The 70,246-nt window shown below is 39.5% G+C and overlaps 1 protein-coding gene across 7 annotated transcripts; it reads right to left on the minus strand.

Moving 5' to 3' along the window:
* Nucleotides 1–13,985: 13,985 nt before the first annotated feature.
* ZNF527 (zinc finger protein 527) lies at nucleotides 13,986–44,266 on the minus strand. Of its 7 annotated transcripts, none has more exons than XM_045786246.2 (6): nucleotides 44,080–44,266; nucleotides 41,306–41,380; nucleotides 36,485–36,611; nucleotides 35,858–35,941; nucleotides 16,131–16,173; nucleotides 13,986–16,055 (listed from the first exon to the last, which is right to left on the minus strand). In XM_045786246.2, the coding sequence occupies exons 1-6, from the start codon at nucleotides 44,134–44,136 to the stop codon at nucleotides 14,600–14,602; spliced, it is 1,842 nt and encodes a 613-aa protein (XP_045642202.2). In that variant the 5' UTR covers nucleotides 44,137–44,266; the 3' UTR covers nucleotides 13,986–14,599. The 7 variants fall into 7 exon arrangements, with proteins under 7 accessions (XP_045642202.2, XP_045642194.2, XP_087727199.1 ...); XM_045786238.2 differs by having other exon boundaries at nucleotides 35,846–35,941; XM_087871073.1 differs by adding an exon at nucleotides 42,335–42,437 and having other exon boundaries at nucleotides 13,986–16,173; nucleotides 35,846–35,941.
* Nucleotides 44,267–70,246: the final 25,980 nt, after the last annotated feature.

The raw sequence follows: 70,246 nt of genomic DNA on the forward strand, positions 1-70,246 counted from the left end.
ACTGAGACCTGAACCGGGTGCGCGCCACCAGGCTTCTCACGGAACTCCGGAATCGAGGTGTGCTCACCGGGCATAGACTGAGACCCGGAGACCCGGGAGCGCGCGGGGGCGGCTGGCGGCATTAGAAACACAAAGGACAGAGACGCGCCGGCCCTGGAAGTGAGGGCTGGGACGCAGGGTGTGGGGCGCACATCCCGGGACGCTGCAGGGTTGAGCAGCACCAACAGTAACGGACTTAAAATGGCCAGATCATCAGTAGAGAATGGGCCGCAATCCCTCTGTTCTGTGACAATTCGGCCTCTGCTGCTCTCTCAGAAGAGGCATAACAGACCGCCAGGGAAAGCCGCCAGAGAACAAAAGCCTGGAAATACCGGCTCACAGCGTGCCCATCCCCATCCCCCCTCTCAGGGGACACAGAGACTCTACCTAAACAGGGTTGCCTGAGTATCGGCGCGGCAGTCCCCTCCCCCAGAACACAGAAGGCAGGCTGAAAAATCAAGAAGCCCACAACCCGGGGCACCTGGGTGGCGCAGTCATTGAGCGCCTGTCTTCAGCTTAGGGCGTGATCCCAGCGTTCCGGGAAGGAGTCCCTCATTGGGCTCCTCCGCTGGGAGCCTGCTTCTTCCTCTCCCACTCCCCTGCTTCTGTTCCTGTTCTTGCTGTCTGTCTCCCTCTCTCTCAGATAAATAAATAAATAAAATCTTTAAAGAAGAAGCCCACATCCCTAAGATCCCTATAAAACAAGGGGCACGGCCTGGGACCCAGTCAATAATTTGGGCTCTGGACAACCCCGCAACCTCTCCTCATCAGAATGACAAGAAGGAGAAGCCCCCCCCCCCGCAGCAAAGAAAAGACAGTGAGTCTGTGGCCTCTGCCACAGAAATAATGGATATGGATGTAACCAAATTATCAGAAATGGAATTCAGAGTAACGATGGACAAAATGATGAGAATTGAAAAAAGTATTAACGTAAAGGTTACTGAGAATATAGAATCCCTCAGGACAGAAATGAGAGTGAATCTGACAGAAATTAAAAATTCTATGAGCCAAATGCAGGCAAAACTAGAGGCTCTGACGGCCAGGGTCACTGAAACAGAGGAGCGTATTAGTGAATTGGAAGATGGGTTAATAGAGGAAAAACGAAAATAGAAGCTGGTCTTAAAAAAAATCCAAGCCCACGAATGTAGGTTACGGGAGATTACTGACTCAATGAAACGATCCAATGTTAGAATCATCGGCATCCCCGAGGGGGTGGAGAAAAACAGAGGTCTAGAAGAGATATTTGAACAAATTGTAGCTGAAAACTTCCCTAATCTAGCGAGGGAAACAAACATTCGTGTCCAAGAGGTAGAGAGGACCCCTCCCAAGCTCAACCACGACAAACCTATGCCACGTCACGTCATAGTGCATTTCGCAAATATTAGATCCAAGGATACAGTATTGACAACGGCCAGGGCAAAGAAATTTCTCGCGTACCAAGGCAAAGGCATCAGAATTACGTCAGACCTGTCTACACAGACCTGGAATGAGAGAAAGGGTTGGGGGAGCATTTTTAAAGCTCTTTCAGAGAAAAACATGCAGCCAAGGATCCTTTATCCAGCAAGGCTGTCATTCAGAATTGATGGAGAAATAAAGACATTTCAGAATCGCCAGTCATTAACCAATTTCGTAACAACGAAACCAGCCCTACAGGAGATATTAAGGGGGGTTCTATAAAGGTAAAAAGGCCCCAAGAGTGATACAGAACAGAAAGTCACAACCAATACAAACAAAGACTTTACTGGCAACATGGCATCATTAAAATCATATCTCCCAGTTCTTAGTGCCAATGTGAATGGTTTGAACGCTCCCATAACATGAAACAGGGTTGCAGATTGGATAAAAAGAAATGACCCATCCATTTGCTGTCTACAAGAGACTCATTGTGAACCCAAAGATGCATTCAGACTGCGAGTAAGGGGATTCAGTACCATCTTTCATGCAAATGGACCTCAAAAGAAAGCTGGGGTAGCAATTCTCATATCAGATAAATTGGATTTTAAGCTACAGACTATAGTTAGAGACGCAGAAGGGCACTATATTATTCTTAAAGGAAGTATTCAACAAGTGGATATGACAATTATAAATATATATGCCCCCAACAGGGGAGCAGCAAGATACACAAGCCAACTCTTAACCAGAATAAAGAGACATATAGGTAAAAATATATTAATAGTAGGGGACCTCAATACTCCAATATCAGAAATAGACAGAACACCCTGGCAAAAACTAAGCAAAGAATCAAAGGCTTTGAATGCCATACTTGACGAGTTGGACCTCATAGATATATATAGAACACTACACCCCAGAACCAAAGAATACTCATTCTATTCTAATGCCCATGGAACATTCTCAAGAACAGACCATGTTCTGGGACACAAAACAGGTCTCAACCGATACCAAAAGATTGAAATTATCCCCTGCATATTCTCAGACCACAACGCTCTGAAATTGGAACTCAACCACAAGGAAAAATTTGGAAGAAACTCAAACACTTGGAGACTAAGAACCATCCTGCTCAGGAATGACTCGATAAACCAGGAAATCAAAAATCAAATTAAACAATTTATGGAGACCAATGAGAATGAAAATACAACGGTCCAAAACCTATGGGATACTGCAAAGGCAGTCCTAAGGGGGAAATATATAGCCATCCAAGCCTCACTCAAAAGAATAGAAAAATCTAAAATGTAGTTTTTATATTCTCACCTCAAGAAGCTGGAACAGCAACAGAGGGACAGGCCTAATCCATGCACAAGGAAGCAGTTGACCAAAATTAGAGCAGAAATCAATCAATCAGAAACCAGAAGTACAGTAGAGCAGATCAACAGGACTAGAAGCTGGTTCTTTGAAAGAATAAATAAAATTGACAGACCACTGGCAAGACTTATCCAAAAGAAAAGAGAAAGGACCCAGATTATTAAAATTCTGAATGAAAAAGGAGAGGTCACGACCAACACCATTAAAATTGGAAGGATTATTAGAAATTTTTATCAACAGCTATATGCCAATAAACTAAGCAATCTGGAAGAGATGTAATCCTTCCTGGAAACCTATAAACTATTAAGATTGAAACAGGAAGAAATTGATTTCTTAAACAGGCCAATTAATTATGAAGAAATTGAGTCAGTGATAAACAACCTTCCAAATAACTCCAGGCCCGGACGGTTTTCCTGAGGAATTCTACCAAACATTCAAAGAAGAAATAATACCTATTCTCCTAAAGCTATTTCAAAAAATAGAAACAGAAGGAAAGCTACCAAACTCATTCTATGAGGCCAATATTACCTTGATCCCCAAACCAGGCAAAGACCCCCTCAAAAAGGAGAATTACAGACCGATTTCCCTAATGAATATGACGCCAAAATCCTCAACAAGATACTTGCTAATAGAATCCAACAGTACATTAAAAGGATTATCCATTATGATCAAGTGGGATTCATACCTGGGATGCAAGCGTGGTTCAATATTCGCAAATCAATCAGCGTGATACATCATATCAACAAGAAAAGACTCAGGAACCATATGATCCTCTCAATTGATGCAGAAAAAGCATTTGACAACATACAGCATCCTTTCCTGATTAAAACCCTTCAGAGTGTAGGAATAGAGGGTACATTTCTCAATCTCATAAAAGCCATCTATGAAAACCCAATAGCAAATATTATTCTCAATGGGGAAAAGCTGGAAGCCTTTCCCTTAAGATCAGGAACACGACAAGGATGCCCACTCTCGCCACTATTATTCAACATAGTACTAGAAGTCCTTGCAACAGCAATCAGACGACAAAAAGGGATCAAAGGTATCCAAATCGGCAAAGAAGAAGTCAAAATGTCTCTCTTCGCAGATGACATGATACTCTATATGGAAAACCCAAAAGAAGCCACTCTATAACTTCTAACTATTAGAAGTTATAGAGCAATTCAGTAATGTGGCGGGATACAAAATCAATGCTCAGAAATCAGTTGCATTTCTATACACGAATAACGAGACCGAAGAAAGAGAAGTTAGTGAATCCATCCCATTTACAATAGCACCAAAAACTATACGTTACCTTGGAATTAACTTAACCAGAGACGTAAAGGACCTACATTCTAGAAACTATAAATCACTCTTGAAAGACATTGAGGAAGACATAAAAAGATGGAAAGATATTCCATGCTCATGGATCGGAAGAATTAACATAGTTAAAATGTCCATGCTACCCAGAGCAATCTACACTTTCAATGCTATCTCGATCAAAATACCGAGGACATTTTTCAAAGAACTGGAACAAATAGTCCTTAAATTTGTATGGAAACAGAAAAGGCCCCGAATCTCCAAGGAACTGTTGTAAAGGAAAAACAAAGCTGGGGTATCACAATGCCAGATTTCGAGCTATACTACAAAGCTGTGATCACAAAGACAGCATGGTACTGGCACAAAAACAGACACATAGACCAATGGAACAGAAGAGAGAGCCCAGAAATGGACCCTCGGCTCTTTGGGCAACTAATATTTGATAAAGCAGGAAAAAACATCCAGTGGGAAAAAGACAGTCTCTTCAATAAATGGTGCTGGGGGGGCGCCTGGGTGGCACAGCGGTTAAGTGTCTGCCTTCGGCTCAGGGCGTGATCTCAGCATTCTGGGATCGAGCCCCACGTCAGGCTCCTCCGCTATGAGCCTGCTTCTTCCTCTCCCACTCCCCCTGCTTGTGTTCCCTCTCTCGCTGGCTGTCTCTATCTCTGTCGAATAAATAAATAAAATCTTTAAAAAAAAAAATAAATGGTGCTGGGAAAATTGGACAGCTACATGCAAAAGAATGAAACTTGACCACTATCTCACACCATACACAAAGATAAACTCCAAATGGATGAAAGACCTCGATGTGAGACAGGAATCCATCAAAATTCTAGAGGAGAACATAGGCAGCAACCTCTACGACATCGGCCAAAGCAACCTTTTTCATGACACATCCCCAAAGGCAAGAGAAACAAAAGATAAAATGAATTTATGGGACTTCATCAAGATTAAAAGTTTCTGCACATCCAAGGAAACAGTCAGAAAAACTAAGAGGCAGCCCACGGAATGGGAGAAGATATTTGCAAATGACACTACAGATAAAGGACTGGTATCCAAGATCTACAAAGAACTTCTCAAACTCAATACACGAGAAACAAATAAACAAATCAAAAAATGGGCAGAAGATATGAACAGACACTTTTCCAATGAAGACATACAAATGGCTAACAGACACATGAAAAAATGTTCAAAATCATTAGCCATCAAGGAAATTCAAATCAAAACCACACTGAGATACCACCTTACGCCAGTTAGAATGGCAAAAATAGACAAGGCAAGAGACAACAATTGTTGGAGAGGATGTGGAGAAAGGGGATCCCTCCTACATTGTTGGTGGGAATGCAAGTTGGTACAGCCACTCTGGAAAACAGTGTGGAGGTCCCTTAAAAAGTTAAAAATTGAGCTACCCAATGATCCAGCCATTGCACTACTGGGTGTTTACCCCAAAGATACAGACGTAGTGAAGAGAAGGGCCATATGCACCCCAATGTTCATAGCAGCAATGTCCACAATAGCTAAATCGTGGAAGGAGCCGAGATGCCCTTCAACAGATGACTGGATTAAGAAGTTGTGGTCCATATATACAATGGAATATTACTCAGCTATCAGAAAGAACGAGTTCTCAACATTTGCTACAACATGGACAGCACTGGAGGAGATAATGCTAAGTGAAATAAGTCAAGCAGAGAAAGACAACTATCATATGATTTCTCTCATCTATGGAACATAAGAACTAGGATGATCAGTAGGGGAAGAAAGGGATAAAGAAAGGGGGGGTAATCAGAAGGGGGAATGAAACATGAGAGACTATGGACTATGAGAAACAAACTGAAGGCCTCAGAGGGGCGGGGGGTGGGGGAATGGGATAGACCGGTGATGGGTAGTAAGGAGGGCACGTATTGCATGGTGCACTGGGTGTTATACGCAGCTAATGAATCATTGAGCCTTACATCAGAAACCGGGGATGTACTGTATGGTGACTAACATAATATAATAAAAAGTCATTAAAAAAGATAACACGTTACTAAACAACAAATGGGTAAACCAAGAAATCAAAGGAGAAATAAAAAATTACATGGAAACAAATGAAAATGAAAATATGATGGGCCAAAATATCTGGGGTTCAGTAAAAGTGGTTCTAAGTTATTATAGCAATATAGGCCTACCTCAAGAAGCATGAAAAATCTCAAATAAACAATGTAATCTTACCTCTAATGCAGCTAGACAAAGAACCACATACAAAACTCAAACCCAGAAGGAGGAAGGAAATAATAAAGTTTAGAGCAGAAATACATGATATAGAAACTTAAAAAAACAATAGAACAGATCAATGAAACTGGGAACTGGTTTTTTGAAAAGATCAACAGAATTGATAAACCTCTAGCCAGACTCATCAAAAGAACAAAACAAAACAAAAAACAAAATGAGAGGGTGAAAATAAAGTCGTTAATGAAAGAGGAGAAATAATAACTGACAGTACAGAAACACAAGCAATTATAAGAAATTATGAAAAGTTATATGCCAACAAATTGGGCAACCTAGAAGAAATGGATGAAACCCTAGAAACATATAACCTACCAAAACTGAAGCAGGAAGAAATTGAAATTTTGAACAGACCAATTACCAGCCAAGAAATTGACTCAGTAATCAAAAAATTCCCAACAAACAGAAGTCTAGGACCAGCTGACTTCAAAGGTGAATTCTACCATACATTTAAAGAAGAGTTAATACTAGTCTCAAGATATTCCAAAAAAAATAGAAGAGAAAGAAAAACTTCCAAATTCATTCTGCGAGGCCAGCATTACTCTGATACCAAAACCAGATAAAGACACCACCAAAAAAGAGCACTACAGGCCAATATCTCAATGAATATAGATGAAAAAAATCCTAACAAAATACCAGCAAACTGAATCCAACAATACATTTAAAAAATCATTCACCATAATTAAGTGGTATTTATTCCTGGGATGCAAGGGTAGTTTAATACTTGTAAATCAATCAACATGATACCTCACATCAGTAAGAGGCAGGATAAAAACCACGTGATCATTTCAATAGACACAGAAAAAGCCTTTAACAAAGTACAACATCCTTTCATGATAAAAACCCTCACAACAAGTTAGGTTTAGAGGGAACATACCTCAACATAATAAAGGCCTTATATGAAAATCCCACAGAACATCATACTGAATGGGGGGAAAATTGAGAGCTTTTCCCCTAAGGTCAAGAATAAAACAAGGATAAACTCTCGCCGCTTTTATTCCGCTTAGTACTGGAAGTCCTAGTCACAGCAATCAGACAACAAAAAGGCGTCCAAGTTGGTAAGGAAGAAGCAAAACTTTCACTATTTGCACTATTTGCAGATGACAAGATACTACATATAGAAAACCCTAATGACTCTACCAAAGACTGATATATGAATTCAGTGAAGTTGCAGGATACAAAATCAATGTATAGAAATCTGTTACATTTCTGGGGCGCCTGGGTGGCTCAGTAGGCTAAGCATCTGACTTCTCATTTCAGCTCAGGTTATGATCTCAGGGTCATGAGATTAAGCCCACATAGGGCTCCATGCTCAGCACAGAGTCTGTTTGAGTTTCTCTCCTTCTGCCACCCCACACTCTCATAAATAAATAAATAAATAAATAAATAAATAAATAAATAAATAAAAATTTAAAAAAAAAGAAACGTTACATTTCTGTAAATTAATAAAGAAGCAGCAGAAAGAGAAATTAAAAAAACAATCCCATTAACAATTGTACCAAAAGTAATAAAATATCTAGGAATAAACTTAACCAAAGAGGTAAAAGACCTATACTCTGAAAACTATAAAACACTGATGAAAGAAATTCAGGATGACACATAGAAATGGAAAGACATTCCGTGCTCATGGATTGGAAGCAACAAATATTTTTAAATGTCTACATTACTCAAAGCAATCTACAGATTTAATGAAACCCCTATCAAAATACCAACAGCCTTTTTTCACAGAGCTAGAACAAACAATCCTAAAATGTGTATGGAAACACAAAAGACCCCAAATAGCCAAAGCAATCCTAAAAAAGAACAAAGCTGGAGGTACCACAATTCCAGACTCCAAGTTACATTACAAAGCTGTAGTAATCACAACAGTATGGTACTGTCATAAAAAAAGACACAGATCAATAGAATAGAATAGAAAACCCAGAAATAAACCCACAATTATATGATCAATCTTCAACAAAGGAAGCAAGAATATGCAATGGGAAAAAGTCTCTTCAACAAATAGTGTTGGGAAAACTGGACAGCTAATGCAGAAGAATGAAACTGGACCACCTTCTTACACCATACACAAAAACTCAAGATGGATTAAAGACCTAAATGCAAGACTTGAAACTGAAACAATAAAAATCCTATAAGAGAGCACAGGCAGTAATTTCTCCGACATCAGCCATAGCATTTCTCTAGATAACCTAACCTGAGGCAAGGGAAATAAAAGCAAAGATAAACTATTGGGACTACATCAAAATAAAAAGCTTCTGCACAGGAAAAAAAAAATCAACAAAACTAAAAGGCAACCTACTGAGTGGGAGAAGATAAGGGGCACCTAACTGCTTCAGTGTGTAGAGTATGTGACTCTTGATCTCAGGGCCATGAGTTCAAGCCCCACACTGGGCACGGTACCTACTTAAAGTAAAAAACAAACAAACAAACAAACTGGGAGAAGATATTTGCAAATGACTATCCAATAAAGTGTTAGTATCCAAAATACATAAAGAACTAAGGCAACTCAACACCCAAAAGGCAAATAATCCAATTAAAAAATTGGCAGAAGACATGAACAGACATTTCTTCAAAGATATGCAGATGGTCAACAAAAAAGATACTCAACACTACGCATTATCAGGGAAATGCACATCAAAATTACAATGAGATATCACTTCACACCTGTAAGAATGGCTAAAATAACACAAAAAATAACAAGTGTTGGCAAGGATGTGGAGAAAAAGGAACCTTTGTGCACTCTTGGTGGGAATGTAAACCAGTGCAGCCACCGTGGAAAACAATATGGAGGTTCTTCAAAAAATTAAAAATAGAACTACCCTACAATCCAGTTATCTCACTACTAGGTATTTACCCCCAAAACACAAAAACACTAATTTGAAGGGATACATGCACCCCTATGTCTATTGCAGCACTATTTACAATAACCAAAATATGGAAGCAATCCAAGTGTCCACTGATAGATGAATGGACCAAAATGTGGTATGTATATACACATACACAATGGAATATTATTCAGCCATAGAAAGAAATATTGCCATTTGCAACAACATGAATATGAGCTAGGGAGTCTAATGCTAAGTGAAATAAGTCAATCAGAGAAAGATAAATACTATATGATTTCACTCATATGTGGAAATTAAGAAACAAAATAAATGAGCAAAAGAAAAAGAGAGACAGACAAATCAAGAGACAGATTCTTAACAACAGAGAACAAACTGATGATTACCAGAGGGGAGGTGGGGGACAGGGAATGGGTGAAATAGGTGGTGGGGATTAAAGAGTATACTTATCATGATGAGCACTGAGTCATGTATAGAATTGCTGAATCACTGTATTGGACACCTGAAACTAATATAATACGGTATGTTAACTATACTGGAATTAAAATGAAAAACTTCTAAAAAACATACACAAAAAGCAAACAAAAAGTGCTGAGTAGAAAAAATGACACTTTTGTAGCATAATACCATTGATAGAAATTTCAAACATACAACATAATGACTGATCTTATAAGGGATATATATGTATGTTTAAGGATGCATACATGTGTGCGTGCCTACGGGGGAGAATAGGAATTGGGAATTATTTGGGAAAAAATAAACCAAGAAATGAGTGTTGGACTAAACAATTTTGATAATGTACTATGAATTGAAGTCCAAAAATATAAACGGAGATTTAAAAAAGCAAGAGCCATACCTTCCTAGCCTTTCTCTAAATAGAAGACAGAGTCCTAACAGCCTCAAATATCCAGACAGCCTCTGAGACTCTGAAGCTGCAAATTCACGGGGGCTGAATGAACTGCTGGCTTTCGGGCATGCAATTCAACTTCTAGCTTGATTTCATGATTAATAAATGCCATGTTAAATGTTACATATATTACATTCTTTCAAGTAATCCTTACAAAAACAAAAAGCTAGAATCATTACTTCAGTTTTATAGATAACTAAACTAAGCTTGAAAGAAGTATAACCACTTTTCAGTTTCTCCTAAAGGAGTTGACATCCATACGAAGGTCTAACTCCAATACCTCTACTTGGGCCAATAATCAAAATGGCAGATACTTTCACTACTTTTTCTGGAAGAATATGCGATGAATTACCATGCAAATGCCTTTAAGAAAGCTGACCAGGAAGGTGAGTTATTTCTCTGTCACTAAAGTATCCTCACCTCATGGCTTCAAGGAATCTGCTTTTCTCCACCACATAACCCATTGTCTCTCTATCTCGAGCTTTGTGGACAAAGTAGAAAATCTTAGTAGGGTACAGCAAATTAATATGCTAAGTAGGAACTCAAAATCAATGTGAAATCATATTCAAAAAAGGAAACGTTTTTTCCAGCTGTCTCTAAAAGGAGCCCAATCATAATGGCAGCAATTTTGCCCAAAATTCATGCAAAGTTCTGGCCCCCAAATATAGTAACTACTAAAAAGGCACAGGACTCTGGGAAATTTACTTATATTTCACACAAAGCTTTGTATTGTTTGCTCAGGAAGAGAGATCTGAAAAACTTTTAAAAAGAAAGAAAACCTGTAGGCAGAAGAGAACAAGTGGAATCATAACAATCTAAAGAAGCTTAGTGGCATTTCATTTTGATTCATTTACATCAGTTGAGGCAATTTTAAATTATCATTAATTTTCAAATGGCCATCTTTAACTTATTAAAACTGTTTCAAAACTCCTGAAACAACTCCAAGTTTTATAAACGATAATTAATAATAGTTCTTATTAGTGTGAGCTTAATATATACTTATCAAAATAAGCTCTACCATGAAGTTGAGCTATCTTTTTCCTCTTGAGCAACAGGAATGATAGAAAACAAAAAATAGTGTATATGGAAAACCCAATCTTACTTAGACTCTTTCTTAGACCCCCAAGTCTGGTTAACAAGACCTTCAACTGGGAAAAATCATTTCCTTTCTTAAGAGAGAAACTTCTATTTCTGATTTCATTTCCCCTTTTGAATACATATGCTTGTTTTCTCCCTCTCTAAATTCCTTGCAAGGTAGCTAACTTCATGATGTTGGGCAAGAAACACTGAGGATGGGTCTGGAACATGCTGTTATTGCCAGAAAGTAAGGATGCTTGCAAAATGTCAGAGCAGTGCTGAAGGGAGCAGAGTCGGTCCAAATTGGCCACCAGTGGCTCATTCTGATAATTTGAGCATCACAATATATACATTATAATTAATTGAAATGTGTTAAGATTGTAAAAGCCCATGAATTCATGAGGCTAAAAAGAAAAATGTTAAAATGCAATACACAAATACAGAATGAATGATACATATAAGAATGAATTTAGTAATTACAAAGTGTAATATTCACATGTATGGATTATATATGTATATATAATATATATGTAAATATACATATATACATATTTATATATAATTCATATATATGAATTACCTTTCCAATAGGCATATAAGGCATATAAATGTGTATATGTGTGTGTTGGTATACGCAGTATAGATCTCTTACCTATAGATCTCTTACCTTTCCTAGGTTTTTCATCTCCTTAATCAAAAGTCAAATTCAAAAGAGGCTTCCTTCCCTGGCCATACAATCTAAAATATCAACCTTGTTCTCTACCCCTTCCTTCATCTTCTTCTCCTTAGAATTTACTCTCTTACATACTATATTTTTTCTTATATATATATATTTTGTTGTTAGTCTTCCTCATTAGAAATTAGCTCTATATTTAAAAAAAGCAGTCATTTTTGTCTGTGTAGTTCACTACTGTATCTCCAATGCAATGCCTACATTAGAACAAAGTCTGGCACACGGTAGGTACTCTATATAAAATGTTTCAATAAAACACACACACACCTCCTGCTTAATCAAGAGTATATAAAAGAAAAATTTTAAAAATGACAAGCAAAAGTTGCACAAACGGACATGGCAGAAAAATATGTTCAGCAGCATAATAACCAGATGAAAAAAGGAATCCAACAGTTCCACCACCACTGGTCATACTTAATAACCAAGTGGAAAGGGTTTTGCCAGTGTGTTCTGAATGAATTAGTCCATGTCCTAAAGAGAATTAACTGAACAAACTCAAACCCTCATCTCTTAGGACAAGAAATGTCTAGATGACCCTAATAACTATAAGATACTAATAAGCATAAGTTTTTAGTAATGCTAAAAGATCAAGTCACTAAATCTCAATAAGATAATGGGTTGTATAATTGCAGATAAATAAAATTTAATACCTCATTTTAAGGAGAAACAATTGTAAAGTACAAACACCTATGCTAACGGCATGAGCATAAAAGATTTTACCAACATTACAAGTGAAGTTTAATTGAAAAAACAGAGAATTGATCAGTGGCTTGGGTTTATGTCACCTTAGAGGAAGAAATCAGGTGCCATACTTAGATCAGAATCATTAGTGAATAACTCAAACTCTTCACTGGTCTGAGTCATCACCCTTTTTCCTTTAGGCCTGGTAAGTTGACTGTAACCTTATGGAGCTTTCCAAAATAAGTTATTATTCAACTCTTAGTATGAAAAGAAGTATTTCTAGACCTCTAGAACATATAAGAATAAAGAAATGACATGGATTTTCAACATATGATATTGACATTTTAGTTAGATGTAATGTTTGGCAGTGTTTTGCAATCAATATATTTTTTTCTGTTCAAGGTTTGAAGTATTAAGCTACACTAAATCTGCAGTTTCAGTTGTTTCAAGGGAATCTGTAAATATTTAGGAAATTTTCAGATTTGTATTAGATATAAATATAAATTGACTAATAAATTATGAGTAGTCAGTTTCACTCCACACCCATATATAAATCATTTACTCTTTCCTAATTCATTTGTTCTTTTGTTTTTATAGATGCTTTCCAGACAATGTCCAAGATTCTAATGGTTCTAACTGTTGAAGGTGGCCCCATTACCATATCATCAGTTTACCTCTCTACATCCACTCAGATAAAACAAGAATATACTGCCCTATACCCTCATATTCCTCATTACTCTGAAGAATGGTAATAACTTATGCCCTAAAAATTTTAGGCTCCAACTGTTTTACTTTTACCATATGTTGAAAATGTCCCATCCTTTCTGTGTGCTGGTAATGTCTTTGTCTGAATCTCTAGTTCCAAAGAAGTTACCCATAAACTTCTTAAGCCAAGCTTACAACTGACCCACAAATGAAGACCTCATTTACAATTCTATTATATTCTATTATATAATATGTTTAAACCCATACTGAAAACAGAAAATCAAATAATTTCTTTAAGATGAGGAGCCATTCATTAATGTGACAGATCCATTATTCTCTTAGCTTGCCACTCTTTATTTAAAGGCCTATGGTGAGTCACCACCACACGTGATTTTAATTCCTTATGGGAAAGCCTGTTAAGGAGCTTTACTAAGTGAATTTTTGAAAATTTATCCTTATCATGAGTCCAACAAATACCAAATTAATTTTTATCAAGTAAAATATAATAATTCTCTCAGCTTTATGAAGGCTGTGTATTCAACTTCCATATACTTGTTTTAGCAAAAGGTTGCTCAGGGTAAGTATGCCATAAAAGATAAGGCTTTCTCACATGTATAGCAAACACAGGGTGTATGAATCAGGACTGTAATTCCAAGAGGCAAAAATCCAATTCAAATTAAGCAAAAAAAGGAAATTTATTGGATCACAAAAATTAAAAAGTAAAAGATGGTATAGACTTCAGGCATGATTGAATTCAGAAGATCAAACAATGTCATCAGATTTCTGTCTCTTTATCTCCATTTTCCTCTGTGTTGGACTGATCTTGGGAAGGCTTTCCTCATGTGGTGGCAAAAAAGCTACTGGTAAGTTTTTAACCTTGAAAATCCATCAAATCCTTGAAACTTGCAATTCCAGGAAAAAAATGATCTTCTCTTACTATCCATAACAATACCCCCCTAGGATTCTAGTGGTCCAAACAGGCCATCTGCCAATCAACCCCTTATTAACCAGATTGTAGCCAGCCTATGACCAATCCACTCCTCTCCCTGATCAATAATTTCATCAGAATGATATGCACTGATGGTGAAGTAAGTTTCAAATGGGGCATAGAACAGATCCAAAAGTAACAGATGTCTACTATTCAGGCTGTTTCAAATAACGAATACTCATAAATAGAAGGCTTCTCCATATTTACTACAGTCACAGAATCATTAACCAAAGAATTCACTGATATTTATTTAATAAGGACTGAGTGGTGACTAAATGTTTTCTTTCATATAGTTGTTATAATCAGAGAGTTTCTCTATTATGAATTTTCTGATGACGTCTAAGGGCTGAGGCACAGCTAAAATTATTCCCACACTCATTACAGTTATAGGGTTTGTCTCCAGCATGAATTCTCTGGTGTAGCCTAAGGGACAAGATCTGATGGAAAGCCTTCCCACATTCATTACATTCATAGGGTTTCTCTCCAGTGTGAATTCTCTGATGTTGATTAAGGTATGAGCCACAACTGAAGGCCTTCCCACATTTGTTACATTCATAGGGTTTCTCTCCTGCATGACTTCTCTTATGATGAATTAGAACTAAAGCATCACTGAAGGCTTTCCCACATTTACTGCATTCAAAAGGTCTCTCTCCAGTATGTATTCTATGATGTCGATTAAGTTGTGAGTCAGTCCTAAAAAACTTCCCACATTTGATGCATTCATAAGGCTTTTCACCTGTATGAATTCTCTGATGTTGATTAAGGTGTGAGCGATAGCCAAAAGTCTTCCCACATTCATTACATTTAAAGGGTTTCTCTCCTGTATGAATCCTTTGATGCAGAGTAAGGGCGATGCGTCTGCTAAAGGCTTTTCCACATTGATTACATTCATAGGGTTTCTCTCCAGTGTGGATTCTCTGATGCTGATTGAGGTGTGCACTCTGTCTGAAGGCTTTGTTACATTCCTTACATTCATATGGTTTCTCTCCTGTGTGAATTCTCTGATGTTCAACAAGGAAGGCATAACGGCTAAAAGCCTTCCCACATTCATTGCACGCAAAGGGTTTCTCTCCAGTGTGGATTCTCTGATGTTGAGCAAGGTGTGCACTCTGTCTGAAAGCTTTGTTACATTCCTTACATTCATATGGTTTCTCTCCAATATGAGTTCTTTGATGTTCACTCAGAAAGAAGTCATGGCTAAAAGCTTTTCCACAGTCATTGCATACATATGGTTTCTCTCCACTGTGAATTCTCTGAGGTTGAGTAAAGAATGAGTAACAGCTAAAGGCATCATCACATTCATTGAACCCATGTGGTAATTTTCCAAAATGAGTTGTTTGATGTTGAGTGAGTAATGAGTGGAAACTTAAGAGATTTGAAAAATCATTACTTTCATAAGGTTTCTCCCCAGGAGGAATTCCTGTATCTTTTCTAAGGTATCTATTCTGGTTGAATTCTTCACATTCATTATCTGCCAAAGATTCCTTCTCAGCAGGTAATCTTTTATGTTCAATTAGGATGGAATTTGGGGGAAACATTTTATCATAAATATCAAATTCATGTACTTGCTCTACTGTGGAAACTCTCTCTTGTGTTGAAAGTACTGATTTCAAGAGAACACTTCTCTCAGAATTATTATATTTATTGTCTCTTTTCACAGCAGAGATTTCCTTAAGAGATGTCACTTGCCTGATATGCCTCTCCTGATTTCGTTGATGCCGCTCAAATTCACCCTCATATCTCCAGGCTTCTCTGAAACTGGAATATTCAAGGTCATAACTTGTAAGTCTTTCCATTACCATCCCCTGGGATATTTCCTCTTCATCAATGTACCATTTTGGAGATAATTCCTTGATTTCATACCAAGACTCCCAGTCTGAAAAATATCAAGAAAGCAAATGTGTCCTTTTTTCCTCTACAAGGAGAAAACTGTTATAGAAGAAACTGAAGAATTTAATTGGGGGAAAGAGGGGAGAAAGTACATGGTTTTGACACCTCTCAAATACGGCCAAGCAAATATGAAAAAAATACAAAGAAAGAACAAAGAATGAAGAGAGCTGATAAAGGAAGATATATGTGTTGGCAATGGGGAGAAGGTGAGAGAGGAAATGTAGGGCATCAAGCACATTTATATACAGGTAAAATGCAGGGTATCAAGATGCAGACAAAGCAAATGCTGAGAAGATAAGGAATTGAGAACAACTGACTAGATCATAATCACAGTTTCCCTGCCTCTAGTCTTTAAAGTCTCAAGTCCATTCTGCACTTTCCAGTCCTATTCTTAAGACTAAAAGCTCCAGGGATGCCTGGGTGGCTCAGTCGGTTAAGCATCTGCCTTCGGCTCAGGTCATGATCCCAGGGTCCTGGGATTGAGTCCCACATTGGGCTCCTTGCTCAGCAGGGAGCCTGCTTCTCCCCTGCCTGCTGTTCCCCCGCTTGTCCTTGCTGCCTCCCTCTCTTCCTCTGTGTCAAATAAATAAATAAAATCTTAAAAAAAAAAAAAAGACTAAAAAAGCTCCACGAAGGCAGGGATTAATGTTTTACTTATTTTTCTTCTTATGTTGCATTTAGCGCCTAGGACAATGGTAGCATTTTGTTAAATGAATGAATGCTGACAGAAAGCTCAACAATTTCTAAGATTTTTTTCAGGGACCAGAAAAAAAGTATTGTGTTTTGGGGGTTTTTTTCTTTGTTTGTTGTTTTTTTAAGTGTCTAGAAGAAATCTTAAGATCAGCTTTGCTCATCACTGAGAGAAAAATGCTGCCTGGAGAATAGATACTTGATACTTTCAGGAGAGGATATTGGTTGAGATAAGATGGAAAAACTATTTTTTAAAAGATGATCTCAAAGGGGCATTTGGGTGGTTCATTCAGTTAAGCGGCTGGGTCTTGATTTCGGCTCAGGCCATGATCTCAGGGTCCTGGGCTCAAACCCTGCATTGGGCTCTGCACAGATTCTGCTAGTCCCTCTCTCTCTCCCTCTGCTCCTCCCCACACATTCTCTCTCACAAATAAATAAATCTTAAAAAAAAAAAATCTCAAAAAGAGGAAAATGAGGGGCACATGGCTGACTCAGCCGGTGGAGCATGCAACTCTTGATCTTGGGGTTGTAGGTTTGAGCCCCACACTGGGTGCAGAGTCACTGAAAAAATATAAAAAAAAAAAAAAAAGGAAAATGAGAAAGTCCTTTTCATGTCACACACAATAATCAGCCAAAATATTCAACTCTACAGAATCTACTACTATTGCCCACCATCAAGTAGAGGGAAAAAAGTCTGAGACACGGGTTCTTCTCTCTCTCTCCTTTTTTTTTTTTTTAAAGATTTTATTTATTTGAGAGAGAGAGAGAGAGAGCACAAGCAGGGTGAGGGGCAGAAGGAGAAGCAGACTCCCTGCTGAGCGGGGGGGCCCCATGCAGGGCTCAGTCCCAGGACTCCAGGATCCCAGCCTGAATCAAGGCAGACATTTAACCGACTGAGGCACCCAGGTGCCCTTCTCTCTCCTTTTGTAAATTAAAAAAAAAAAAAAAAAAACACACAACTTTGAGTAGGCTCCACAACCAGCATGGAGCCCAATACAGGGCTCAAACTCACAACCCTGAGATCAAGATCTGAGATGAGATCAAGAGTCAGATGCTTTAACTGACCGAGCCACCCAGGTGCCCCCCTTCCCTCTTTTTTAAACTCTAAAGAGATAAAACTGGTACATACAAAAATTCAATATGACACATAATGAAGGACTAGTTAATATGATATAGAGTGTCAGAAAAGCAGAGGTCAAAACTCACTAATTTAGTTAAGGAATGATTCCTGGAGAATCTGAGCTTGATTGTCAAGGCTATGATTACGCTTCCATAATGCAGTGATTATTCCAGTAACAGTCATTTTCATGTTCTGTTTTGTTTTGTTTTTTAGAGAGAGAGAGAGAGCGAGAGAGAATGAGGTGGGATGAGGGGGAGAGGGAGAGGGAAAATCTTAAACAGGCTCCATGCCCAGCACGGAGACTGACCCAGGGCTCAATCTCATGACCCTGAGATCATGCCCAAGCTGAAATCAAGAGTCAGACACTTAACTGACTGAGCCACCCAGGTGCTCCTCATTTGCATGTTTTGATATGCATGGAGATTATTTTAGAACTGCATGTTAGTATTTTTCAGTTAATTAGATATAGTCTTTTCCATAACAACATCCCATCTGTTGAAAGAAAAGCTGCCTCCAGGCCAAGTCAGCACAAGTTGAAAAGCAAAGAACACATTATGCATCTGTATCTTTCTTCTTTCCAATACACCTTCCCACCCAAGAAAAGCCTCATCCCTACCTATCCCTCCTACGCACAGCCATGGATTTTCACTTACTTTGGGCTCTATCTCAGCCAAGGCCTGAGAGGGATTTGTTCACTTAGCCTCTGTTAGGTCTACACTGTTGTTCTTTTTTTTTTTTTTTTTTTGGCAGAAATTCATTGTTCCCTTACCAACTCTACTAGAACCTTCTCTCCTATATTCATCACCCAGGGCCACTACATCTCCTCTTACCAAGAATAAATCTTTTGTCTACTCCAGGCAAATGGCAACTTTATACAATATCTACTGTAATGCTAAGTAAAAGAAGACTGATGGGAGAAGGCTACAGACATTTTCCAACATCAGGTATTCTGAGATGCCTGGAGCTCCTATAACTCTTTGGACAAAAAAAAAAAGATACTCTGTACTTAGACAAATAAATACTATAGGGGAAGGAACTCCATGTAGGGTACTCCAGGGGATAGTACAGAGTATAGCCTGGGAAAGTACAAAGCAGGAAGTAAGTATTGTATATGTGCAAAACATATTCATTATAATTGGAGTGCAGAAATACCTAGAAGTCAATGGTATTAAGTATTATGGTGGAATTCAGCAAAAAACAGAAGACAGACAATTCACCCATATCAGTGATTGAAGGGAAAAGGGAAGTTATGGATTCAGGCAAAGTGGAAGAGAGTCAAATGGGCATCCATGTGTCACAGTAGAAACAACACAGGGTTTGGGATCATAGGTGAGTTTAAATCCTACTTCTTCATCTAGCTAGTTATTCCACCTTTAACAAATTAACCAACTGATTAACCCATGTCTTGAGCCTCAGTTTCTTAGTAGGCAAAATGAGGTGACCTTACAAGTATGGCATAAGAATAGAGAATACATTCAAAAAATATCTAGGAGTGTCTGGTTCGCTATACGTATTCAGTGACACCATAAAATGAAACAAATTAATATGTATTCTTTCAGTTATTCTTTTTTTTAAGATTTTATTTATTTATTTGACAGAGGGAGAGAGAGCCAGCGAGAGAGGGAACACAAGCAGGGGGAGTGGGAGAGGAAGAAGCAGCCTCCCAGCGGAGGAGCCTGATGCGGGGCTCGATCCCAGAACACCGGGATCACGCCCTGAGCCGAAGGCAGACGCTTAACGACTGAGCCACCCAGGTGCCCCTCGTTCAGTTATTCTTACACCTACACCATTAGTAGTCCCAGATACTACATTTATTTCCAAAAAGGGATTATGAAATAGACTGATGGTCAGATGGTAAGACAAAGAATGGGAGAAGTAAACCCTTTGGGTTAAAATATATCCAGGCAATTGGAGATTTGTAATTTCCAACTGATTATAATCTATAAATGGATGGAAGTTAAAAATCAAAGTATGATCAACTTTGGAATCCAATCAGAACTGCACAGAAAGCAGTAAGCATAGTTATTATAAGTTGGAAGAGGAAAAGGTCTAACTAGATTGTAGAGTCTCCCACATGCTGAACTGATGAGCTGTAGACAAACTGGTAGATTTCCTAATGAAGTAAATAATGTCCTGGCATGAAACCCAGAAGATTCTAGTAGGAAGTCTGGGGGAAAAGGACCTAAGGAGAAATCTTAAGAAGAAGAAAGTTTACTGCCAAAGCCCAAAATTCATGTTCCCATGAATAGCCTCACCAACGACACACAGACTTATAGACTGGATCTCCATCTTTAGAAAACTATATAGAGCTTTGCTGTCCAATATGGCAACCACTAACCACATATGGCAATTTAAATTCATTAAAATAAAAAAAATTACTTCAGTTTCTCAATAATACCTAGCCATATTCCAAGTGCTCAGTAGCCAAATGTGGCTAGTGGCTACAATACTGGAAAGCACAGATACAGAATATATCCATCATCACAGAATGTTCTACTAGATGGCACTAAATAGAGATCCAAAGTAACATAACAAAGATCTTATGGGTGAATGAGGAAAAGACAGAAAATTAGGGGCATGAGTCAGTTAAAGGGGGAGAGAAACAGAATAGAGCTTTGAACAGAGAAAATGAATAGTGGTCAGAACTATCTTACACATCTCAGTAAGCTAAGGAAGACGAATAGAAAAATAAAGAAAGGCACCTGGGTTTAGCCAAATTAGAGGGAGCAGAAGCCAGACTGCAAGTGGTAAGACATGTAAGAGAATTTGAAGTAAAGGCAATGAGTGGAGATTATAATTGGTATATAAGCAATTGCAAGAGAGAAGACAGTATAGTGTATAGAAACACTGAAAAAGTCCTATGAAATGGTATGAAATTATTTCAAAGGAGTTTTTTTTTCAAAGAAGATTTAAGTAAACAAAAATATAAGATATAACTGTACAAAAAGAAAAAAATACATACACATGCTTGCTTACGCCAACTTAATTTGTAACAGGTCAGTTTCAATCAGAATTCCACAGGGATTTTATCTCTGAACTTATGAAATTATTTTAAAGGATGCATGGCAAAAGAGGAACAACAATATAAAAGAAAATTCTTAAAGAAAAAAGTTTCTAAGACCAGTAATATGACTTAAGCATTTCATTTTATACCTTCCTTTCATTAAAATCCCAATGAAAGGACTCAACCAGGGTGATATGTAAAATTCTCTGTAATTGTAGGGAAATGTCAAGAGAAACACACCTGAAGCATACAAATTACGGGATGCAGAGAACAGAGGCAAAGAGCTCTGTAGTTCATCTCCTACCCCCCTTTCCTCTCACAACCATCAATTTGTTCTCCATATTTACGGGTTTGATTCTGCATTTTGTTTATTCATTTGTTTTGTTTATTTAGATTCCACATGAGTAAAGTCATATGGTATTTGTCTTTCTCAGTCTTATTTCACTTAGCATAGTACCCTCTAGAGGTCCAACAATGTCACAAATAGCAAAATCTCATCGTTTTATAGCTGCGTAATATTCTATTGTGTATATGTACACATCTTACTTATGCATTTGTCTATCAATGGATACTTAGGTTGCCTCTAGATCTTGGCTATTATAAATAATGCTGCAAAAAATATATGGGTGCATACATCTTTCTGAATTAGTGTTTTTGTTTTCTTCATACTCACTGATGGAATTATCAGATCATAAGGTATTTCTATTTTTAATTTTTTAAGGAATCTCTCTACTGTTTTCCACAGTAGCTGTACCAGTTTATATTACCACTGGCAGTACACTAGGGTTCCTTTTTCCTCCACATCTTAACCAATACAATGTTTTAAGTTTAAATTTTTTTAAAAAAAGCAAATTGTAAATAGATGCATATAAAAATTGTGTGTGTGTGTGCACACACATGCGTATCTGTGCAAGGGAATTTCTGGAAAGATATAGATCCAACCATGAACAGTAGTGGTCTTTGGATGATATCTTGAGAGAAGAGTATACTTCCTACTTTATACATTTTTTAATTGCTTGAATATTTTCTAATAAGTATTTCTATTTCAAAGGAAAAAGGATAGGGATTCCTGGCTGGCTCAGTCAGTACAGCATAAGACTCTTGATCTCAGGGTCATGAGTTCAAGTCCCACACTGGGTATAGAGATTACTTTAAAAAAAGAAAAAAGGAAAAATGTTAGAGAGCCCCCCTAATGCTGGTCCTGAACTGCACCTTTCCATATCAAACTGCATCTAGATTGATATGGAAATCCTTTGATGTGTTTTTTTCCATGACAGTCTCTTCAACTAGGTGTGCTCAGGATGATGGCACTTACTCAAATAAAAAAAAAATTATTTAGGGGCGCCTGGGTGGCACAGCGGTTAAGCGTCTGCCTTCGGCTCAGGGCGTGATCCCGGCGATCTGGGATCGAGCCCCACATCAGGCTCTTCTGCTATGAGCCTGCTTCTTCCTCTCCCACTCCCCCTGCTTGTGTTCCCTCTCTCGCTGCCTGTCTCTATCTCTGTCAAATAAATAAATAAAATCTTTAAAAAAAAAAATTATTTAAAAAAACCTTAGGAGCACCTGGGTAGCTCAGAAGGTTGAGAATATGCTTTTGGTTTGGGTCATGATCTCAGGATCCTGGGATTGAGCCCTACCTCGGGCTCCCTGCTCAAGCAGGGAGTCTGCTTCTTCCTCCTCCTCTGCCCATACCCCCAACTTGTGCTCTCCCTCACGCTCTCTCCCTCAAATAAACAAAATCTTAAAAAAAAAAAAAATTAAACTTAAAGTACTGTAGACATTTTCCCATGTCAGTACAAATAAAGCTACTCTAGTCACAGAATGGATGAACCATAATTTTGGCAACTAGGCATCTTAATAGAGTTTTGCACTCCTATCCCAAAAGCTGAGTTACTTACTTGCCAAAATTCAGTTGTGTTCTCAACCTCTTTAGTTCAGTTGGTGTTTATAACCATATACTTTAATTAAATATTTAGTTAATAAAATGCGTGCTGAAGAGAGATTTAAAAAATTTTCTTCTGACATGAGAGACTATGGCCTATGAGAAACAAACTGAGGGCTACAGAGGGGAGGGGGGTGGGGGAATGGGATAGGCCGGTGATGGGTAGTAAGGAGGGCACATATTGCATGGTGCACTGGGTGTTATACACAACTAATGAATCATCGAGCCTTACATCGAAAACTGGGGATGTACTGTATGGTGACTAACATAATATAATAAAAAATCATTATAAAAAAAAATTTTTCTTCTGAGTAGAGTTGACAATGTTACATTAGTTTCAGGTGCACACCAGAGCACACCTAGTTAAAACTGGCCACCTCTAGCCAAGGACAAACACTGTCCACTGCAGGCAAGGAGAGCCTCTGCAGATGGCTGGCCTGAAGGACAGAGCAGCCAAAACACAACAGCAAAGTGCACGTAGCACACACAAGAGACACTCCCTGAAGCACCAGGCCCCGGACAATATATGACCTCTTCTTTATAACACTATTACTCTCAGGAGCATGAAACATAACAAGTTTTTCTAATATAGAAGAAGACCGAGATTTAAAATGCCAAGGAAAGGAATCCATTCCAAAAGAAAGAACCAGAAAAGGTCATTGCCAGAGATCTAATCAAAACAGATACAAGTAATATGCCTGATGAAGAATTTAAAGCAACAATCATAGGGCTATTGGCTGGGCTTGAGGAAAAAAATGGAAGACTTCAGGGAGGCCCTACCACAGAGATAAACGAGTTAAAAAACAATCAGTCAGAAATGAAAAACAAAATTACTAAGATCTGAAACAGATTGGATGTAATGACCACAAGGATGAAAGAAGAAGAGGAACAAATAAGTGATATAGAAGGTAGAATAATGGAAAATAATGAAGGTGAACAAAAGAGAGAAGGAATAATTATGGATCATGAGAATAGACTTAGGGAACTCAGTGATTCCACTGAACGTAATAACATTTGTTTTACAGGAGTCCTAGAAGAATAACAAATATTGTTAAAATGTCTATATTCCCCAAAGCAATCTACACATTTAATGCAATCCCATCAAAACACCAACAGTATTTTTCACAGAGGTAGAACAAACAATCCTAAAATTTGTATGGAACAACAAAAGATGCCAAATAGCCACAGCAAACCTGAAAAAGAAAAGTAAAGCTGGAGGCATCACAATTCCAGACTTCAAGTTATATTACAAAGCTGTACTGATCAGACAGTATGGTACTGGCACAAAAACAGACACATAGATCAATAAAACAGAATAGAAAACCCAGAAATGAACCTACAACCATATGGTCAATTAATCTTCACAAAGCAGGAAAGAATACCCAATATTAAAAAGACAGTCTCTTCAACAAATGCTGTTGGGAACACTGGACAGCAACACTGGACCACTTTTTACACCATACATAAAAGTAAATTCAAAATGGATGAAAGACCTAAATGTGAGACAGGAAACCATCAAAATCCTAGAGAAGAGCACAGGCAGTAACCTCTTTGACACTGGCCATAGCAACATTTTTCTAGATATGCCTCCCGAGGCAAGGGAAACAAAAGTGAAAATAAATGATTGTGACCTCAACAAAATTTCCTTCTGCACAGCGAAGGAAATAATCAACAAAACTAAAAGGCACCTATGGAATGGGAGATTTTTAAAACCACATACCCAATAAAGGGTTAGTGTCCAAAATCTATGAAGAACTTACCAAACTCAATATCCAAAAAATAAATAATCCAAGTAAAAAGTGGGCAGAAGACCACGGATAGACATTTTTCCAAAGAAGACATCCAGATGGCCAACAGACACATGAAAACATGCTCGAAATCGCTCATCATCAGGTAAATACAAATCAAAATTACAATGAGATGTCACCTCACACCAGTCAGAATGGCTAAAATTCTGGAAACAACAGGTGTTGGCAAGGATGCAGAAAAAGGGGAACCCTCTTATACTCTTGGTGGGAATGTAAACTGGTACAACCACTCTGAGAAACACTATGGAGTTTCCTCAAAAAGTTAGAAATAGAACTACCCTATGATCAAGAAATTGCATTACCAGGTATTTACCCAAAGGATACAAAAATACTGATTTGAAGCAATGCATGCACCCTGATATTTATAGCAGCATTATCAACAATAGTCAAATTATGGAACAGCCCAAATGTCCATTGACTGATAAGTGGATAAAGATATGGGATACACACACTGGAATATCAGCCATAAAAAAGAGTGAAATCTTGCCATTTGGAGCTACAGTGTATTATGCTAAGTGAAATAAGTCAGAAAAAGAAAAATACCATATGATTTTCATTCATATGTGGAATTTAAGAAACAAGACAGATGAACATGAGGGAGGTGGGTAAGAGAGTGGCTAACCATTAACTATAGAGAATAAACTGATGGTAACTGGAGGGGAGGTGGACAGGGGTTGAATAGGTGATAGAAATTAAGGAGGGCACTTGTGATGAGCACTGGGTGTTGTATGTACGTGTTGAATCACTAAATTCTATACCTGAAACTAATATGATACTGTATGTTAATTAACTGGAATTTAAATAAAAATTTGGAGAAAAAAATGAAAAAAAATTTGAGCATCGTTGACACACAATGTTACATTAGTTTCAGGTGTACAACATAGTAATTCAAACTCTATACCATGTTACGTCAGCACACGTTTAACTACCATCTGCCACCATACAATATTATAATATTGACTGTATTCCCTATGCTATGCCTTTTACTCCCATGACTTACTCATTCCATACCTGGAAGCCTGTATCTCCCACTCCCCTTCACCCATGCTGCCCATCCCTCCACTTCCTTCCCTCTGGCAACCATCAGTTTGTTCTCCATATCCATAGGTCTGATTCTGCTTTGTGTTTCTTTACTCATTTGTTTTGGTTTATTTATTTATTTTTTTGATTCCACATATAAGTGAAGTCATATGGACCTAAAGTGAATTATGCTAAGTGAAATAAGTCAGACTGAGAAAGACTAAGAAAGTTGTTTTAAATGAAAACTAAGTTAAAAGTTTTAGAAAAATAGGAAAATGTGTTACTTAAAAACCTGTTTTTGTATTAGGAAGAGAACCGTAAAAGCCTATTAAAAACATAAAATTTCTACAAAGATTCTGCACTCACATTGGTCTGCAAATGTTTTGCTTCACTTTAAAAAGATTAGCAATGGATACTGTAGATAGTGCATTATGAGTGTGGCTTATGTAAGAAGGACAATGCTAAACTCCAACAGATCATATTCAAATAAAGTCTTTAGTACTGTATCAGAAAATTAATGAATATTCATATATACGTTATAAAGTTTAAAAAAAAGTCTCACATGTGTGTATATTTTTTATGATCCCTCATAACCACCTTTTAAAAAAAGTAACAATTTATAAATCAAATAAGCAGCTTCTACGGTATGTTTTTGCATAATTTTATATTTCTTTTTTAAAGATTTTATTTATTTGAGAGAGAAAGAGCATGCATATGAGCACGTGAGCAGGGGAGAGGGGAGGGCAGAAGGGGAGGGGCAGAGAGAGAATCTCAAGCAGACTCCGTGCTGAGCGAGGAGCCCCACACAGGGCTCGATCTCAGAACCCCGAGATCATGACCTGAGCCAAAACCAAGAGTTGGACACTGAACCAACGGAGCTACCCAAGCACCCATAATTTTGTATTTCTGTAAGATACATTTCTAAAAGAAGTGTTAAATAAAACTATAAGTGTATATAATTTACATATTCATATCCATTGTCAAACTGCCCTCCAAAGTAATTTTTATCAAGTTGCATTCCTACCCAGAACATAAAGTACCTGTCTTCAAACTCATCTACGCTGACTAGGATCATTCTAAAATTTTTGCCCTTATAACTAAAGAGTACCTCGTTATTTTATAATTTGCAATTTTCTGATTGTAAAATAGAGCATTTTTATACATGTATATGTACCAGCTATGTATTTTGTGGTTTCTTCTTTGGTGAATTCTTTATTTGTATCCTTTACACATATTTTTTCCCTTGTTTTTCTTTTCTTTTCTTTTTTTTTTTTGTTATGTTAGTCACCATACAGTACATCATTAATTTTTGATGTAGTGTTCAATAATTCATTATTTACATATAATACCCAGTGCTCATTACAGCACGTGCCCTCCTTTATACCCATCACTGGGCTACCCCATCCTTCCACCCTCTCCCCTACGAAACCCTCAGATTGTTTCCCAGAGTCCATAGTCTCTCATGGTTTGTCTCCCCTATTGATTTCCCCCACTTCAGTTTTCTCTTCCTTCCCCTAATGTCTGCCGTGCTATTGCTTATGTTCCACATATGAGTGAAACCATATGATAATTGTCTTTCTCTGCTTGACTTATTTTACTTAGCATAATCCCCTCCATCTATGTCGATGCAAGGGTGGGTATTCACCCCTTCTGATGGCTGAATAATATTCCATTGTATATATGAACCACATCTTCTTTATCCATTCATCTGTTGAAGGGCACCTCAGCTCCTTCCACAGTTTGGCTATTGTGGACATTGCTGCTATGAACATCAGAGTACATGTGCCCCTTCTTTTCACTACATCTGTATCTTTGGGGTAAATACCCAGTACTGCAATTGCTGGGTCATAGGGTAGCTCTATTTTTAACTTTTTGAGGAACTTCCATACTATTTTCCAAAGTGGCTGTACCAGCTTGCATTCCCACCAACAGTGTAAGAGGGTTTCCCTTTCTCCAAATCCTCGCCAACATTTGTTGTTTCCTGCCTTGTTAATTTTTGCCATTCTAACTGGTGTATCCTTTAAACACATTTTAGTTGCACTACCATTTTATTTTAAGTGGCTTATAGAAGTCATTTATAAATTTAGAGCATTAAGGCTTTACAGTATTTTCTTCCCCTCAAATCATCACTTTTTTTTTCAAGTCATCACTTTTTATTGTCACGTGTCATCTTCATTTACAGTGCTTTCGACAAAATTTTTGAAAACATATTATGAAGTCAAATCTCGGATTTTTTCCATTATAGAGTCTGGCCTTGATGTCATTTTAAGAAAGACTTTCCAAAATCCAGTATTATACAAATAGTATCCTTAACTCTTAAGAAAATCTCTTCATACCACTGATTTAAAAAGCCACCTTGTTATCAAATACTAAGTTCTCATATACACACTGGTGTATTTCTGTACTTTCTCTATTGCTCCAGTCATCTATTTCACTGCCCTTATAACAGACCAATCTCCCCCATGGATAACAGGCAACATTCTTTAATATTAAAAATTGAATAAAGCAGTATATAAAATGACTAATACACACGACCAAGTATGCAATTCAGAAATACAAAAATAGTTCAGCAATAGGAAATCTTTACTATAAATTCTTACAGAATTTTTCTTCTATAAATTTTATGTGAGGAAAAAAATGTAAAAAGAAAAAAATAATTGCCTTAAAAGATGCTGAATATATATAAAATCCAAAAGCCTTTCATGCTTAAAATATATGCATCCATGGGTACAATACATAGAGCTAGGAATAGAAAAAAACAGGCACATTTAGTGTGAAACACCTGAAAATGTCCTGTGATATCAGAGTGAAAAAAAATTATAGCAATCGTTCAATATAGATATGGAAACTGTAGTTGATAAAGTAGAACTGAAAACAAGAAGAGGTAAGAAGGAATATAAATACGGAAAATACAAATTTTATATTTATATTTTATAAATTTTTTTAATTTTTTTAATTTACATTTATATTTTATATAAATTTTATATATTTTAGCAAATATAAATTTGCTACATCTAGCAAATATTTTGCCTTTCCCATCTAGGTACAGAGGAATCTACATCTCCCAGATTCCCATGAAGCCAAGTGACTGAATTTTGGCCAATCAGAAGTAACGTGTCACAAATGCTACTTCTAAGGGGATCCCTCCTACATTGTTGGTGGGAATGCAAGTTGGTACAGCCACTCTGGAAAACAGTGTGGAGGTCCCTTAAAAAGTTAAAAATTGAGCTACCCTATGATCCAGCCATTGCACTACTGGGTGTTTACCCCAAAGATACAGACGTAGTGAAGAGAAGGGCCATATGCACCCCAATGTTCATAGCAGCAATGTCCACAATAGCTAAATCGTGGAAGGAGCCGAGATGCCCTTCAACAGATGACTGGAGTAAGAAGTTGTGGTCCATATATACAATGGAATATTACTCAGCTATCAGAAAGAACGAATTCTCAACATTTGCTGCAAAATGGACGGCACTGGAGGAGATAATGGTAAGTGAAATAAGTCAAGCAGAGAAAGACAACTATCATATGATTTCTCTCATCTATGGAACATAAGAACTAGGATGATCGGTAGGGGAAGAAAGGGATAAAGAAAGGGAGGGGTAATCAGAAGGGGGAATGAAACATGAGAGACTATGGACTATGAGAAACAAACTGAGGGCCTCAGAGGGGAGGGGGGTGGGGGAATGGGCTAGACCGGTGATGGGTAGTAAGGAGGGCACGTATTGCATGGTGCACTGGGTGTTATACGCAACTAATGAATCACCGAACTTTACATCGGAAACCGGGATGTACTGTATGGTGACTAACATAATATAATAAAAAATCATTTAAAAAAAAAAAAAACTACTTCTAGACTAGTCCATTAAAAATGTCCTTAGAGATCCCCATCCATTTTATCTTTGTGTGTGTGTGTGTGTGTGTGTGTGTGTGTGTGTAGTGTTTGTCTGTCTCTACGTCCTCCCTCTCTTTTTCACTGGCTGGCTTCAGAGGACTCAGCATAGGACTTGAAGGCAATGGTGAGTCCTAAGAGATGATGAAGCCAACAGATGAAATATGGCTGCATATCTGAATGGCAGCATGCAACAGAAGCCCCAGATAACCTCACACTGGACTGTGATGTGTACAAGGAACAATTTTTATTGATTTTATTCACTGAGGCTTTGTTAAAGTAATTAGAGAATTGTTGAAAACCTACTAGAATAAGAGAGTACAATAAGATGACTAGATAGATGATAAATATATGCAAATATTTTTTCTACATACCAACAATAACCAAATATCTAAAAGGAAATAAAGATATATAGTAAGGAAAACAGCACAGCATTGGCTTAGGAATAAGTAAATAGATCAGTGGAACAAAAAAACAGAGGACAGAAACAAGATTCTTGCACACATAGGACTTGGCATGTTACAGAGGTGGCATTACAATCAATAGAGAAGAAATGGATTAACATACAGTACTGGGAAATCTCCATGTGGAAAAAAAATGCCTAATACATCATATTTTAAAATTAAAGTACAGATGGATTATAGGAGAAGACTGAAAAACAGAACCTTAAAACTATTAAAAAATAATACAGGAGATTATCTTTATGGCCTCCATTAGGGGAAGATTTAGTAAACAAGACTACAATAAAGAAAAACTGTAATGGAAAAGATGGGTGAATTTGACACTACTAGTAAAAACTTCTGGGTAAGAGAAGGCACTACAAAGGTAAAAGGCAAGGGACAGTCTGGGAAAAGATAACAAAAACACACATTATAGAAAAATGGTTAATGCTTAGTATATAAAGAAGTTCTACAAGTCAATAAGAAAAAGACAAATAACCTTACCTCAAAGCACGGGTTAAAAAATATATGAGCAGCTAATTCACACAAGAGAAAAACTGAATGGTTCATTCATTTCTGGAAAAATGCTCAGTCTTACTAGGCAAACTAAAACAATTTCAAGAGCATTTCTCTTCCATCACACCGGCAAAAAATTATCAAGGGCAATATCACAAACTTAAGTTGGAGACGATCAAGAGAATAAGGAAACAGAAAATCTCAGACATTGTTAGTAGAGGTATAAACTGACTCTACCACTTTCAAGAACGGTTTGAGTATCTAGTAAAATAAGGTGTGTACTCCTAAGCTCCAGCAATTTTATTACTACGTACAAATCCTTGACGAACTCCTATACGCATGTACATGGAAACATACCCTGCTACTATAGGAGACAGCAAAGAACAGAAACAATCTAAATGGCCATCAGTAGTAGGGGAAGAGTTAAATAAAATGTGGCAAATTCAAAACATGAAACACTATACAGCAGTTTAAAAAAATGGAACTATATTACATAACAGATTTACCAAGGACAAATCTCAGAAAAATGTTGAGTAATACAAGCAAGTTGCAGAACAGAATGTAAAGAATACTACCTCTGAAAAAATAAAAACACCTTTTTAAACAGATGCATAAATGTTTACAAAAGATGTTTAAAAAATGAACTGGAGGGACATATGATGAATTTATGACTGATGACTGTTGTTGCTTCTCAGAGCAAGAGGCAGATAGGGGGAAAGTGAACTGAGAATGAGAAATAGAGAATTTGTGCTTAAGATAGTTTATCTCTTTCATCAAAAAAATGAAAACGTCAAAATATTAACAATGATCAATTCTGGGTGGTAGGCATTTGTTGTATCATTCCCTTTACTTTCCCATATTCTTAACTTTGTCAACAGAAAGAACAAAAGTATTTCTTGAAATAAAAACTTGATTCTCCATCCTGAAAGAGATCACATATGCCAGGAAAGAGTGATCTAAAATGGTCAAGACTGAGACGTACTCTAACAAAATAACTTTAAAATTAAAGAACCTACTAGGAGACCAGAACAAAATGTAAAGCTAATTATACATAACGGAAAATATCAAGTTGGCATCACACTTCTTCATAACACTATTCAACATTTCAACATTAATACTATACTACAATAAACTTAAGGAAAGAACGGCCAATTATGAACGAGGTAGACTTGGGGGGACATTATTTGTGTGAACTCTTTGTGAGGAAACTGCTAGAGGACAAACATCAGCCAACTAAGATATATCTAGAGAAATTTCAGCAAAAGGAAATTTTGGAAAACCCTAAATATATTTGACTATAGAATGAAGATGAAATGAAAGGCTGGGATAAATGTGACAGTAGAGCACGTAAATATAATATGCCTTGACAACATAAAAAGCATACAACTAACAAAATTTGGGAAGAGAAGGTGGGAGGTGAAACAAGCCTACTTATTGACTCATCTGTAATAAGTAAAAAATCAAAGGCTAGTTTTTAAAGCCAACTAATCAAGTAATAGAAGGAATAAATATTGTCTACAGAAACAGAGCACTAGAACAAAAGAAAAATGTTCCTAGTTATTACAAAACTATAGTATTAAATGACCAAAATAAAAGGCTAGGTAAATAGGTAAGTGAAAGTCTTTTTTAAAAACTGTAAAAATCAGAAAATGTCATATAAAACAATATACAGAATTAAGCCCAAACGTATCAAAAATGTATTTGGACTTTCACCTATTAACTTGAAAAATGATATTCAGATTGGTTCACAGAGCAAAACTCAATTCTATACTTAAAAGTGAGTTTTAAAAATTGAAAATAAAAGGACGAAGAAAGAGCTTTAAAAAAGCAGAAAAAGGCAAGAAACAGATGCTCCCCTAGGGCATTCACAAATAAGGCAGGCTGCTGACATCTTGATTTTAGTCCTATAAGACCCACTTTCCAACTGTTGACCTCTAGAGCTATAAGATGATAAACTCACGTTGTTTTCAGCCAGTAAATTTGTGGTAATTTGTTACAGTAGCAATAAAAACCTAATATAGAAAGCAGTCTGCTACAACCTTTCTGGAAGGAAATTGGCAATTGCTAACAAAACTACATATGTACTTACTCAGCAATCCTACATCCAAGAATCTATCCTAAAAATACACCCTCGACAATATGAAAAAACATACACACAAGGTTATTTACTGAAGCACTGGTCCTAATTGTAAAATAGTGCAAACATCCTAAAAGTCCACATGTCAAAGAGTGGTTGAATAAATTACCATAACATCCAGATAATGGAGTAATTTGCAGCTATTTAAAAAAATGAGGAAGATCCCCATGACTAATATGGAGTGTATTTACAGCTAAGTGCAAAAAAGCAAAATGCAAAGAGTATCTATGGTACGCTACTCTTTATGTAGCATACAAGGAGATAAAAGAAACTGTGTATATGTCAGCTAATTTGTACAAAAGAAACATAAAAAGGACAAACCTGAAAATAAAGAGATTGGTATTCTATAAGAAGTGGGTAAGAAAGGGGTAGGAAGAAATTAGGGAACATAAATAGGATGGTGGGGATGAGGAGAAACTAACACATTTCTCGGGATATATTTTTCTATAGCTTTGATTCTTAAAAGCATAGTAATGTTTCAGATACAAAAATAAATAAATAATTAAAACCAACCAAGATGTGGTAGGAACCCAAAATAGAACACAAGTAGTAACAAATGAACCTAAAAGAGCTAACGTAGGTAACTTTGGAAAATAATATTTTGACTGAATACTGCAAGACTAAAGACAAAAAGAACCATATACAAATAATGTAATCTAGTTAGTAAATATGTTTCTCACAGAGGAATAGTTTGGAAATTCTGAAACTACTTAATGGGTATACTAAAACGGAGCACATAAGTAAATACATTGTTTCTCACTGTCGGAAAAAGAAATTACAGATAAGTAAAGGAGAAAGGCTAAAATAAACCCTGTTGAGTAGGACTAGAATCAAGATATTAAAATAAACTGGGGCGCCTGGGTGGCACAGCGGTTAAGCGTCTGCCTTTGGCTCAGGGTGTGATCCCAGCGTTGTGGGATCGAGCCCCACGTCAGGCTCCTCTGCTATGAGCCTGCTTCTTCCTCTCCCACTCCCCCTGCTTGTGTTCCCTCTCTCGCTGGCTGTCTCTGTCTCTGTCAAATAAATAAAATCTTTAAAAAAAAAAAAGATATTAAAATAAACTGATAATATATAAAAAGACAGAGGCAGAAATAAATATAGAAATGTGAGTATACCTGTATGTATTGCTATACATACATATAGTTTCCAGCTCCATCTGCTGTGAGGGCCTAGGAACAACGACATCCTGGTAGCAATGAGCACACATAGCACCCAGACCTTGGTTTCCAAACGTCATTTCCCAATAAAAGGAACCATAGCTCCTAGGAGGAACAGTTGATTCAAGGCTAGGGCAAGGAAAACAAGATGAACCTGGAATACCTGGAACCAGGGAGGAAGGAAGTGCTCAAAAATGGATGGAGGCATGTTAAAAGGTCAAAGAAACCAACTGGAAGGAGATCCTGATGGTCAAAGCCAGAAGAATTTGAGCAAAAAATGATTCATTGGATTTACCTCACCCAGGAAAAATTAAAATCCATGATTTATAAAGAAGTAATTGAATATATAAATAAATAGTAGATAAGGAAGAGCCCTTCTCTATAGGACAATCCTAACTAATATACATGAAGACAACAGGGAAATGGAAAAATCAACATTAGGCCAAAACCACATCAACAACTGTTGCAGACAAGACCCAATGGGCCAATGGATGCTAAAATCAATAGGAAAAAGTTTCAGAAGAAACTGAATAGTCTCAAAGTATCTCTCCCAAGATATTTATCAATTACAAATAGAAAAACAGTAACTTTACAATGGAGAAACCAGGCAGACACCACCTTTACAAGTGATCAAAGTTGTCATCCGTAATAAGCCATATCAATATTATGAATTCTTTGGTATGTTGCACTGAGAGAACATAACATTATTGCTGTGGCACTCTTTCCAAAAACGCATTACTTCAATCTAATCATGACAAAACATCCGATAAATCCAAACTGGGTGCAAGCAGATGTAATGAACCGTTTTTCCAGAGTCAAGCATATCTGAAGACACTGGGAGAGATTTCTCTAAGACAATAAAATCAACAGATTAGGGGCGCCTGGGTGGCACAGTCGTTACGCGTCTGCCTTTGGCTCAGGGCGTGATCCCAGCGTTCTGGGATTGAGCCCCGTATCAGGCTCCTCTGCTGGGAGCCCGCTTCTTCCTCTCCCACTCCCCCTGCTTGTGTTCCCTCTCTCGCTGGCTGTCTCTCTCTCTGTCGAATAAATAAATAAAATCTTTAAAAAAAAAAAAAATCAACAGATTACCTTAATGTGTCTGAGTGTTAAGAGATTTAGACAATAGATGGGGAGTTGGGAATTGAGTTAGGAATATGTATATAGAAAACTAAGGGAAAAAACAAACACCACCACCCCTCAAATTATTAACTCCAGGAAAAATAAAAGTCATATAGAAAAAGTAATCTTGGTATATACACAGCATGTGTATATAGCACTTAATAGCCATAATACTGTAAACACTGAACAGTGATTCAATCAAAATTATGATACCAGTGAGATGGGCAGACAGGAAGTGTGTGTGTGTGTGTGTGTGTGTGTGTGTGTGTGCAGGTACATGTGTGCACCTGCACACACACTCATTTGATTCAGGTTAAGTACTAAATTCTTATTTTCTTAAAAGATACTGGATGAGGACTAAACCTGGAAAAACAATTAAGAAATAGCAACATACACATATTTGTTAAAGAAATAAAGGAAACATCAAAAAAAGCTGCAAAAGCAAAGAAAGTCAACCCCTCAAAGGAGAGGGAAATTGAGGAGGAGGACAAGAGACTGCCTTTTTAAGGGAATAAGCCTTGTAAAACTACTTGACTCTTTAAACAATGTGCATGCATAACTTTGATAATAACTTTGATAAAAACTCTAAAATGTAATCTGGAAATGCATACCCTAAAAGGGTAAGAAGAGTTGGGAAGGACTGAGATTCGGGTTATATGCAAAAGAATCACAAGTGTGTAATTTGATAGAAATAGGGAGAAACCCACCCCCGCCAAGCCCAGGGCATCCTCCTCAAGTTTAGGGCAGCCTTCTCATGACCTGTTGGCCTGCCACCCTACAACAGCCCTCCTTGCCCAGTTCCCTGTCACTCACCAGCATACTGACCATCTGACATCTCTTTTTCCACCATCCAAGGTTCCTTCCCTTGCTCCAATAAGGAGATCATGTTGGGCTTAGAAATGGAGAGTCCTGTTTACAGGAGAAGAAAAATGAGAGCAAGAAAGAGACAAACAGGGAGACAATCAACTTGCTATAGCCTTTCTAGGACTCAATCTCAATCTCTTATTCATTAGGCAAGAAAAGAAATCAGAGGAAGGGCCGGAGTATGGAATGATGTTTGTATGAAGGATGAAGATGAAGCTTCTTTCATAGCAGTGATTCTCAAAGTGCTAGAGCAGGAGCACCACTGCCTAGGAACTTACTAGAAATGCAAATTCTTGGGCCCCAACCCAGACCTACTGAATCAGAAACCACAGTCGTTCTCAAACCTTAATGGGCATCAGAATCATTTGGAGGGCTCATTAAAACCCAGACTCCTGGGCCTATTCCCAGAGTTTCTGATTTTGTAGGTCTAGAGTGGGACCCCATAATTTGCAATTTAACAAACTCCGACCTCATTCTACAGCAATGGGAACTACTCATTTGTAACTCTTTGAAACTACTTCAAATTATTTCCTGGGAATAGGAAGTAGAAAATCAGCTAAGCACTTAAGATGACCTAGACATCCTTACCAAGCCATACCAAGTTCCTGTAGTTCTCCAACATGACATCTCTGTATAAATCCTTCTGAGACGGGTCCAGCCATTCCCATTCCTCTTGGGAAAAATCTAGAGCCACATCTCTGAAGGTCACCAGACCCTGAAATTAAAAAAAAAAAAAAAAAAAAAAAAAAAAAAAAAAGTCTTGTTTGCCAAGTGCTCCCATATGGTCCTAGCAGAAAAGATGAAATTCTGCCAGAGTTCAAAGCTCTGTGTGGCCTGAGGAAAATAATTATCGAGGAGCAAGTACATGCCCATGTTTGCCAAATATTTTGAGAGAAACAGAAATATTAGAAACAGATTCACTCCTTGAAAATTTCACATCTTTGTGAATAAGAAAAAGACATATACACAGGAAAAAACCCAGCTTATGATATGAAACATAAGTTTATAACATGTGCAAGTCTATTTTATATTACATATACTATGTATCAAGAAAATATTTTAGGGATTCCTTTATACTCCCCAAACTGAGATATCAGAAGTGTCAGAGTAGTGAGGGAAGGCCTTGAATTGGGCTTTAACAAAAGGGAATGATCTGAAACCTAGACTTTATATATAAGTAGAAACTTGAAAAACTGTGTCCTGAAGAAATAATAAAGTATATGTGAAGTGATTTAGGTAAAATTTTCATTAGAAGGTTATATGAAAAACCTGGAAAAAAACTTTAAGATCAAAAAATAAGTTTAGGGGCACCTGGGTGGCTCAATGCGTTGAGCATCCGACTCTTGATTTTGGCTCAGGTCATGGGATCAAGCCCCGTGTAGGGCTCCACGCTCAGTGGGGAGTCTGCTACTCTCCCTTTCCTTCTCCCTCTCCCTGCTCATGCTCTCTCTCTCTCTAAAACAAATAAAATAAAATCTTTTTAAAAGTAAAATAAAGGGGTGCCTGGGTGGCTCAGTCTGGTTAAGCATCTGCCTTCGGCCCAGGTCATGATCCCAGAATCCTGGGATTGAGCCCCGCAATGGGCTCCCTGCTCGGTGGGGAGCCTGCTTCCCCCTCTCCCTCTGCCTGCCACTCCCCCTGCTTGTGTGCTCTCTCCCTCTTGCTCTCTCTCTGTCAAATAAATACATAAAATCTTTTAAAATAATTAAATAAATAAACAAACAAACAGTTTAGCCTATACCACTGAACCATAAGCTGTTTGAAGGGAAGGATATCTGTTTTACAAGTTCATGAATTATCTGGTGTCTGTATAAAACCTGTCACACTGTAACAGTAAATATTTGCCACTTAGTGAATAAATGGTAAAATTTCCTCTAATAGATCCATGGGAAGGAAGAGTATTCAATGCTTAAAATGGCAGAGTTCCATTTTGCAGAGTATGGTCTCATTTTTTATTAAAAATCATGAAACATCTATCAGTGCAGAGAAGGGCTCTAGTGCCAAGATCTCAGATACTGCCACAAGCCAACCTGCAAGTGACTTCTTCTAAACACAGTGTCTTCAGGTCTGCTATGTTAACTCTTTTTTGAGCATTGGTCTATTTCGTTTTCTACTTTTTGAGCTAGATTTTCTATTTTATATTTACCTAGAAAGTAATCTCTTCTGCTCGTGCTTTCAAATTAAAAGTATACTGCTGTTCATCAAATCGCAAAAAAAAAAAAAAAAAGGACAAATATGGTTATTCTACATAGCAGAAATACAGATGAATGCGGCTAGAGAAAAAACCTCACACAGCCACATACTGTTCTATAACTTCCATGTGCCCCTCTACACTTCTCTGTGTCCTGGGAGGATGACCTGTATTAACTGCATTAATAGACTCCCTTGCCTGACCCCATTTTCAGTTGGTTTCAGCCACATGCAAGAGATGGGAGGGAGGCAAATGAAGCCCCTGGCACCCTCCGTGCAGCACCACCCTGTGTGGTCTCTGTCCTTTCATCATAGGTCACAATGCCTGTCAGAGGACTTTCCCACTCAGATCTCTCTCTCTGTCTGGGTTCAGGCCTAAGTTTTGCTGTTATGAGTCCCAAGGTATAGCACTATCCTTTCATAACTTGTAAAAAGTCCCCTCTGGAGTTTCTTGCCAGAACCCAGCACCACTACACTGCCCTAATAAATTCACTTTCCTGTTCTCCCATGATCATTTCATAGATTCTCTCTCAAAATACCACCAATCCCTTCCCTGTTCTCACTTTGAACTTCCTCATCTTCTTGTCACCACAGATCCTTGCTGAACTGTATCTATACTCATATATTCTGTCTTCCCTCTGTTACTATGCATAAAACTCCAGGCTCCTATCTATGACCATTCCCTCCACTTGTCCACACAAAGACATTGTTACCTCTCTCCCTTGTAATTATCGGGGAGATCAGTATTTTCTCACTTTCCTAGATTACTCCTATCAGTATACAAACTGATGCAGTATCTTTCATCTTATAAATAGATAAATTCCCTTCCATAATCTCACTGTAGTTATTGTCCCATTTCTCCTCAAAAACAAAATTCTTCCAAAGAGTTGTTTAAATCAGCAATGTCCAATAGAAATACAATGTAAGCCACATATTAAAATTTTTCAGTAGCTACATTAAAAAAGTAAATAGATTTAATGATGAAAACAAAATAAGAGTTGCTATATTTTTTGACCAATGACTACATGCCAGACACCCTAATGAGCATTTTACAGATATTATCTTAATCTCATTGTAAAATTTGTTAAAAAAAAAAAAGTAAAAAAGTAAGAAAAAAAGTATGAAACCCATTTTAGAGATGTTTAAGCCCAAATGTCATGCTTAATCACTAGGTTATATTGCAAAGAGGAAAAAAAAGTAAGTAAAAATAAGTAAATTTGGGGCGGCCTGGGTGGCTCAGTCGGTTGTGTCTGCCTTCGGCTCAGGTCATGATCTCAGTGTCCTGGGATGGAGCCCCAAGTCAGGCTCCCTGCTCTGCTTCTCCCTCTCCCTGCTCTTGTGCTCTTGCTCTCTCTCTCTCTCCCTCTAAATAAATAAATAAAATCTGAAAGAAAAAAAAAAGAGAAGCAAATGTAATAATATATTTAACCCATTATATCTAAAATGTTATTTCAACATGTACTCAATATAAAAATTATTAATGAGACACTTTACATTCTTTTTTGTACTGAATCTTCAAAATCTGGTATATATTTTATAGTTACAGCACATCTTAATTCAGAGAGTCTTAGGTGGCTATTGGGTACATTATTGGACAGCACAGGCCTAGTCTCTATATTCTCACCCTTCGGGTCCACTATTCCCCTGTGACCCCACTGCAATGCTTTCATCCCAACCACTCTATCAAGTAGCTTTTGTCAAGAATATCTGTAGCTTCCATGTTACCAAATCCAATGGTCAGTTCACAGTCTTCATCTTACTCTCTCTCTCTGAAGAATTTAATTCAGTTGATCATACCCTCTATGAAACACTCTGTACTCCTGACTTCCAGGACCCATACTCTTCTGGTTTTCCTTCTACATCAGTCCTTCTCAGTCTCTTTTGCTGGTTCCTCCTCTTCTTGTTAGCCTCCAGATACGAATACTCAAAAATTCAGTCCTTGGGCATCTTTCCTATCTACACTCACAATCCTACCCTCAAGATAATCCCTATCCTGTCCTATAGCTTTAAATACACTAATGATTCTCAAATTCACACCTCCAATCCTGACTCCAGGTATATGATCAATATTTCACTTGGATATCCAACAGTTCTCTCAAGCTTAATAGATCAAGAACTCAATTCTTGTTCCCATCTCATCATCCTGCCCTGTCTTTCCATCTCAGTAAATGGTAAGGTCATTTGTACAGTTGCCCAGGTCAAAATCTTTGTAGGTATCTTTGACTTTCTTTCTCTCACAGTCCACAACCAGTCCCTGGCCAAATCCCATATTTTCTATCTCCAACATATATCCTAAATCCCCCCAGCTCCAATGCCACCACCACAGCTCAGGCAGCTATCACCTTCCACCTGGATTACTGTAGTAGTCTCCTGACTGATCTCCCTGCTTCACCCTTACTTCCTTTCTATTTTCCTTTTAAAATAGAAATCAAATTAAATCACAAACATTCCAGTGACTCTCTTTCACCCTGAGAACAAAACTCAAAGTTCTGGTCATGAGTGTCAAGGACCCACATAACTTGTTCCCCAGCTCCTCCTCTGATTTCATAGCGTTCATTTCCCTCTGAGGATACTGGCTCAATGATATTCCTAGAATACATCAGACATGTTCCCACCACAGTAACTTCATATTTGTTATTCCTTCTCCTTTTTTTTTTTTAAGAATTTATTTATTTATTTATTTATTTATTTATTTATTTATTTATTTGACAGAGCGAGCACAAGCAGGGAGAAAGGCAAAGGGAGAGGAAGAAACAGGTTCCCCACTGAGCAGGGAGCCCAACCCAGGGCTTAACCAACTGCACCACTCAGGTGCCCCTTCCTTTTCCTTTTAAATCTCTTCTCCAGATCTTCACAAACCTCCTTCCCACTTTCACTGAGGCTCTTCTTTGCTTAAATGTTGCTTCCTCAGAGAGGCCATCCTGGATCTCCCTATTTAATAGGGCACTCAATAATCACACCTCTGTCCTTTATTTCACTTGCACTGATCTCCAGCACAAGTCATGATCCGTCTAAAGAGGAAAGTTCTTTTCCATCACATATTTGAGCACAGCACTGAGAAAAAAAGATAGCAAATGATTTGTAGAGAGATCATTTGAAGTAGTTAAGAGAGAGAGAAGTGGTGAGAGTGCTCATTGGGCTATTTCTGACTCTCTGAGGTCCCAAAGTCCCAAAAAATGAGGTGGAATTTCTGGAAACAAAGTGAAAACATCAACTTACCTGGGACATGGCTTTACAAAGTCCAACAGCCATTCTTCTTTCCTTCTTCAATCTTCTCTTTTGGAGAACAGTATCCTTAGAGGGGAGAATTAAAGGGGAAAAAAATGGCAGACCAGCCCTACGTTGCTGACCTAAGATTCACAAAGATACAACTCTTGTCCCTTTAAGGTCTCCACAGCCTCCTGACATGGGCCAGCCCTACCCCCTTTCAAGATCTGAGAAAAAGGCCAGAACTGAATTCAACCACTGAAGTCCTGACTGATATTAAGAACAGGTAGCCTAAACTCAACAAAATCTAAATGGCCCCTGGCTGTCCCTTAGACTTCATTTCCTACCTTCATTCCCCTTGGCTCATTCCACTCCAGGCACACGGGTTTTCTCACAGCTAATCAAACACTGTGCATACTGCTTCTTCAAGGCTGTTGCCTTTGCTTTTCCTTCTTCCTGGACATGGCTCACTCCCTCTCTTCATTCCTGCTTGTGCTCAGTTGTCACATTTAGATAGAGATATCTAAAGAGAACCTCCCTTCTCTTTTCCCTTATCCTGATTTATTTTTCTTCTTAGCATTTGACACCACTTGACATGTTTTCTTCTCTTTATTGTTGTTTCCCCAAACAATAGCATAGGATCTAACAGAACTAGGATTCGTTTGGTTCACTGGTGTATCTCTGGTGTTAGAATAATGCAGGAGCCTTTGCGGGTGCTCAAAAAATATTTGCCAAATGAATAAATAAATCTTGTTGTGCCTCCTGTAATACTAACATATACACGTTGTATATGTCATTATCTTACTTAATCTTCACAAAACTTCAAAGATAAGTATTATTATCCCCATCTTACCAACAAGTAAAATTGAGGTTCAAAAAGCTTAAATAACTAACTCAGTCATAAGAGTAAAACTGCAGTGAGACTCAAAAACTGGTCCTCTTTCAAGAGCCTACAATGTCTGAATGAAATAGTTAACATAACCTGGGGAATCAACGCTATCTATTTACTAGAGAAGCACCTTCAGAGCTGGCAGATATTACCTTTACTACTTCACGGGAATACAGCTTGAGGCAGGCATTGCTCATTTTTAATACAAACCAATAACAAATTGCACAGTCCCCTCAGAGCCAACGTTTCTTCATTCTGAAAATGAGCATAGTTGTGTTTGACCTAGAATTTAGGATACACGACCCCCTAATTCTGGGCTAGTGTGCACTAGCCAACTCAGGGTCTAAGAAATTTATTTTGTTAGTGCAATGCAGCTTCAAATTGTCCATAAAAGCCTTTGCAACCTCAGAGGAGAATCAATGAAGTATTCTCTGCATCTGGGAGCCCTACATACCATCTGCATAAAAGAAATGTTTTTTAAATTTCTGTTTGCAAATAGCTGGGTATCACTTGGGCAATATTTTTGAGATGAACATCAGTCTCTGAAAGAACCTGATTTTAAAGGCTTTGGTTTTATATAACTCCCCGGGCACATGCTGACCCTCCACTCCTTCACTCATTAGCTACATGACCTTGGGCAAGTTACTCCAGCTCTCAGAACATTTCTTTCCTCACTGTCAAGACTGCATGAGCCAATTCCTGGCATAGAGAAGTGCTGCCCTTGTTCCTGCCTACATTTTACATACACATTTGTAAAGGAAATGAGAACATTTTTCTTTATTAACCGGGAAAGTCAGAACCAAAATTTAGCTCACTTGGTACATAAGAAAAAGAGCCATGGATCAGCCTCTCTGAGCACCACACATGGAAGAGTTCTGACAAAGATAAAGCTAAAATCTCAAACTCCATAGCCTAAGGAGAGAAAGAGTGGGTTTTCAGACTGCGCTTTCCTCCCCCAGAGGCAGTCAATTTGAGGATGATCTCACTACAATGTCTTTAGACCGGGTCCTGTGACTCACAAGGGGAATGAAGGAAGAGGATCCCATATCCTAGAGGTTCCTAGTCCAAGATCAGGGACAATCCTCTCCAAAACCCTTAGAACCCTGGGTCCCCATTTTTCACTCTCACAACATGGGAAAGATCAAGAGAGTTTGGTGACTAAAAGCAAGGACTCTGGAGCCAAAATGCCTAGGTTCAAGACCCGTTCTGTCACTAACTGTCTGAACCTGGGCAAGTAATTTTAATCTTTCTGTGCCCACAATCACACACTGGGTCCCACACAATCAAGCTTTCCATCTCACATACTCATACAAATTCTCATCCAGTCACACACATACACTATCCGTGGTCACAAAAGCTCACCTGTAATGTCAAACACCTATGCAGTGGCATTTACACAAAGATAGATGACACACAATTACTCAGAGAGACAGTCCACGCAATCGCACACACAGTGACATACTACATAAGATCACACATCCTGTCATCATTACTCATACAAATTCATACCTGCATAGAGAAGATGGACACAGGTACACAATCACACCTGCTGTCACAAACACTGTTATATCCACAGAGACAAGTGGTCAAACATAATCACACACATTCACACTGCGACACACACAATGTCACACCCGCATCTCTCACAAACCCATATACAGTAACCCAGTTATACCTGCAGAAAACAGACACACACAGTTTTTTGTACGTGAGACACAGAGTTGCACATAAGCACACACGCGGTGACAGACAAGATCACATTCTGTCACACGGCGGCCTCTCACAGAGTTATACGTAACCCCAGAGGCACCCACCCTGGTCCCATCCCTGTCCCTGCCGGTCCACCCCAAGCCCGGCCCTGACCCCCGGCTCCCGCGCGCAGCCAGGCCCAACTCACCTCCCCGCGGCGCCGCGGGTTCTGGAAACCCGCCCAGCGACTCGAGACTCGCGACATCCCCTCCCAGAATCCCCCGCGGGGTGAAGCTGAGCAGGGACTGAAGCGCGCGGGACCCCGAGCTCGGCTGGGGAAACATCCAGCAGGACTGGACGCCGCTCCGCTTTTCCTTACGACCCTGCGAACCACGAGTCCCAGAACGCTTTGCGCCGGGGGCCTTCTTTGCTGAACTACATTTCCCAGAGGGCCCTAAGGCCCACCTCTACTCCGCGCCTGCGCACGCGGCCGCGGCGGAGGGTGTCTGAGGGGAGAGCTGTGTGCCTCCTTCTCTAGTCGTTCTCGGGCACTCAAGTGACCGTGGGCACCTGTTTGTGAGGAAACCGTGAAGCTCCGCGCGTCCGTGACTGTTACTGAATGCTCAGGTGTGGCGATCTGTATGTGACCGTCGTTGCACGGTTTTGTGCCTGAGCACCCCGGGGCAAAGCTTTCTGTCGGTGCAGTGAGCTTCTGTATTTAAAATCACGTCCCGTGATTGTGGGTCGTTGTGTGACGCCGAGAATGTGAGTGTTTGTGGAATTGTGAGAGGGACTGTGGCTGACTTTGGGCGACCATTTCTTTGTGTTCTTACCCCAGAGATCGAAAGAGTTTACCTGTGACACGAGGTGGGGCTTTTTTGTTTCTGGGCTTGCCTTTAGTGTGGAGCCGATGGGAGAGGTTACTTTGTATGCCTGCCTTTGTGTGTGACTGTCTCCAGATCTAACTGTTCTCCCACCCCTATGCCATCCCTCACCCCCGGCCATGGGCCGGGTCACTGTTACCTTCATTTTTATATCCTTTCTCTACTTGGACCTAGTGTGGTATCACAGAAGGGTAATTAAATGTCGTTAGGAAGACGCTCATTTGCACCAGAGCCCTTTATAATGTGATAGCCGGAGCTCTGGGGGTTCTCTTGGTGCTAACACCTTTTCACTTTACAACTTCACTTAGGGCCCAGCTTCAAGAAAACCTTCCACAGTCTGGAGGACAAGAATGTGAGCCCCTGCGTAATGTTAAAAAAAAAAAAAAAAAAAAAAAAAAAAAAAAAAAAAAGCCATGTCTGAATGGTAAAGAGGTTTTAAAAAAGATTTTATTCAGGAAAAAAAAATAGCAATGGGGGAGAAGAAACATCAGCATAGAACCGGGCTCAGTTCCAAATACAGCAAGAACAAGTCGGGTTTAAAATATGGAAAGAGCAAGTTGCTGGGGGTGGGGGCAGTCTGTGGTTGGAAAATTAAGACGAGACATCAAGGGTAGAAGGAAATTCTTGCCAGACTGAATTCTTGCTGAGGGCAGTCCAGCGTGATCAGATATCACCTGGATGGATCAGGAATTTAATTAGATATTAAGAGTAGTCAGATATCAAGGGCTCTGGCTAAACTGAGTTGACAGAATTCTTGCTAAAACTGGGTAATGCAAAGACAATCAGTGAAACCCAAAGGTTGAAGCGTAGTGGTTGAGAAGAGGGTCCGGAGGAGCCTGACTAAAATTCGATCAAGGAGAAAGTATTTGACAGTTAAAATTCTGAGCAAAGCAGCATTCATCCCCATCCCCAGACCCTGGAAGATCTAGAAGGTGTACTGAAATCAAGATATTGGTAAGTAGGGGTGTGTGGAAACGAGGGGGAAGTTCTTGAAATGAGAACCAACTAATCCCTCAATATACACATACGCGCGCGCACGCGCGCGCACACACACACACACACACACACACACACACACACACCCCTCTAATAGCTAAAGCCAGAGAGTCTTGGACAAAAGGATTCTGGCTAACAGGGCTGAAGTGATTTGCTGTTTATTCTGTGAAATTGGGCACTGTTGCTTTCAGAATAAGGCAAGCACTTTTTTTTTTTAAGACCCTACAAATATTTAATAGTTGGGTCGATTTAATGGGGAAATGTACTAGGTAAGTGTTCTTTGGATGAAAATTGTGGTTTGCTACCTGACCAGTACATCAAACAGTTCTTCCCTGGGTTTGATTATCAGTGCAGGTTGGAAATCGTCTTGTATATGTGCTGCTGAAGCAAGCACTAGAGATCACCTTGGACATTTCATACTAAAGTGCTAGAAATATAAGACACTCCCTTCTTGACTGGCACAGTGTACCTTCAGAGAAACTTTGAATGTGTATGACTATCTCTTCAGTGTCGGTAATTGATCACAGGAAGACTTTTTGTCCTTTATTTATTTTCTTACCTCATACCAGCAAGTCCAACACTGGTTTGAGTCTAGTCATCTCCAGTAGAACAGTAGTACTCAAGTTAGTGGTTGCACTGCTAAAACAAATTGTGGTAGGACTATGTCCATCAAGATCTAGTCAAAAAAGCAGAACTAGGGGCGCTTGGGTGGCTCAGTCATTAAGCGTCTGCCTTCAGCCTAGGTCATGATCCCAGGGTCCTGGGATCAAGCCCCGCATTGGGCCCCCTGCTCTGCTGGGAGCCTGCTTCTTCCTCTCCCACTCCCCCTGCTTATGTTCCCTCTCCCGCTGGCTGTCTCGCTCTGTGTGTCAAATAAATAATAAATAAATAAAACCTTAAAAAAAAGGAGAACTACACTGGCAATTTCAAACAATATTTAATTACAGGAAATCGATTATACAACGATGAATGACTAAAAGAGCAAAAACCTCAAGAAACAGCTAATGCCATAAAGCTTGGGGAAGAAAGGGGAAGGGATTGATTTACCAGAACCTAAGAGCTCTGAAGAGGAAGAAGTCTCAGCCTAGCTGTTAACGGGGTTTAGTAGTGTGGTGCTGGGAAAGCAAAAAGAATTTGCAGGCAAGCTCTAGCCCTCTTCTGTTGCTGGAGATACTGAATGAACCAGAAAATAGGAAGTGAGTTCCTTCTCCCTTTCTGCCTTCCAATCTCCCTTTAATGCCTCCATCGGCAAACTATAACAGTAGCAAGGGAGGCTGGGAACTGTCTTTGTCAGAGTTCTAGCTCCAAAGTCACAGAATAGAGAAAGGCATGTTTGAAGCTGAAACGATGATGGAAATGATTAGTATATGATCTTTGTTAAATTTCCTGGAAAATAAATTAATTCATATAATTTTCCAAGTTTCTTCTTCTTCTCAGAAACTTTTTTTTTAATTTTATATTTTTTTTGATGTAAAGTTCGATGATTCATTAGTTGCATATAACACCCAGTGCACCATGCAATATGTGCCCACCTTACTACCCATCACCAGCCTATCCCATTCCCCCACCCCCCCCGAAGCCCTCAGTTTGTTTCTCAGAGTCCACAGTCTCTCATGCTTCATTCCCCCTTCTGATTACCCCCACTTTCTCTATCCCTTTGTTCCTCTACCGATCTTCCTAGTTCTTATGTTCCATAGATGAGAGAAACCATATAATAATTGTCTTTCACTGCTTGACTTATTTCACTTAGCATTATCTCCTCCAGTGCCGTCCATGTTGCAGCAAATGTTGAGAAATTGTTCTTTTTGAAAGCTGAGTAATATTCCATTGTATATACGGAACACATCTTCTTAATCCAGTCATCTGTTGAAGGGCATCTTGGCTCATTCCATGATTTAGCTATTGTGGACAATGCTGCTATGAACATTGGGCTCCATATGGCCCCTCTGTTCACTATGTCGGTATCTTTGGGGTAAATACCCAGTAGTGCAATGGCTGGGTCATAGGGTAGCTCAATTTTTAACTTTTTAAGGAACCTCCACACTGTTCTCCAGAGTGGCCGTACCAACTTGCATTCCCACCAACAATGCAGGAATGATCCACTTTCTCCACATCCTCTCCAACACTTGTTGTTTCTTGCCTTGTCAATTTTTGCCATTCTAACTGGCATAAGGTGGTATCTCAGTGTGGTTTTGATTTGAATTTCCCTGATGGCTAATGATTTTGAACATTTTTTCATGTGTCTCTTAGCCATTTGTATGTCTTCACTGGAAAAGTGTCTGTTCATATCTTCTGCCCATTTTATGATTTGTTTATTTGTTTCTCGTGTATTGAGTTTGAGAAGTTCTTTGTAGATCTTGGATGCCAGTCTTTTATCTGTAGTATCATTTGCAAATATATTCTCCCATTCCGTGGGCTGCCTCTTAGTTTTTTGGACTGTTTCCTTGGTTGTGCAGAAGCTTCTTATTTTGATAAAGTCCTATAAGTTCATTTTATCTTTTGTTTTTTTTTGCCTTTGGAGATGTGTCATGAAAAAGGTTGCTGTGGCCAATGTCTTAGAGGATGCTGCCTATACTCTCCTCTAGGATTTTGATGGATTCCTGTCTCACATCGAGGTCTTTCATCCATTGGGAGTTTATCTTTGTGTATGGTGTGAGAGAGTGGTCAAGTTTGATTCTTTTGCATGTAGCTGACCAATTTTCCCAGCACTATTTATTGAAGAGGCTGTCTTTTTTCCACTGGATGTTTTTTCCTGCGTTATCAATGATTAGTTGCCCAAAGAGCCGAGGGTCCATTTCTGGGTTCTCTATTCTGTTCCATTGGTCTCTGTGTCTGTTTTTCTGCCAGTACCATGCTGTCTTTGTGATCACGGCTTTGTAGTACACTTGAAATCCGGCATTGTGATGCCCCCAGCTTTGTTTTTCCTTTTCAAAAATTCCTTGGCGATTCGGGGCCTTTTCGGGTTCCACACAAATTTAAGGGCTGTTTGTTCCTGTTCTTTGAAGAATGTCCTCGGTATTTTGATCGGGATAGCATTGAAAGTGTAGATTGCTCTGGGTAGCATGTACATTTTAACTATGTTAATTCTTCCAATCCATGAACATGGAATATCTTTCCATCTTTTTGTGTCTTCTTCAATGTCTTTCAAGAGTGATTTGTAGTTTCTAGAATATAGGTCCTTTACATCTCTGGTTAAGTTAATTCCAAGGTAACGTATGATTTTTGGTGCTATTGTAAAGGGGATGGACACGCTAATTTCTCTTTCTTCAGTCTCATTGTTCATGTATAGAAATACAACTGATTTCTGAGCACTGATTGTGTATCCTGCCACATTACTCAATTGCTCTATAACTTCTAGTAGTTTTGGAGTGGATTCTTTGGGTTTTCCATATAGAGTATCATGTCATCTGCGAAGAGAGACAGTTTGACTTCTTCTTTGCTGATTTGGATACCTTTTATCCCTTTGTCTTATTGCTGTTGCAAGGACTTCTAGTACTATGTTGAATAATAATGGCGAGAGTGGGCATCCTTGTCGTGTTCCTGATCTTAAGGGAAAGGCTTCCAGCTTTTCCCCATTGAGAATGATATTTGCTGTAGGCTTTTCATAGATGGCTTTTATGAGATTGAAGAATGTACCCTCTATCCCTACACTCTGAAGGGTTTTAATCAGGAAAGGATGCTGTATTTTGTCAAATGCTTTTCTGCAGCAGTTTAGAGGATCATATGATTTTTTTGCTTTTTTCTTGCTGATAAAGTCTATGACACTGATAGATTTGCGAATGTTGAACCACCCTTGCATCACAGGGATGAAACCCACTTGGTCATGATGGATAATCCTTTTAATGTACTGTTGGATTCTATTAGCCAGGATTTGTTGAGAATTTTGGCGTCCATATTCATTAGGGAAATGGTCTTTAATTCTCCTTTTGGATGGGGTCTTTGCCTGGTTTGGGGATCAAGGTAATATTGGCCTCATAGAATGAGTTTGGTAGCTTTCCTTCTGTTTCTATTTTTTGAAATAGCGTTAGGAGGATAGGTATTATTTCTTCTTTGAATGTTTGGTAGAATTCCCCGGGAAAACGGTCCGGTCCTGGCATTTTGTTTTTTGGAAGGTTTTTAATCACTGTTTCAATCTCTTCATAATTAAGCGGTCTGTTTAAAAAATCAATTTCTTCCTGTTTCAGTCTTGGTAGTTTATAGGTCCAGGAAGTCCTCCATCTCTACCAAATTGCTTAATTTATTGGCATAAAGCTGTTGATAAAAGTTTCTAATAATCCTTCCACTTTCATTGGTGTTGGTTGTGACCTCTCCCTTTTCATTCATAATTTTATTAATTTGGGTCCTTTCTCTATTCCTTTGGATAAGTCTTGCCGGTGGTTTGTCTATTTTATTTATTCTTTCAAAGAACCAGCCTCTAGTTCTGTTGATCTGCTCTACTGTGCTCCTGGTTCCTAATTCATTGATCTCTGCTCCAATCTTGATCAACTGTTTTCTCGTGCGTGGATTGGGCCTGTTCCTCTGTTGCTGTTCCAGCCTCTTGAGGTGAGAATATAAAAACTGCATTTTAGATTTTTCTATTCTTTTGAGTGAGGCTTGGATTGCTATGTATTTTCCCCTTAGGACTGTCATTGCAGTATCCCATAGGTTTTGGACCGTTGTGTTTTCATTCTCATTGGTCTCCATAAATTGTTTAAATTGATTTTTGATTTCCTGGTTTATCAAACCATTCTTGAGCAGGATGGTTCTTACTCTCCAAGTGTTTGAGTTTCTTCCAAATTTTTCCTTGTGATTGAGTTCCAATTGGAAAGCATTGTGGTCTGAGAATATGCAGGGAATAATTTCAGTCTTTTGCTATCGGTTGAGACCTGTTTTGTGACCCAGAACATGGTCTATTCTTGACAATGTTCTATGGGCATTAGAATAGAATGAGTATTCTTGGTTCTGGGGTGTAGTGTTCTATATATATATCTATGAGGTCCAACTCGTCTAGTATGGCATTCAAAGCTCTTGTTTCTTTGCTGATTTCTTGCTTAGGCGATCTGTCTATTGCTGATAGTGGAGTGTTGAGGTCTCCTACTATTAGTGTACTTTTATCTATATGTCTCTTTATTGTGGTTAAGAGTTGGTTTGTGTATCTTGCTGCTTCCCTGTTGGGTGCATAGATATTTATAATTGTCATATCCACTTATTGGATACATCCTTTAAGAATAATATAGTGCCCTTCTGTGTCTCTAACTATAGTCTTTAGTTTAAAATCCAATCTGTCTGATGAGAATTGCTACCCCAGCTTTCTTTTGAGGTCCATTGGAGTGAAAAATGGTATTCCATCCCTTTACTTTCAGTCTGAATGTATCTTTAGGTTCAAAATGAGTCTCTTGTAGACAGCAAATGGATGGGTCATGTCTTTTTATCCAATCTGTAACCCTGTGGGGCTTTATGGGAACATTTAGGCCATTTACATTGAGACCAATTATTGAGAGATATGATTTTAATGATGCGATGTTGCCTGTAAAGTCTTTGTTTCTATACATTATGACTTTCTGTTCTGTATCACTCTTGGGGCCTTTTTACTTTTATAGAACCCCCTTAATATCTCCTGTAGGGCTGGTTTTGTGGTTACGAAATTGGTCAATGACTGGCGATTCTGGAAGGTCTTTATTTCTCCATCAATTCTGAATGACAGCCTTGCTGGATAAAGGATCCTTGGCTGCATGTTTTTCTCTGAAAGAGCTTTAAAAATGCCCCCCCAAGGGTGCCTGGGTGGCGCAGTCCTTAACTGTCTGCCTTCAGCTCAGGGCATGATCCCAGCGTTCTGGGATCGAGCCGCACATCAGGCACCTCCACTGTGAGCCTGCTTCTTCTTCTCCCACTCCCCCTGCTTGTGTTCCCTCTCTCGCTGGCTGGCTGTCTGTCAAATAAATAAGTAAAATCATTAAAAAAAAAGTCCCCCAACCCACTCTCTCCAGGTCTGTGTTGACAGGTCTGACGTAATTCTGATACCTGTGCCTTGGTACGTGAGAAGTTTCTTTGCCCTGGCCACTTTCAATACTGTATACTTGGATCTAATATTTGCAAAATGCATTATGACATGACGTGGCGTAGGTTTGTCCTGGCTGAGCTTGGGAGGGGTCCTCTCTGCCTCTTGGACACAAATGTTTGTTTCCCTTGCTAGATTAGGGAAGTTTTCAGCTACAATTTGTTCAAATATCTCTTCTAGACCTCTGTTTTTCTCCACCCCCTCAGGGATGCCGATGATTCTGACATTGGAACGTTTCATTGAGTCAGTAATCTCCCGTAACTTACATTCCTGTGCATGGATTTTTTTTGAGTCCAGATTCTATTTTAGCTTTTTCTTCTACTAACCCATCCTCCAATTTGCTGATACGTTCTTCTGCCTCAGTGACCCTGGCCATCAGAGCCTCTAGTTTTGACTGCATTTGGCTCATAGAATTTTTAATTTCTGCCAGATTCACTCTCATTTCCACCCTTAGAGATTCTATATTCTCATTAACATTTTTGTTAATACTTTTTTCAAGTCTACACATCATCTTGACCATTGTTACTCTGAATTCCATTTCTGATAATTTGGTTACATCCATATCCATTAGTTCTGTGGCAGAGGCCACAGACTCATTGTCTTTTCTTTGCTGGGGGGGACTTCTCCTCTGGTCATTCTGATGAGGAGAGGTTGCGGGGTTGTCCAGAGCCCAAATTATTGACCGTGACCCAGGCCATGCGTCCTTGTTTTATAGGGATCTTAGGGATGTGGGCTTTTTGATTTTTTGGCCTGCCTTCTGGGGGAGGAGCCTGCCACGCCAATACTCAGGCAACCCTGTTTGGGTAGAGTCTCCGTGTCCCCTGCGAGAGGGGATGGGGATGGGCACCCTGTGAGCCGGTATTTCCAGGCTTTTGTTCCCTGGCGGCTTTCCCTGGCGGTTTGCTTTGCCTCTTCTGAGAGTCAGAGCAGCAGTTGCCACTTCTCAGCCTCTGTCTCAGAACAGAGGGATCGCAGACCGTTCTCCACTGATGTTCTGGCCACTTTAACTCTGTTTCTGTTGGTGCTGCTCAACCCTGCAGTGCCCCGGGATGTGCGCCCCACACCCGGCGTCCCAGCCCTCACTTCCAGGGCCGGTGTGTCTCTGTCCTTTGTGTTTCTAATACCACCAGCCGCCAGCCGCCCCCGTGCGTTCCGGAGCTCTGGCCCTCAGTCTGGTGGCGTGCTTTCCCCTGGCTCACAGTGTCAGTCTGCTCTCTCACGGGTGCCGGTCTGCGAGTCTGCCCGCTCCCCCATGCAGGTGGCTACCTCTTCCCGGCACTCAAACGCAGCAGCTCCCTCCCCCTTCCGTTTATCTTCCTATAAACCGTGCGTGGTTTCACAGCTCCCCACTTCGTACCTCAATACGCAGCGCTGGAGGTGTTCATTTGTAGAGATCCAGATGTATCTTTCTGCGTCTCACGCTGATTCCATGGATTTTCAGGCTGGTCTGGTACCTATCCAGCTCGACTCAGGGGACTGGCTGAAAAAGGGATCCCCTACTCCTCCGCCATCGTAACTTCCTGGTAATTTGCTTCTATGCCTAGTTTAAAAAATTTTTTTTAAGTTCACTTATTGTTTTTCCCATAATCTCTACACCCAACATGGGGACCGAACTCACAACCCTGAGATCAAGAGTCACATGCTCCACTGACTAAACCAGCCAGGTGCCCCATGCCTAGTTTAAATTATATAAGGCATAGATGTTAATAGTATGTTAGGTATTATAACGTGTAACTTTTCTTTCCTGGTATTTAAGAGTATGTGAAGTATTGTTTGCTGTGAGACATAGACCATAAACATCTAAACATTTTTTATTTATTTTTTGTAAATAGGCTTCATATCCAACATAGGGCTTAAACTCATGAGCCTGAGATCAAGAGTCGCATGCTCTACAGACTGAGCCAGCCAGGTGCCCCTAAACTTTTCTTTTTTAAAGACTTTTATTTTTAAAAAAGATTTTATGGGGAGAGAGTTAAGATGGCGGAGGAGCAGGGGACCTCTTTTTCAGCCGGTCCCCTGAGTCAAGCTGGATAGGTACCAGACCATCCGGAACATCCACGGAATCAGCCTGAGATGCAGGAAGATACATCTGGATCTCTACAAATGAACATCTCCAGCGCTGAGTATTGAGGTACGAAGCGGGAGCCGTGAAACCGCGCACAGATATCGGAAGATAAACGGAAGGGGGAGGGAGCCGCCGCGTTCGGGCGCCGGGAAGCGGCAGCCACCTGCACAGGGGAGCGGGCGGACTCGCGGACCTGCACCCGCGAGAGAGCGGACTGAGACCCTGAACCAGGTGCGCGCACCACCAGGCTTCTCACGGAACTCCGGAATCCCGGTGTGCTCACCGGGCATAGACTGAGACCCGGAGATCCGGGAGCGCGCGGGGGCGGCTGGCGGAGTTAGAAACCCAAAGGACAGAGACGTGCTGGCCCTGGAAGTGAGGGCAGGGATGCTGGGTGTGGGGCGCACATCCCGGGACGCTGCACGGTTGAGCAACACCAACAGTAACGGAGTTAAAGTAGCCAGAACATCAGTGGAAAACGGGCCGCAATCCCTCTGTTCTGTGACAATTCGGCCTCTGCTGCTCTGACTCTCAGAAGAGGCATAGCAGACTGCCAGGGAAAGCCGCCAGAGAACAAAAGCCTGGAAGTACCGGCTCACAGCGTGCCCATCCCCATCCCCCCTCTCAGGGGACACGGAGACTGTACCCAAACAGGGTTGCCTGAGCATCGGAGCGGCAGGCCCCTCCCCCAGAACACAGAAGGCAGGCTGAAAAATCAAGAAGCCCACAACCCGGGGCGCCTGGGTGGCGCAGTCATTGAGCGCCTGTCTTCAGCTTAGGGCGTGATCCCGGCGTTCTGGAAAGGAGTCCCTCATCGGGCTCCTCCGCTGGGAGCCTGCTTCTTCCTCTCCCACTCCCCTGCTTCTGTTCCCGTTCTTGCTGACTGTCCATCTCTCTCTCTCATATAAATAAATAAATAAAATCCTTAAAGAAAAAGCCCACATCCCTAAGATCCCTATAAAACAAGGGGCACGGCCTGGGACCCAGTCAATAATTTGGGCTCTGGACAACCCCGCAACCTCTCCTCATCAGAATGACAAGAAGGAGAAGCCCCCCCGCCCCAGCAAAGAAAAGACAGTGAGTCTGTGGCCTCTGCCACAGAAATAATGGATATGGATGTAACCATATTATCAGAAATGGAATTCAGAGTAACAATGGTCAAAATGATGAGTAGAATTGAAAAAAGTATTAACGAAAAGGTTACTGAGAATATAGAATCCCTAAGGACAGAAATGAGAGTGAATCTGACAGAAATTAAAAATTCTATGAGCCAAATACAGGCAAAACTAGAGGCTCTGACAGCCAGGGTCACAGAAGCAGAGGAACGGGTTAGTGAATTGGAGGATGGGTTAATAGAGGAAAAACGAAAATAGAAGCTAGTCTTAAAAAAATCCAAGCCCACGAATGTAGGTTATGGGAGATTACTGACTCAATGAAACGATCCAATGTTAGAATCATCGGCATCCCCGAGGGGGTGGAGAAAAACAGAGGTCTAGAAGAGATATTTGAACAAATTGTAGCTGAAAACTTCCCTAATCTAGCGAGGGAAACAAACATTCATGTCCAAGAGGTAGAGAGGACCCCTCCCAAGCTCAACCACGACAACCTATGCCACGTCACGTCATAGTGCATTTCGCAAATATTAGATCCAAGGATACAGTATTGAAAACGGCCAGGGCAACGAAATTTCTCGCGTACCAAGGCAAAGGCATCAGAATTACGTCAGACCTGTCTACACAGACCTGGAATGAGAGAAAGGGTTGGGGGAGCATTTTTAAAGCTCTTTCAGAGAAAAACATGCAGCCAAGGATCCTTTATCCAGCAAGGCTGTCATTCAGAAGTGATGGAGAAATAAAGACATTTCAGAATCGCCAGTCATTAACCAATTTCATAACCACGAAACCAGCCCTACAGGAGATATTAAGGGGGGTTCTATAAAGGTAAAAAGGCCCCAAGAGTGATACAGAACAGAAAGTCACAACCAATACAAAGACTTTACTGGCAACATGGCATCATTAAAATCATATCTCTCAGTACTCAGTCTTAATGTTAATGGCTTAAATTCTCCCATAAAATGCCACAGGGTTGCAGATTGGATAAAAAGAAATGACCCATCCATTTGCTGTCTACAAGAGACTCATTTTGAACCCAAAGATGCATTCAGACTGAGAGTAAGGGGATGGAGTACCATCTTTCACGCAAATGGACCTCAAAAGAAAGCTGGGGTAGCAATTCTCATATCAGATAGATTGGATTTTAAACTAGAGACTATAGTTAGGGATGCAGAAGGGCACTATATTATTCTTAAAGGAAGTATTCAACAAGTGGATATGACAATTATAAATATATATGCCCCCAACAGGGGAGCAGCAAGATACACAAGCCAACTCTTAACCAGAATAAAGAGACATATAGATAAAAATACATCAATAGTAGGGGACCTCAATACTCCACTATCAGAAATAGACAGAACACCCGGCAAAAACAAAGCAAAGAATCAAAGGCTTTGAATGCCATACTCGACAAGTTGGACCTCATAGATATATATAGAACACTACACCCCAGAACCAAAGAATGCTCATTCTATTCTAATGCCCATGGAACATTCTCAAGAATAGACCATGTTCTGGGACACAAAACAGGTCTCAACCGATATCAAAAGATTGAAATTATTCCCTGCATATTCTCAGACCACAACGCTCTGAAATTGGAACTCAACCACAAGGAAAAATTTGGAAGAAACTCAAACACTTGGAGACTAAGAACCATCCTCCTCAGGAATGACTCGATAAACCAGGAAATCAAAAATCAACTTAAACAATTTATGGAGACCAACGAGAATGAAAACACAACGGTCCAAAACCTATGGATACTGCAAAGGCAGTCCTAAGGGGGAAATATATAGCCATCCAAGCCTCACACAAAAGAATAGAGAAACCTAAAATGCAGTTTTTATATTCTCACCTCAAGAAGCTGGAACAGCAACAGAGGGACAGGGCTAATCCACGCACGAGGAAGCAGTTGACCAAAATTAGAGCAGAAATCAATCAATCAGAAACCACAAGTACAGTAGAGCAGATCAACAGGACTAGAAGCTGGTTCTTTGAGAGAATCAATAAAATTGACAGACCACTGGCAACACTTATCCAAAAGAAAAGAGAAAGGACCCAGATTATTAAAATTATGAATGAAAAAGGAGAGGTCACGACGAACACCATTGAAATTGGAAGGACTATTAGAAATTTTTATCAACAGCTATATGCCAATAAACTAAGCAATCTGGAAGAGATGGAATCCTTCCTGGAAACCTATAAACTACCAAGACTGAAACCGGAAGAAATTGATTTCTTAAACAGACCAATTAATGATGAAGAAATTGAGTCAGTGATAAACAACCTTCCAAATAACAAAACTCCAGGCCCGGACAGTTTTCCTGGGGAATTCTACCAAACATTCAAAGAAGGAATAATACCTATTCTCCTAAAGCTATTTCAAAAAACAGAAACAGAGGGAAGCTACCAAACTCATTCTATGAGGCCAATATTACCTTGATCCCCAAACCAGGCAAAGACCCCCTCAAAAAGGAGAATTACAGACCGATTTCCCTAATAAATATGGACGCCAAAATCCTCAACAAGATCCTGGCTTATAGAATCCAACAGTACATTAAAAGGATTATCCATCATGATCATGTGGGATTCATACGTGGGATGCAAGTGTGGTTCAATATTCGCAAATCAATCAGCGTGATACATCATATCAACAAGAAAAGACTCAGGAACCATATGATCCTCTCAATTGATGCCGAAAAAGCATTTGACAAAATACAGCATCCTTTCCTGATTAAAACCCTTCAGAGTGTAGGAATAGAGGGTACATTTCTCAATCTCATAAAAGCCATCTATGAAAAGCCTACTGCAAATATTATTCTCAATGGGGAAAAGCTGGAAGCCTTTCCCTTAAGATCAGGAACACGACAAGGATGCCCACTCTCGCCACTATTATTCAACATAGTACTAGAAGTCCTTGCAACAGCAATCAGACGACAAAAAGGGATCAAAGGTATCCAAATTGGCAAAGAGGAACTCAAAATGTCTCTCTTCGCAGATGACATGATACTCTATATGGAAAACCCAAAACAATCCACTCCCAAACTATTAGAAGTTATAGAGCAATTCAGTAACGTGGCGGGATACAAAATCAATGCTCAGAAATCAGTTGCATTTCTGTACACGAATAACGAGACCGAAGAAAGAGAAATTAGGGAATCCATCCCATTTACAATAGCACCAAAAACCATACGTTACCTTGGAATTAACTTAACCAGAGACGTAAAGGACCTATATTCTAGAAACTATAAATCACTCTTAAAAGACATTGAGGAAGACATAAAAAGATGGAAAGATATTCCATGCTCATGGATCAGAAGAATTAACATACTTAAAATATCCATGCTACCCAGAGCAATCTACACTTTCAATGCTATCCCGATCAAAATACCAAGGACATTTTTCAAAGAACTGGAACAAACAGTCCTTAAATTTGTATGGAAACAGAAAAGGCCCCGAATCTCCAAGGAACTGTTGAAAAGGAAAAACAAAGCTGGGGGCATCACAATGCCGGATTTCGAGCTGTACTACAAAGCTGTGATCACAAAGACAGCATGGTACTGGCACAAAAACAGACACATAGACCAATGGAACAGAATAGAGAGCCCAGAAATGGACCCTCGGCTCTTTGGGCAACTAATCTTTGATAAAGCAGGAAAAAACATCCGGTGGGAAAAAGACAGTCTCTTCAATAAATGGTGCTGGGAAAATTGGACAGCTACATGCAAGAGAATGAAACTTGACCACTATCTCACACCATACACAAAAATAAACTCCAAATGGATGAAAGACCTCGATGTGAGACAGGAATCCATCAAAATTCTAGAGGAGAACATAGGCAACAACCTCTACGACATCGGCCAAAGCAACCTTTTTCATGACACATCCCCAAAGGCAAGAGAAACAAAAGATAAAATGAATTTATGGGACTTCATAAAGATTAAAATTTTCTGCACATCCAAGGAAACAGTCAGAAAAACTAAGAGGCAGCCCACGGAATGGGAGAAGATATTTGCAAATGACACTACAGATAAAGGACTAGTATCCAAGATCTACAAAGAACTTCTCAAACTCAATACACGAGAAACAAATAAACAAATCATAAAATGGGCAGAAGATATGAACAGACACTTTTCCAATGAAGACATACAAATGGCTAACAGACACATGAAAAAATGTTCAAAATCATTAGCCATCAAGGAAATTCAAATCAAAACCACACTGAGATACCACCTTACGCCAGTTAGAATGGCAAAAATAGACAAGGCAAGAAACAACAATTGTTGGAGAGGATGTGGAGAAAGGGGATCCCTCCTACATTGTTGGTGGGAATGCAAGTTGGTACAGCCAGTCTGGAAAACAGTGTGGAGGTCCCTTAAAAAGTTAAAAATTGAGCTACCCTATGATCCAGCCATTGCACTACTGGGTGTTTACCCCAAAGATACAGACGTAGTGAAGAGAAGGGCCATATGCACCCCAATGTTCATAGCAGCAATGTCCACAATAGCTAAATCGTGGAAGGAGCCGAGATGCCCTTCAACAGATGACTGGATTAAGAAGTTGTGGTCCATATATACAATGGAATATTACTCAGCTATCAGAAAGAACGAGTTCTCAACATTTGCTACAACATGGACAGCACTGGAGGAGATAATGCTAAGTGAAATAAGTCAAGCACAGAAAGACAACTATCATATGATTTCTCTCATCTATGGAACATAAGAACTAGGATGATCGGTAGGGGAAGAAAGGGATAAAGAAAGGGGGGGTAATCAGAAGGGGGAATGAAACATGAGAGACTATGGACTATGAGAAACAAACTGAGGACTTCAGAGGGGAGGGGGTGGGGGAATGGGATAGACCGGTGATGGGTAGTAAGGAGGGCACGTATTGCATGGTGCACTGGGTGTTATACACAACTAATGAATCATCGAGCCTTACATCGGAAACCGGGGATGTACTGTATGGTGACTAACATAATATAATAAAAAATCATTAAAAAAAAAAAAAAGAAAGACATTGAGGAAGACATAAAAAGATGGAAAGATATTCCATGCTCATGGATCAGAAGAATTAACATAGTTAAAATGTCCATTCTACCCAGAGCAATCTACACTTTCAATGCTATCCCGATCAAAATACCGAGGACATTTTTGAAAGAACTGGAACAAATAGTCCTTAAATTTGTATGAAAACAGAAAAGGCCCCGAATCTCCAAGGAACTGTTGAAAAGGAAGAACAAAGCTGGGGGCATCACAATGCCGGATTTCGAGCTGTACTACAAAGCGGTAATCACAAAGACAGCATGGTACTGGCACAAAAACAGACACGTAGACCAATGGAACAGAATAGAGAGCCCAGAAATGGACCCTCGGCTCTTTGGGCAACTAATCTTTGATAAAGCAGGAAAAAACATCCGGTGGGAAAAAAGACAGTCTCTTCAATAAATGGTGCTGGGAAAATTGGACAGCTACATGCAAAAGAATGAAACTTGACCACTCTCTCACACCATACACAAAAATAAACTCCAAATGGATGAAAGACCTCGATGTGAGACAGGAATCCATCAAAATTCTAGAGGAGAACATAGGCAGCAATCTCTATGACATCGGCCAAAGCAACCTTTTTCATGACACATCCCCAAAGGCAAGAGAAACAAAAGATAAAATGAATTTATGGGACTTCATAAAGATTAAAATTTTCTGCACAGCCAAGGAAACAGTCAGCAAAACTAAGAGGCAGCCCACGGAATGGGAGAATACATTTGCAAATGACACTACAGATAAAGGACTGGTATCCAAGAGCTATAAGAACTTCTCAAACTCAATACACGAGAAACAAATAAACAAATCATAAAATGGGCAGAAGATATGAACAGACACTTTTCCAATGAAGACATACAAATGGCTAACAGACACATGAAAAAATGTTCAAAATCATTAGCCATCAAGGAAATTCAAATCAAAACCACACTGAGATACCACCTTACGCCAGTTAGAATGGCAAAAATAGACAAGGCAAGAAACAACAATTGTTGGAGAGGATGTGGAGAAAGGGGATCCCTCCTACATTGTTGGTGGGAATGCAAGTTGGTACAGCCAGTCTGGAAAACAGTGTGGAGGTCCCTTAAAAAGTTAAAAATTGAGCTACCCTATGATCCAGCCATTGCACTACTGGGTGTTTACCCCAAAGATACAGACGTAGTGAAGAGAAGGGCCATATGCACCCCAATGTTCATAGCAGCAATGTCCACAATAGCTAAATCGTGGAAGGAGCCGAGATGCCCTTCAACAGATGACTGGATTAAGAAGTTGTGGTCCATATATACAATGGAATATTACTCAGCTATCAGAAAGAACGAGTTCTCAACATTTGCTACAACATGGACAGCACTGGAGGAGATAATGCTAAGTGAAATAAGTCAAGCACAGAAAGACAACTATCATATGATTTCTCTCATCTATGGAACATAAGAACTAGGATGATCGGTAGGGGAAGAAAGGGATAAAGAAAGGGGGGGTAATCAGAAGGGGGAATGAAACATGAGAGACTATGGACTATGAGAAACAAACTGAGGACTTCAGAGGGGAGGGGGTGGGGGAATGGGATAGACCGGTGATGGGTAGTAAGGAGGGCACGTATTGCATGGTGCACTGGGTGTTATACACAACTAATGAATCATCGAGCCTTACATCGGAAACCGGGGATGTACTGTATGGTGACTAACATAATATAATAAAAAATCATTAAAAAAAAAAAAAGAAAGACATTGAGGAAGACATAAAAAGATGGAAAGATATTCCATGCTCATGGATCAGAAGAATTAACATAGTTAAAATGTCCATTCTACCCAGAGCAATCTACACTTTCAATGCTATCCCGATCAAAATACCGAGGACATTTTTGAAAGAACTGGAACAAATAGTCCTTAAATTTGTATGAAAACAGAAAAGGCCCCGAATCTCCAAGGAACTGTTGAAAAGGAAGAACAAAGCTGGGGGCATCACAATGCCGGATTTCGAGCTGTACTACAAAGCGGTAATCACAAAGACAGCATGGTACTGGCACAAAAACAGACACGTAGACCAATGGAACAGAATAGAGAGCCCAGAAATGGACCCTCGGCTCTTTGGGCAACTAATCTTTGATAAAGCAGGAAAAAACATCCGGTGGGAAAAAAGACAGTCTCTTCAATAAATGGTGCTGGGAAAATTGGACAGCTACATGCAAAAGAATGAAACTTGACCACTCTCTCACACCATACACAAAAATAAACTCCAAATGGATGAAAGACCTCGATGTGAGACAGGAATCCATCAAAATTCTAGAGGAGAACATAGGCAGCAATCTCTATGACATCGGCCAAAGCAACCTTTTTCATGACACATCCCCAAAGGCAAGAGAAACAAAAGATAAAATGAATTTATGGGACTTCATAAAGATTAAAATTTTCTGCACAGCCAAGGAAACAGTCAGCAAAACTAAGAGGCAGCCCACGGAATGGGAGAATACATTTGCAAATGACACTACAGATAAAGGACTGGTATCCAAGAGCTATAAGAACTTCTCAAACTCAATACACGAGAAACAAATAAACAAATCATAAAATGGGCAGAAGATATGAACAGACACTTTTCCAATGAAGACATACAAATGGCTAACAGACACATGAAAAAATGTTCAAAATCATTAGCCATCAAGGAAATTCAAATCAAAACCACACTGAGATACCACCTTACGCCAGTTAGAATGGCAAAAATAGACAAGGCAAGAAACAACAATTGTTGGAGAGGATGTGGAGAAAGGGGATCCCTCCTACATTGTTGGTGGGAATGCAAGTTGGTACAGCCAGTCTGGAAAACAGTGTGGAGGTCCCTTAAAAAGTTAAAAATTGAGCTACCCTATGATCCAGCCATTGCACTACTGGGTGTTTACCCCAAAGATACAGACGTAGTGAAGAGAAGGGCCATATGCACCCCAATGTTCATAGCAGCAATGTCCACAATAGCTAAATCGTGGAAGGAGCCGAGATGCCCTTCAACAGATGACTGGATTAAGAAGTTGTGGTCCATATATACAATGGAATATTACTCAGCTATCAGAAAGAACGAGTTCTCAACATTTGCTACAACATGGACAGCACTGGAGGAGATAATGCTAAGTGAAATAAGTCAAGCACAGAAAGACAACTATCATATGATTTCTCTCATCTATGGAACATAAGAACTAGGATGATCGGTAGGGGAAGAAAGGGATAAAGAAAGGGGGGGTAATCAGAAGGGGGAATGAAACATGAGAGACTATGGACTATGAGAAACAAACTGAGGACTTCAGAGGGGAGGGGGTGGGGGAATGGGATAGACCGGTGATGGGTAGTAAGGAGGGCACGTATTGCATGGTGCACTGGGTGTTATACACAACTAATGAATCATCGAGCCTTACATCGGAAACCGGGGATGTACTGTATGGTGACTAACATAATATAATAAAAAATCATTAAAAAAAAAAAAAAGAAAGACATTGAGGAAGACATAAAAAGATGGAAAGATATTCCATGCTCATGGATCAGAAGAATTAACATAGTTAAAATGTCCATTCTACCCAGAGCAATCTACACTTTCAATGCTATCCCGATCAAAATACCGAGGACATTTTTGAAAGAACTGGAACAAATAGTCCTTAAATTTGTATGAAAACAGAAAAGGCCCCGAATCTCCAAGGAACTGTTGAAAAGGAAGAACAAAGCTGGGGGCATCACAATGCCGGATTTCGAGCTGTACTACAAAGCGGTAATCACAAAGACAGCATGGTACTGGCACAAAAACAGACACGTAGACCAATGGAACAGAATAGAGAGCCCAGAAATGGACCCTCGGCTCTTTGGGCAACTAATCTTTGATAAAGCAGGAAAAAACATCCGGTGGGAAAAAAGACAGTCTCTTCAATAAATGGTGCTGGGAAAATTGGACAGCTACATGCAAAAGAATGAAACTTGACCACTCTCTCACACCATACACAAAAATAAACTCCAAATGGATGAAAGACCTCGATGTGAGACAGGAATCCATCAAAATTCTAGAGGAGAACATAGGCAGCAATCTCTATGACATCGGCCAAAGCAACCTTTTTCATGACACATCCCCAAAGGCAAGAGAAACAAAAGATAAAATGAATTTATGGGACTTCATAAAGATTAAAATTTTCTGCACAGCCAAGGAAACAGTCAGCAAAACTAAGAGGCAGCCCACGGAATGGGAGAATACATTTGCAAATGACACTACAGATAAAGGACTGGTATCCAAGAGCTATAAGAACTTCTCAAACTCAATACACGAGAAACAAATAAACAAATCATAAAATGGGCAGAAGATATGAACAGACACTTTTCCAATGAAGACATACAAATGGCTAACAGACACATGAAAAAATGTTCAAAATCATTAGCCATCAAGGAAATTCAAATCAAAACCACACTGAGATACCACCTTACGCCAGTTAGAATGGCAAAAATAGACAAGGCAAGAAACAACAATTGTTGGAGAGGATGTGGAGAAAGGGGATCCCTCCTACATTGTTGGTGGGAATGCAAGTTGGTACAGCCAGTCTGGAAAACAGTGTGGAGGTCCCTTAAAAAGTTAAAAATTGAGCTACCCTATGATCCAGCCATTGCACTACTGGGTGTTTACCCCAAAGATACAGACGTAGTGAAGAGAAGGGCCATATGCACCCCAATGTTCATAGCAGCAATGTCCACAATAGCTAAATCGTGGAAGGAGCCGAGATGCCCTTCAACAGATGACTGGATTAAGAAGTTGTGGTCCATATATACAATGGAATATTACTCAGCTATCAGAAAGAACGAGTTCTCAACATTTGCTACAACATGGACAGCACTGGAGGAGATAATGCTAAGTGAAATAAGTCAAGCACAGAAAGACAACTATCATATGATTTCTCTCATCTATGGAACATAAGAACTAGGATGATCGGTAGGGGAAGAAAGGGATAAAGAAAGGGGGGGTAATCAGAAGGGGGAATGAAACATGAGAGACTATGGACTATGAGAAACAAACTGAGGACTTCAGAGGGGAGGGGGTGGGGGAATGGGATAGACCGGTGATGGGTAGTAAGGAGGGCACGTATTGCATGGTGCACTGGGTGTTATACACAACTAATGAATCATCGAGCCTTACATCGGAAACCGGGGATGTACTGTATGGTGACTAACATAATATAATAAAAAATCATTAAAAAAAAAAAAAGAAAGACATTGAGGAAGACATAAAAAGATGGAAAGATATTCCATGCTCATGGATCAGAAGAATTAACATAGTTAAAATGTCCATTCTACCCAGAGCAATCTACACTTTCAATGCTATCCCGATCAAAATACCGAGGACATTTTTGAAAGAACTGGAACAAATAGTCCTTAAATTTGTATGAAAACAGAAAAGGCCCCGAATCTCCAAGGAACTGTTGAAAAGGAAGAACAAAGCTGGGGGCATCACAATGCCGGATTTCGAGCTGTACTACAAAGCGGTAATCACAAAGACAGCATGGTACTGGCACAAAAACAGACACGTAGACCAATGGAACAGAATAGAGAGCCCAGAAATGGACCCTCGGCTCTTTGGGCAACTAATCTTTGATAAAGCAGGAAAAAACATCCGGTGGGAAAAAAGACAGTCTCTTCAATAAATGGTGCTGGGAAAATTGGACAGCTACATGCAAAAGAATGAAACTTGACCACTCTCTCACACCATACACAAAAATAAACTCCAAATGGATGAAAGACCTCGATGTGAGACAGGAATCCATCAAAATTCTAGAGGAGAACATAGGCAGCAATCTCTATGACATCGGCCAAAGCAACCTTTTTCATGACACATCCCCAAAGGCAAGAGAAACAAAAGATAAAATGAATTTATGGGACTTCATAAAGATTAAAATTTTCTGCACAGCCAAGGAAACAGTCAGCAAAACTAAGAGGCAGCCCACGGAATGGGAGAATACATTTGCAAATGACACTACAGATAAAGGACTGGTATCCAAGAGCTATAAGAACTTCTCAAACTCAATACACGAGAAACAAATAAACAAATCATAAAATGGGCAGAAGATATGAACAGACACTTTTCCAATGAAGACATACAAATGGCTAACAGACACATGAAAAAATGTTCAAAATCATTAGCCATCAAGGAAATTCAAATCAAAACCACACTGAGATACCACCTTACGCCAGTTAGAATGGCAAAAATAGACAAGGCAAGAAACAACAATTGTTGGAGAGGATGTGGAGAAAGGGGATCCCTCCTACATTGTTGGTGGGAATGCAAGTTGGTACAGCCAGTCTGGAAAACAGTGTGGAGGTCCCTTAAAAAGTTAAAAATTGAGCTACCCTATGATCCAGCCATTGCACTACTGGGTGTTTACCCCAAAGATACAGACGTAGTGAAGAGAAGGGCCATATGCACCCCAATGTTCATAGCAGCAATGTCCACAATAGCTAAATCGTGGAAGGAGCCGAGATGCCCTTCAACAGATGACTGGATTAAGAAGTTGTGGTCCATATATACAATGGAATATTACTCAGCTATCAGAAAGAACGAGTTCTCAACATTTGCTACAACATGGACAGCACTGGAGGAGATAATGCTAAGTGAAATAAGTCAAGCACAGAAAGACAACTATCATATGATTTCTCTCATCTATGGAACATAAGAACTAGGATGATCGGTAGGGGAAGAAAGGGATAAAGAAAGGGGGGGTAATCAGAAGGGGGAATGAAACATGAGAGACTATGGACTATGAGAAACAAACTGAGGACTTCAGAGGGGAGGGGGTGGGGGAATGGGATAGACCGGTGATGGGTAGTAAGGAGGGCACGTATTGCATGGTGCACTGGGTGTTATACACAACTAATGAATCATCGAGCCTTACATCGGAAACCGGGGATGTACTGTATGGTGACTAACATAATATAATAAAAAATCATTAAAAAAAAAAAAAAAGAAAGACATTGAGGAAGACATAAAAAGATGGAAAGATATTCCATGCTCATGGATCAGAAGAATTAACATAGTTAAAATGTCCATTCTACCCAGAGCAATCTACACTTTCAATGCTATCCCGATCAAAATACCGAGGACATTTTTGAAAGAACTGGAACAAATAGTCCTTAAATTTGTATGAAAACAGAAAAGGCCCCGAATCTCCAAGGAACTGTTGAAAAGGAAGAACAAAGCTGGGGGCATCACAATGCCGGATTTCGAGCTGTACTACAAAGCGGTAATCACAAAGACAGCATGGTACTGGCACAAAAACAGACACGTAGACCAATGGAACAGAATAGAGAGCCCAGAAATGGACCCTCGGCTCTTTGGGCAACTAATCTTTGATAAAGCAGGAAAAAACATCCGGTGGGAAAAAAGACAGTCTCTTCAATAAATGGTGCTGGGAAAATTGGACAGCTACATGCAAAAGAATGAAACTTGACCACTCTCTCACACCATACACAAAAATAAACTCCAAATGGATGAAAGACCTCGATGTGAGACAGGAATCCATCAAAATTCTAGAGGAGAACATAGGCAGCAATCTCTATGACATCGGCCAAAGCAACCTTTTTCATGACACATCCCCAAAGGCAAGAGAAACAAAAGATAAAATGAATTTATGGGACTTCATAAAGATTAAAATTTTCTGCACAGCCAAGGAAACAGTCAGCAAAACTAAGAGGCAGCCCACGGAATGGGAGAATACATTTGCAAATGACACTACAGATAAAGGACTGGTATCCAAGAGCTATAAGAACTTCTCAAACTCAATACACGAGAAACAAATAAACAAATCATAAAATGGGCAGAAGATATGAACAGACACTTTTCCAATGAAGACATACAAATGGCTAACAGACACATGAAAAAATGTTCAAAATCATTAGCCATCAGGGAAATTCAAATCAAAACCACACTGAGATACCACCTTACGCCAGTTAGAATGGCAAAAATAGACAAGGCAAGAAACAACAATTGTTGGAGAGGATGTGGAGAAAGGGGATCCCTCCTACATTGTTGGTGGGAATGCAAGTTGGTACAGCCAGTCTGGAAAACAGTGTGGAGGTCCCTTAAAAAGTTAAAAATTGAGCTACCCTATGATCCAGCCATTGCACTACTGGGTGTTTACCCCAAAGATACAGACGTAGTGAAGAGAAGGGCCATATGCACCCCAATGTTCATAGCAGCAATGTCCACAATAGCTAAATCGTGGAAGGAGCCGAGATGCCCTTCAACAGATGACTGGATTAAGAAGTTGTGGTCCATATATACAATGGAATATTACTCAGCTATCAGAAAGAACGAGTTCTCAACATTTGCTACAACATGGACAGCACTGGAGGAGATAATGCTAAGTGAAATAAGTCAAGCACAGAAAGACAACTATCATATGATTTCTCTCATCTATGGAACATAAGAACTAGGATGATCGGTAGGGGAAGAAAGGGATAAAGAAAGGGGGGGTAATCAGAAGGGGGAATGAAACATGAGAGACTATGGACTATGAGAAACAAACTGAGGACTTCAGAGGGGAGGGGGTGGGGGAATGGGATAGACCGGTGATGGGTAGTAAGGAGGGCACGTATTGCATGGTGCACTGGGTGTTATACACAACTAATGAATCATCGAGCCTTACATCGGAAACCGGGGATGTACTGTATGGTGACTAACATAATATAATAAAAAATCATTAAAAAAAAAAAAAGAAAGACATTGAGGAAGACATAAAAAGATGGAAAGATATTCCATGCTCATGGATCAGAAGAATTAACATAGTTAAAATGTCCATTCTACCCAGAGCAATCTACACTTTCAATGCTATCCCGATCAAAATACCGAGGACATTTTTGAAAGAACTGGAACAAATAGTCCTTAAATTTGTATGAAAACAGAAAAGGCCCCGAATCTCCAAGGAACTGTTGAAAAGGAAGAACAAAGCTGGGGGCATCACAATGCCGGATTTCGAGCTGTACTACAAAGCGGTAATCACAAAGACAGCATGGTACTGGCACAAAAACAGACACGTAGACCAATGGAACAGAATAGAGAGCCCAGAAATGGACCCTCGGCTCTTTGGGCAACTAATCTTTGATAAAGCAGGAAAAAACATCCGGTGGGAAAAAAGACAGTCTCTTCAATAAATGGTGCTGGGAAAATTGGACAGCTACATGCAAAAGAATGAAACTTGACCACTCTCTCACACCATACACAAAAATAAACTCCAAATGGATGAAAGACCTCGATGTGAGACAGGAATCCATCAAAATTCTAGAGGAGAACATAGGCAGCAATCTCTATGACATCGGCCAAAGCAACCTTTTTCATGACACATCCCCAAAGGCAAGAGAAACAAAAGATAAAATGAATTTATGGGACTTCATAAAGATTAAAATTTTCTGCACAGCCAAGGAAACAGTCAGCAAAACTAAGAGGCAGCCCACGGAATGGGAGAATACATTTGCAAATGACACTACAGATAAAGGACTGGTATCCAAGAGCTATAAGAACTTCTCAAACTCAATACACGAGAAACAAATAAACAAATCATAAAATGGGCAGAAGATATGAACAGACACTTTTCCAATGAAGACATACAAATGGCTAACAGACACATGAAAAAATGTTCAAAATCATTAGCCATCAAGGAAATTCAAATCAAAACCACACTGAGATACCACCTTACGCCAGTTAGAATGGCAAAAATAGACAAGGCAAGAAACAACAATTGTTGGAGAGGATGTGGAGAAAGGGGATCCCTCCTACATTGTTGGTGGGAATGCAAGTTGGTACAGCCAGTCTGGAAAACAGTGTGGAGGTCCCTTAAAAAGTTAAAAATTGAGCTACCCTATGATCCAGCCATTGCACTACTGGGTGTTTACCCCAAAGATACAGACGTAGTGAAGAGAAGGGCCATATGCACCCCAATGTTCATAGCAGCAATGTCCACAATAGCTAAATCGTGGAAGGAGCCGAGATGCCCTTCAACAGATGACTGGATTAAGAAGTTTTGGTCCATATATACAATGGAATATTACTCAGCTATCAGAAAGAACGAGTTCTCAACATTTGCTACAACATGGACGGCACTGGAGGAGATAATGCTAAGTGAAATAAGTCAGAGAAAGACAACCATCATATGATTTCTCTCATCTATGGAACATAAGAACTAGGATGATCAGTAGGGGAAGAAAGGGATAAAGAAAGGGGGGGTAATCAGAAGGGGGA

Source organism: Ursus americanus, chromosome 21 (assembly GCF_024610735.1).
Source record: "Ursus americanus isolate L20-20 chromosome 21, mUrsAme1.1.p, whole genome shotgun sequence".
In the NCBI taxonomy this organism is placed as follows: Eukaryota; Metazoa; Chordata; class Mammalia; order Carnivora; family Ursidae; genus Ursus; species Ursus americanus.

Coding starts and splice junctions, on each gene's coding strand:
- ZNF527 (XM_045786218.2), bottom strand. CDS start 44,136: ATGTCGCGAGTCTCGAGTCGCTGGGCGGGTTTCCAGAACCCGCGGCGC. Junction 41,381..44,079: donor ACCCGCGGCGCCGCGGGGAG/GTGAGTTGGGCC, acceptor CTCCCCTCTAAG/GATACTGTTCTCCAAAAGAG. Junction 16,174..35,845: donor GTCAGATGGTCAGTATGCTG/GTGAGTGACAGG, acceptor GATATTTTTCAG/ACTGGGAGTCTTGGTATGAA.